The sequence below is a fragment of the Parasteatoda tepidariorum genome, chromosome 4 (genome assembly GCF_982258835.1).
Source record: "Parasteatoda tepidariorum strain Cologne lab strain chromosome 4, Ptep-v5.0, whole genome shotgun sequence".
NCBI classification, from domain to species: domain Eukaryota; kingdom Metazoa; phylum Arthropoda; class Arachnida; order Araneae; family Theridiidae; genus Parasteatoda; species Parasteatoda tepidariorum.
In genome coordinates this window covers 59,172,885-59,244,973 of record NC_141758.1, presented here as the reverse complement: position 1 = coordinate 59,244,973, position 72,089 = coordinate 59,172,885, and the positions used below count along the sequence as shown (strand labels likewise).

Below are 72,089 nucleotides of genomic sequence, written 5' to 3'. Positions count from 1 at the left end.
AATTGTGTTGTTTATTACGAACACAAAAAACAAGCTTTTCCTGCTTAAGACGAAGAAAATATTGCGCCTAATAAAAACAAATTTCCTATTTTGACTTTCCTCATTGAAACAAATTTATCACTTTTCCCAAACTGGATAAGTGGGGCACTACATTTGTTCCTGGAACTAAGGGGAGAAAAGTCTACTTTAGTTTCCACCAATTTGACAACGGGATAAATGGCAGCTACCTAGATGGTGGCTCAGGAGAAAAGGGAAAGAATTTTTCCCATTAGATGAGCTAAGGTGAGAGCTCCATTTTGTTGTAGCACGTTCTTGGTTTTCTATGGCTGTATTAGAGGCCATCTCACTGGATGTGATTTTTTCGCATGCAAATGACAACCTAACTGGCGAAATTTTTGAGAGAAAATATTTACCCCTCATCTTCTTCTCATTCACATGCACATGCGAAAATATCGCAAGCAAAGAGAATGTTCCTTAGAGGTTCAGTTGTGAATATGAGAGGATAAAAAAACTTTTTAGTTTGCAAACAAAGAAGATCCCATGTAAGTTAGAGATAATACTTTTAAACAAATCAATGACAGCAGCAAAGTACGAAATGCCATTTTGACAGTAGTAGTCGTTTTGTTGTTTTATTGGTTAATATGAAAAGTTTTTTGCTACCCTTAAATTCCGTCTAGCGGAACCAATAATGCCGATTATCAACCGGAGCCCAATTTTGTCTTACTCTCCCCTCAATATGGAAAATATTGGTCCAAATTTAGCAATATTCATGTTCTTCGTGGAGGACATTTTGATGGAACCAACCCTCATTTATGTTACATGGAGATGAAAACCAAGATCATTCCACGGTTAGCCAGACGGCAGGGGGATTCGAACCATGAACTGTCCACTACTTTGGATATTTTACGTCAGCTCTGTGGTTGGTGCGAGCAGGGAGCAGAATTCGTGACAACCAGCTACTGCTAGGATTTGAATTTCGGTCATCTCATTGAAAGACGAACATTCTTTCAACGATTGAAAATTGGGTCGACTGCTTAACGCTGGTTATAAAAAATTTACAATCAAATTTATTTCAGCCTTTGCAAGATGCTAAGTCGAGCGTATTACAGTAAAAATTAATACACTTAAATTACACAATAGTTTTTCATCTGGATTAAAAGATATGTTTCAAATAAACCCCTTATCAAAGTTGGAACAAATTTGTTTGTGCGATAATATGCTTCAATCTTCCCAGAAGGGAAATTTGATTTTAAATAACTATGAGAGTTATGTGTGTATATATATAAAGCTGTATTAAACAGAAAGCCCTCTGGATGTCTGGATTGTGTAACTAAAAGCTAAAAAATAAACTATTTGTATTTGAAATCTCATAATATATAATATGTAATTAGCGTATACGTACAGAAAAAGTACAAAATCATCGAAGAAAGTGGAAAAAACGTACGAAGAAAGGTTTTGGCATAATAAAACTAAAAACAAAGTGAAATCAATAGAAAAATACATTATACACATTACTTTATGAAACATTTTAGATTTCAACACAAAGTAAGTTGGAAGACAGTATAAAAGTCGGCAAAATTATTACATCAATAATTTGATTTCGATTGCGTTTATCAATCTCGTATTCACGGACCAGATAGAATTCGCAAAATGATAGTGTCAATATTGTTCCAATATATCTTGTCTGCATCAATCTAATCCGATTTGCTCTTGAATTGTCATCCAGATCTGTATACACGTCCCTTACTAACATGTCCCAAAGGTTTTCTACGGGATTCAGATGTGAGCTACGAGATGGTCCTTCAAGGGATTTGACCTCATTTGCCTTCATCCAGGATTTAGTTGAATATGATATATGGACTGCCGCTTTGTCCTGCTGGAACATTCACTCCCCGGATGTTATAAGAGGAGCAACATGCAATAAATTATTTCCCGCTATATATCCTGATACATAATTGAATTTATTTTAGTTAACATAAATATAATTGGAGTTGTACCGCCTGCTTCGAAAAGGGCCCAAACCACAACGGAGCCACCCGAACCGTAACTACCGACAAATTGACTTTCGGATAATAACTGTGGCTCAGTCCGTAATTCGTACCTAAATTATCGATATCCATTTGTCTGGTCGATCCAAGTCAAACTTCTTTTCATCAGAATGGACCACATCGCTCCAATTCGTACCTTTCTTAAGATGTTTCTTTACAAATGCTAAATCTTTGTGTAAACTAGTAAACGGAGGTTTTCCTTTAATATTTTTAATTTGAATAATATGCGGATTATTACTTAAATAATTTCTGACTGTGCAGCCACTGCATGGTAACGGAATTTAATTTTTATCTAGGAGGCTCCGCCCCCTGTTCGCTAACGCTCGCCAACCCCCGAGAATTGCTACGCAATCCTATGTGGTTCACGCCGTGAAGCATGGCTCGCTGCGCTCGCTCGCCAATGAACACAATGTTCTACCACAAAGACATAATATATTATCATCAAAGACATAGTATTTTATCATCAAAGACACAGTATTGTACTTATGTAGAAGAATTCTACCAATGTTCTTATTGGCTTTTAAAAAACTACAAGTATATTAGCTATTTAGATTGTACATGGTGAAAAAATCAAAACATTTGCTAAATAAGAAACATATTAGCAAAATAAATTATCAAATATTGCTTCACTAATATTCTGCATTTTAAAGCGTGAAAATTCAATGCATAAATAAACGCGAAATATAAAAAAAATTCAATGCATTCAATACAAACACTTAAACGTTTTTTAGACGTTTAGGTAGCTCCCAGTAGAAAAATATCAATTCAACAGCGGCCTTTTAAAGCATTCTCACTTCAATTAATTAATTAATTCCTAATTGGGTATAATATAGCCTACGTCACAGGTTGTGTTGTTCCTACTAAATTTAACCCATGAACGGCATTTTCTGTGAGCCTAACTTCAAGCCACAAATAAACAAACGAAGTGTTCGATCGTTTAAATAGCTGCTCGCCAGATTTTATTGCATTATAAAGAAAAGTTATTGAAACTAAATACAACTAAATAAACAACAACAACTAAAACAAATAACAACAACTACTAATAACAATAACTAAATAAACAACAGCTAAATTCCATTTGTTTAGCATTGCGTCATATGTTGTTCCTACTAAATCGAAGTAGTTGTGTTTTTTTCATATTATACCCAATTGAGTTTAAATTAAATATTGCCATGTTTTTAGTGCATGAATCTGAATTGAACAACCTGATAATGCTCACTCTGGTTATTGTTATCTGGTTGCTCACTACGTGCTCTTGCGCGCCGAATCCAATCAATTAAAAATGAAAACTGCTGCCAGCGCGAGAAAAGAAATATCATCGGTTTTATTGATACATACATACATACGTACGTATTAGCGTTTTATATAATATAGATTAGTACAGAGGACATCTTACCGTGACAAGCAAGCTTCCAGATTTGCCAGATCTTGTCTTGATGAATTATTTATTTATTGTTTTGCCTTCCAATACGCTTTTTACTGTCATAACGTTCAAGATTCCTGAGCTAACTATTCACTGCTGCCTTGGACCTTACCATTTTTCTTGCAATTTGAGAACCACTCAGCTCTTAACTCAGTCGGCTAAAGCCCGTTTGCCTTCCTTTAAATGAGTTCTTCTTGTCACTGTATTGCACGTGCAAACTACAAAAATCTGCTTTTATGCTACTTGGATTTGCTTCGTATACTGGAGCAAATCGTTTTCTCGCATGCTTTATTCCTTACACTGACGTATTTAGTATCGATTTTTATACTTTTTTCCAAGTTGTTTTTCAATGATTATGTCAATTTTACCATAATTTAAATAATATGCGGATTTAAAATTAAATGGTCATGCTGAGCAATTAGGCTCTACATTTGCAAGTAGAAAAGAAATTTGTATATTCAGCCAAAACCGTGGTGTTTCACATATTTGGCGACTTTTTGCTCGATTTTATACTTTTTACTAGCACTATTTATTGTTGCTAAACTTAGTATGTATACTTTGTTTTCAACAATAGGTTCCATATATAAAGCTGATATTCATAAAACTATGTATAAAACTATATATAAATTTGACTAACCTCGCCAATAAGGTTAGTCAACTTGCGATTGTAACGTTTCATGTAACAGATATTTCAGAAGTAGTAGCGAAATATCAAACAATAAAGAACTCTTTCCTTGATGTCGTTAATTAGTAATGATAAAAAGTACTCTAATTCTCAAATAGGTATTCTTTTGATGACTTGTTATGTTCTCCTTTACATGTTTCAAAAGGAACAATTTTAATTGTCTTCTAATTGTTTTACAGCTTAAGAAGCAATTGAATATAATGATACTAATGTTTATGTGTTTTCAAATTAATTATCAAAATAAACTCTGTCATTATCTGAAGCTAAACGATTTGGTATGAGACAGTGCAGTCTAAGGCATTATTGCGTGAAGTGAGGTCATGCGAAACTGTTACAAGTAAAATCTGATTTGCACTACTGGATAATTGTATCGTTTCACCCCCTCCTCCAAGTCTATCGTATTTACATACCAAAAGGAAAAAATAAAACATTACCTGGTTATTAGCGGAAGTAAAATTTTTTCATTTTATTAAACAGAAATTTCATTTATTACTATAATTGAACATTATTGTACTGAAGTATATACATTATTAATGGAGGTTGGTTGTCCTAAGGCAGTGTTTCCCAAGCTTATGACTTTTGTGTACCGTTTTCAAATTTTTCGTAACGCTGTATACCCCTAATAAAAAAATAAATGCATTTTTTACAAAAAAAAAAAAAAAAAAAAAAATTGCACAGAAGTTAAAAATCGTAACTGGCTGTTGGCCCCTCTAATTATTAACTGTTAACTCTGCAAAAAATAGCCAATAGAAAAATACGTAATCGTAAATTTTCATGGCTAGCTTTGTGTTTAAATAAAATGTTTTGAAATTTTTGTTTGTTGCAAGATATTTTGCATAAGAACGCGTACCCCCGCTTAACTGTTCCCGTACCCCTGGGGGTACGTGTACCACACTTTGGGAAACACTGGTCTAAGAGGATACTTCCATTGACTTTACAATGCTATCAAAGGTACATGATTTTCTGCAAGCTATTTTAATTTTAGTCAGTGTCATTTCCTTGGTGCGGCACGGTGCGGTAATGCTACTTGTGTTGGCGCCATGAAAACCGGATCGTTGAATAAAATTTAGAAAAATGATCTCTGCTGATATAATTATGAGTAAAAACTAACTTACTAATTTTCAATGATAGAACTATTTTAAATAAATGAACAATTATTATTTTTTGTTTAAGTTTGCAGTTAATTGTATATTATAAGAATTAGTTAGCTTTAGAAAAAATGAGAAGAGGTTTGTTTGTTGTAAGGTTTAATTTCTTAAAAAATAATTTTATTCTTTTATTTAACTTTCAACTCTATAAATAAATCATTGATAGAATCGCTTTTAGTGCAATATGACTGCATCATGAGGCTATAGATCTCATTCAGAGATCGTCAGGAAGAGCTCCCTAAATAAGAAACTTACATAAATATTTTGAATACATTTTAACCTATTTATTTGTTTTGCAAATATTTTTTGTTTTGATGTTTTTTAGCGTTTCCTTATTAAATCGTTTCCACATTTGGTGCAGAGTTTTGCCTGGTCACTGGAAGAGTCTCTTCTGAAGGTTTTGTTCAACACAAAGTCCAGGGAAAAAAATTCTTGCTCCCAAAAATGATCGTAAATAGCGGAGGTCTCAACATAAAGGTGGCTTTTCATGGAGGTTGTATTGTATAGATCTTTTTAGAATTCTTATCAAAAATGGAGACAAAATTGTGAACACGTCAAGGGTCATGATCATCAAACTCTATCAAAACCTGAAAAATCACAATTAAGGAAAGCGGATATATAAAATACATTTTTTGTGAGAGGATGCAGAAAAGAATAATGCTTGAAACACCTTCAAATTTCAGTCTGCAATTAATCTGGTTTCGATACTCTGTAGACGCGCCTTCCTTGACTGTGATTCGTCGGGTTTAAATTGAGTTTGTGTTTTTTTTCTTCCCCCTCGCTTAAATATTAATGTGAAACCATCAATGTGAATACCTTATTGTGTTTCTTTTTCATAAGAATTTTAAAAATATATTTCAGAAAATTCTCAATGCAACTATGCTCATATTTGGTATAAAAACTACATGGGTGACTTACACAGAGTGATGAAGTAAGTACTTCGGAAAATGTCAAAAGCTTCGTAATTTGTTTAAGCGGGAATAATGCGGCTATTTCTTACGCCTCTCTAAGAGTTGCAAAACAAAATGAAAAAAAAAAAAAAAAAAAAAAAAATTGAAAGATTTGTGCAAAGGACATTTTCTCTCTTTTTTTTCGTTTTCTTTTTTTTTCTTTTTTTTTTGAAAAAAATTCATAATTTATGAAAATTTTAAAAAATAATGAGTTCTGTAATTTAAAAGGAAAAAAAAAAAAACTAGATTTTTAAGAGGAAGAGCTTTAGAAAGAAAAAAAAATCTGTGAAATTTGTAGAAAAAAGCTCTATGAACATTTATGAAGTTTAAAAGAAAAACATATTACGTCAAGCGAACATATTGTTATTGTATCGAAAAAAATTAAATTTTCCAGATTTACGAAATAAGCTTAAAAATATACCAAAGTGTGTATACCATTTGAAAAATAATAACCATAAATATACCATTTTGAAAAATAAATAAGTAAATTTTTTAATATTTACGGGAAAAGAACATTTTAAGAGAAATTAAAAAAAAAAAAAAATTCAAGACTTATGAACATGTGAAGAGCTTAAAAAAGAATATGAAAAATTTTCAAAATTTGCGAATTAGTAAAAAACTTAGATAATAGAGAACATATTACGGGGCCATTTAGTGATTTATAGTAATTAGGAAATGTGTAACATTTTATTCTACCAAGCATTGAATTCAAGTGGTTTTCAAGAGAAATATATGTATGTATCTTGTAAACATCTTACAATCATTTAGAATTCTATATATTTCATAGCTGATTTTCTCTTATTCTCCAACTCTGGTCCTCCTAATAAGTTTTTCAGATATAAATGTAAATCATTAGAGAAACGGAACTGAAGTATACGATCGTCCTAATTAAGAAGGTAGTATTTCTATTTTCTAATTTGAAATACTGTCTTCTTGTTAAGTTGGTACTTCATTTCTTAAATTTGCTCATAAAATCACTTAATAGATGGCAGCACTACAACTCATGAGATAAGTTATAATACTTTTTTTTTCATTAGTCAAAATAAACAATATAAAATTTTTGGTTTTTAAAACACAGCTTTTTTAATGTATAAACAATCCATAATTCATTATTTGAGTCTCAGATGACTGAATATCAGCTATATATAAATACTTCGTTATAGTACTTTATAAAATCGTTTTCATGAATCATGATTTAATATGCTTACAAAATGAACTCTTAGATAGCAGCACTATAATTCATAAAATGATCTATGAGAACAATAAAGAACGCAAATGACCAATAAATTATAATTTTTCTCAAATAACATTTCAGAAATAGTAAATTTGAATATTAAAAAATTTATTTGAAAGTCTAAAGATAAAAGTATTTCTGATGCTCATTTGTCAGTTTTTTTCTTCGGTTCTTCAATTTGCCAGATTTATTTTTAAAATTGACCTACTTTAATTATTTAATAATAATCATTGAAACAAAATAATAAAATGTAATTTTAACATAACTCACTAAAGATAAAGGTAATAAATTTATTCAATTACTCTTCTTATGACAAATCTTATTATTATTAATTAGGTTACATCACATGAAATAAAAATGTAAATTCCCCTCGCATTACAAATTAAATTAATTTCTTAATAAGGTTTTCATGAATCCGATTATTCAATCAATCATTATTATTTTTTTTTTGATTAGTTAACTAATCCACTGAAATACTGTGTCCAATATAAAGTAATTAAACTTGAAGAAGTTGCCTATTAGTTACATTTAGGATTTAAAGAATCCCGGTCGCCATGGCACCTGAAAATTGTTAGCTAGGTTTTATTATTCTATGTAAATTTCAACATGTTCAATTTCTTAAACCTATTTTTATTTTTTTTAATCATTTTTTTCAAATGTTTAGATCTAATCCTAACAAGACCAAATGTTATTTATCTACAAAAATGGACGGATGTCATTACAGGCTTCAGTGAGAAAAATGTGAAATTCAGTTTTCAAAATATACAGCATTTTCAGAAATCAAAGCAAAATTAAGTAAATTTCAAAGGTTTTTGAGAACATTTTAAACTATGTCAGACGTCTTAAAAGCAGTGTAGAGTTGATAAGGGTAAGAAAAGCACAACCACAGCCCTCCGCCGTCATCTAACCAAAGAGGAATCCAACACGCAACTAAGATGAAATAACATTTAAAAAATATTAAATTTCTGCTATTACAAAAATTTGACTTATTTTCCTTTAAACAGCAGAAATGTAAACATAAATTATTAGAAATGTACGTTAATCGATTTAGAAATCAGTTGAATTTCAATTACGATTCATTGATAAAATATTTGTTTGGCAATAAATGAAATCAGTCACTTTTTAAGCCTATTTCTTCCATCACTCAGATGAAATAAAAATTTTATAGATCAAAGTAAATAGTTTATATTTGATAGAATATGATATTCATATTATTATATTTGGTACGTCACAAAATGGAAATGAAAAATGTGTTCTCTATTAAAACTCATTAAATTACATGCGTCTCAGACATGTACGACTCATTTACAATTTATTCAAACTAAAACATAGACCACTAAAATAATTTATTAAAAGTCCAAAGGGTTCCATTTGTAAGAAAATTTTAAATGAAGATTAAAAAAAAAAAAAAATCCTTTTGGGTGGTTTAAAATATCGTCAGAAAAAATCATGCTTTGTTCTTGAAAATAAATAAATTAAAAAATTACCACTCGCATTTTCAGACCTATACGTTTCAGTTACAATGTATTTAAACTAAAAATCCGATCATTAAAATAATCTATTAAATGTCTACGAATTTCTTTCAAAAGAAAGTTTGAAATGTCGATAAAGATAACGCTTTTGTTTTGGGTGGCTTTGAAATATCGTCTGAAAAATCATCCGTAACCAAAATCGTCTGATAATAATAACAACTCAAAACTCACTGCCTAAAGGGAAATGTGTACCTGAAACAAAGCAGGTAATGATTTTCTTTTGACGGAGTCACTTCACTGATGACGTAATTAATGATGCGTAAAAAAATTCTTTAATTAGGAAGTGGCGTAATTATTTTCCTGCGAGTTTTGATACTCCAAATGAGCTTTCGTTTTAAATAATTATGCTGGATGATAGAAGGAGGCAACGTAATAAGTCGTCTCGCGTTATGAATCGCGTAGGTCACATAACTCCAATGGAAATTATTTCTTAAGTAGTGCGTATTACTCAGTTATTTTTCGCGTTTCTCTTTAAAAGTTATTAAATAAAGTGGATTCTTTATTAAATGAGGTGGAAAAAGTTAGATAAATTTTTCTGCTTTGCTTTTTACTGTATTTCAGGCATTCATTAACCCTTTGACGCAGATGGAACATCGGCGTTTCTTTTATAAATTTTTTTTTCTTACGCTCTAATTACAAGCAAAAATATTTTTTTTAAACTTTTTAACAATAAAAAATAGTCTACTAGTTACAAAAAAAGTCTGTTATATTATCATAATTATATTTGTACTGAAATAAAAAATCTAAAAAAAGCAGTTTGAATTTTTTTTCTCTTAAAAATTGCATCAATAGTTTATTTTGTAAATTAAGGAAATTTCAGTGATGAATAACTGTTTCTCTTATATCTAAATAACTGCAAATAGTTTCAAATTAAAAAATAAAAAAAAAATATTGTTTGGAAGTGAACCGTGCTTTGAAGATTTTACCTTTAGCGCAGAAAAAAAAAAGTGTTTATTGCTGCGTTTCGTAACCATAAATTATTAAAATGCTAAATTAAGTTCTATTAATTATTTTTCACCTATTTTGACCTAAATTAATGCAAAATAATGAAAAAGTATGAAAAATATATTTAATAAAAATAATATGTCAATGGGTTAAATGCTTTCATTTGTTGAAAAAACTGAATTCAAGTTATATTTTCAAATTTAAAACTAAAAGGGTATTAAATTTATAGATTTATAAGTTCTCGTGGTTTTAAGTCGCACCAACGGAATTATAAATAAATATGGCCTATTCCTATGAAAAATCGTAAAATAAAGAGTTAAATAAAGCACAGAATTTTTAAAGTTATGGTTCTTATGTTAATCTTATGCGTTTCAGAAAAGAATGAATAAGGATAAGGGGGTGGGGAGACGAGAAAACTCTTAAAATTAAGTTCTATTAATTATTTTTTTTGTTAATTTTTAACAGATTTACACTTGCATTTTTTTAATCAATTTTTTGAAATTTTAACGATGATTTATATGAAATTTTAACAATTTTAACGATATTAAAAACTAATTTAGATAAAAGAAGATGTTATCAGTTCATATGTTTGACCATCACTGCGGGTATTGTTTTCGTTTAAATTATTTCGCAACTCGAATGAGCATAAGTTTAACTGTTTTGGCTTAACTTTAATTTGACTAAAATAATGTGAATTACTTTGGATAATTACGTGCATTAATTTTAGTTTTCTTTCTTTCTTTCTTTCTTTTTTTTTTTTTTTTTTTTTTTTTGCACTTTTAATTATTTTACGAGCATTACAAACTCTGAAGAGAAAAGGTTGTTTGATAAAACGTTAAAATTGAAGAAAACTTCGCACTTTTTTTAAAATTTATGCCATTAAACCAATTAAATTATTACACAATAAAGTGATTTAGAAAATTCGATAGCATTATAATTATTTTGAACAAAAAGAAAAGCATATTTTAATATTTACAAAAAGAGTAAAATAATACTCTTACCTGCATTTATTTTAAATATAAAAATTAAAAAATTTATTTAAAAAAAATATTTAATTTTTATTCTTAAAACAAATGCATGCACGAGAATCTGCTTTCTGGTAGCCCCGTTTAATAACTCTAATGACTGCTCAGAAAAATAATCTTTTTCTTATTTTATTTTATTCTAATCAATGAGGCAAAAACATGCATCACCTTATTTTGAAAAATTTTTAATTCATCCCAGAAGACAAGTATAGAGACTGACTCCTTTTTAACCAAGACATTTTGAGTAAAATTGACCATCATCTACACTAGATGGAAAGGAAAACTAAGAAAACCTCCAAGTTTTCTCAGCCGAAACTGGAAGAAAATGTAATACGACTTCTTCCGCAGAGGAAGTTATTACATTATAGTATCAAATTGTTTGCTTGTTACAATTAAAAAAAAAATTGTATTTACGTACATCAGTATAATTTGCTATTATTACAAATTAAATAATTCACAAATTTAACAATATTCTGGCATTTAATATAAAAAAAGTTCTTTTTTTGCCTTGCCTTTTTTTCATTTTTATATAAAAAAAAATTGAGCACATCCAGAATATATCCAGCATATTTTCGTTAAAATTTTGAAATAATTAGTTATTATATTTCTGGTAAGATTAATATCAGAAATCAACAAATTTGTTATTCGCTGTTATTCTTCCCAATAATATCCTTTATCCTACATTGATAAAAAAAATAACTGGAAATTCCTAATTTGATATGTTTTACTTCATTTTAAAAATCATTAAAAAAAATATATATTTGATTATAGTATGAGCGTTAATTCCTCAAAATAAAAATAAAATATTAAGTTCTATCATGTTACTGTCTTCTAAAAAAGAAAACTATTTGAAATCTACAGGCTTTCCACTGGGGAAAATTTCACAGTTGCCCTTTCTTTCTCTCTCTCTCTCACTTATACAATATTATTCATTAACGTTTTTTGTTTAAGTTACAGGTGTTTGAGATATCAAACTGTTCTTCCGTAACCGAAAACGAAACAATTAAAATTTTCTCGAAGGGTCTTGGAGTGGCAATAACATAATAAATTAAGTAAATAGAGAAGACTTTAATTTTCGATCGTCGCAAAAAAATTTATAAGAATTTAAAAAAAAAAAAATGCAATAAAAACTTTAAGTCAAACGACTTAAACGTTATCAACACTTAATTTACTATAGTTTTTAAGCAGCATTAGTCGCTTACATCTACTTTGATTTCATTCACCATTTCGTCATTCAGATTTATCTCAAGTTGATAATGCTAAGAAAACATGAATGAGAAAGTTATGATAAGGCTCTTCCGCACTTAGTTGACTTTTTCTTCTTCTAATTCTTTTTCACTTTGCAAACTAAATAAAACATTCACATTAACAACATCACTTTAAAAAAATTACTCAGCCCTTTTTAATTTTAGATGACAAATATGATACCATTAAATCATCTTTTTTCTTTTCTTTTTGTATTAGAAGAATAAAGGATGCATTATGAAACTTCAAAGAGTTCTTTCTTCTCAGTTGGTACCAAATGAGAGGCCTACGCCTAACTCTGTCGCCATTTCTTTTTTGTCTGTCAATCGCCTCTTAGTCGGGGTTAAAAATATAAGCTTTCTATTGCTGTTTTCATATCAACAGGCTTTTATTTTCATCGTATATACCAGAGATAAAAATCGACTATTTTTCCATCCGTAACAATTCGGGTCACGCGGACATTCTTTTACGCTTCGGAAACGAAAAGAGCTCTCGTCTGTAAAACGACTATTGAAAATTTTTTTTTCTTCAGTTAAATGGTAATAAGTAGGAATTCTATTTGTTTCAGTGCACGTATGCATAAACGTCTTATTTGTTATGCGAATTTCACCAGATTATAAATGTAGTTTATTTTTTATATCTAAACTTATCATATTGGAAAATTGCTGTTTGATAGTATAACATTTGCTTGCAGTTTTATGGGATGAGCATATCACAGCTCGATTGAAAAAGTGATAATGTCGGCGAAACTTCTGTCGTTTTTTATGTACGCTTTTTTTAAAAATTCAATGTAAGAAGAAAGACTTAAAACATTTTTATTTTAAAATAGCTGTCCTTAAAAAAAAAGAAAAAGAAAAAAAAAAGAGCGAGGGAAAAAAAATAATAGTAACTCTGCAGTTAGCTAGTTAGTACATCTTTTCAAAAAAATTCCCTCTCTTTGATTTTCCAGAAATGCTGGAGCATGGGACTACTATTTAATTCTTACTAATCCGATCATTTTACTCAATGCAAGGGCATCCTTGGTGACAAAAATATCATGGATAAAATATTTATTCAATTATTTTTCTTTCTGAAAAAATATAAAACAAATATCAATGTATTAAGAGGGAACAAAAAGAAAGACATTAAATGGAAAGCTTAAATTTTTCAGACATTATCGTTAAAGAGTGCAAGCTGAATCTTATAATTTATTCGGTTATAAACTAAAAATAGACATCAAAAAAGGAAACCTACCTGCAGCAGAAATTAAAGAACTTGGAAAACGTTGTTATTGAAATTTATTTTTAATTTCATTATAAAACTGAATTTTGGCACTATATACCTTAAAAGAAGAGTTTCTTTGTCAGATTTGTAATCTATCCATAATGATATGTAATCAAAGATCTATTTATAAAACTTCATAAGATCGAGCTGATCCAAAGTAGGAATTACCTTGCAAGAAATCCTCATCAAAATTGATTTTATTTGTTACTTAACTTGGAAGCATCGTCCCTATTCATTCCGCTCACCAACCTCGTGTCTTTTTTTTTTCTTAAATTTTTTTCAAAAATCAACTTTACTTGAAATAAAAATTTAAATTAGTAATATATAATGTGTGATATAATAAGAAAAAATTAATGAAGTAAGTTTACTCGTTAATGAGACCTATCTTTGCAGTAGTTCAAATGGAAACTGGTTTTCTCCTTACTCTTGACTAAATTTTTTTATATTTATAAAAATTATAACTTCAATGATAAGTTTTATATCTGGCAATATTTAATCTCTCTTTCTCACCATTTTTCTTTTCTCACTCTTTTTTTTTTTTGTACTGAGTTTTTAAAATAAAGATCTCGAGCAATAAAAAAAAAATATCTTGAAAAAAAAAGGAACTAAACTTCTAAAACAAATGTTAAACTCATAAATAAAAATGGTCCTGAGATTTCAACTAAGTAGCTGCGGGATCTGCAAAGCAATGGTATGTTTTTTTTATTTTTTTCGGAAGGAAAAAAAAAAAACTTCAAATCTATGAATTAATAAACTCCAAACCTATTATTAAATTTTTTTTATTTCAGTTTTGTAAAGCAAAAAAAAAAAAAAAAAAAAAAAAAAAAAAAAAAAAAAGCGATTATCATTCGTGGTAAAAAGACTTCGAAGAAATCGGTGTTTCGAAAAAAAGCTTGAGTTAAGATCAGAAGCAAAAATAGTCCTTTCAGCACGCCGAATTTCAACTTCTTAGTTGCATTTCTGAGAGCCGCAGAGCAGCCCGCGAGGTATTTTTTATACTACAAATTTAACAGTAAGTATTGAATGTTAAATTTTCTTACTCCATTGTTCTCCTTGTACATTTTTCTATACACTTTCGTAATATCAAGTTAAGTCTTACTGTTTTTGAACAGAAAAATAAAATGTAATGTGAAGTTGAACTCCCTAAACGGCCGCCGAAACGACTTTTAAGATATTTTTTAGTAAGAAATTTTTTTTATTATGATAATTTTTAAATTATTCGCCTCCAAAAGTATTTCAGAAATCATTGAACTAATTATCCCAACAAATCAACGTTTCTTCTTATCTGCAAATCTAACGATTTGCTACAATCTAATGACCAACTTTAATGATTCTTTCCTTTTTTATTGCTTTTTTCTTACAATCAAATAATCTTTGTCAATAATTTATACACATTTAAAAAGGTTTAGTTCATTCAAATAACTGTCATTATTTTATTTAAAATCTAGAATTTAAATATAAGGTTTGAAAAATATGACTGTCATTTCTCCATGATTCATATTTTTTCTAAGATTCAGTTGCATTGCACGTCAGGTATTTTTTATTTACGGAAATTTTTTCATTCTTTAACAGCATAGAAAAATATAAACGAATAGATAGAATAAAATAAAATCATATCTTCAATAATATACAAAAAATATTTTAGAATAAAAAATAATTTTGGTTTTACGCTTAATAAAATTTTTTTTTTCCAACATGCTTGTTATTTGATATTAAATATAAGATTTTACAGCGTTTATTTAATATTAAGATACATATTTTAGAGGTTTAAATTACGTCCTCACCGATTTAGTATTCAGTTTTAAATATTCATTATTACGGATATGTTGATGCAAAACAAACCGGACTATGTAACATAGCTGAATTCATATTAGTTACGAAAAAAGAACCAGCAATAAATTTTTATTTTTCTATCTCCCGTAGGTAAGCATTGAAAGGCGGGGTTTCACCAATGACGTCAGAAACCAACTGACTGAGCTGAGCCATCTTGTTTTCACAACTGAAAAAGATCGTTAGTAAAACGAACACTCTGCCAGGCTTATTTAGTTTATTTTGAAGCGATTGACATTATTTGATTTTAATTTGACTCATATAAATGGTTTCTTACAATGATATCTTGAAATTTGTTTACAGTTTACTTTTACAAGTTAATAGATTTCTTGTATCGAGTGGTTTTCATAAAGTAAACATCTGCTAGTGAAGTAAGTAACGGCTTTTTCAGATTGTGATTCTTGTGTTATATTATTCAAAACAATCTTTATAAAATATTTTACTTTATACTAAGTATATTTATTTAATCTTCACTGCGATTTCTGTAATCGATTTTAGATTATCTGCTAGGGTTATGCATTTGTTATTTTTATTAGAAAATCGCTTAAACGTTTTAGTGATAGTTTTGTTTCATTATGTAAAACAATATAGATTTGCATAAACTCCTATTATTTTTTCTTATTTTCCATATTCGAAATCGTTTCTGATTATAATGTAAACAAAAAAATTATGACTAGGTACATTTCCTTGATTGCAGTAAAATTCTTACAGTATGTTTAGAGTAATGGACATAATTTAATTTTATTTTTAATCATACAAATGGTTTCTTTTGATGTACCGTTAATCATTTTATACTGTCCTATTAATTTCATTAAGTAAACAATTGCTTTTAGAGGATGTAGCTGCTTTTTTACATTAAAAATTTTGTGTTGAAGTATTCAAACAAATTATTAAGAAGTCTTTTATTAACTTGTAAATTTATTTAGTCACTAGAGCTATTTCTTTTTCTACCGTTGATTTATTCGAGTCAAATGTAAGGTTATCAACTAGTAGAATGCATTATATTTCACTTTTCATTTAAAAATCCTTTAATATAAACTTATATATTTATACTAATTCAGGCTCACCAAATCCTGTATTGGCAAACGATTTTTTCTATTGAAAAATAAAAAAATAAGTATATATATATATTCCCCCTGATCTTGAAAATTAAATCAATCTGAATTTTCTGCACAAATCTTGTTTATTTTATTCTATTTCTGTGATTTCCCTTAAATATGTCACATAATTTATTAGAATTATAACAAGTCCAGATAATGTAAGCAACAAAAACTCTGAAATTATTTATTATTATTTTCAAAATAGCTGTTCTATTTCTTAGTTCTTTCTCTGTTTGATTACAATTTTTGAACAGTAAGAGCACTTTGAGCTGGAGTCTTAATTATATTAAAAAAAAAAGAAAAGAAAAAAGTATTTTTGTGTGATTGAATGAAAAATACCGGTAAAAATCATAACTTCGTAGTCTAATTTTGCGTAGGGTTAATTTCATATTTGAAATGCTTTAATTGCACTAACAAAAAAAAAAAAAAAAAACTAATTGAAGCAGGCATAGCCCGCCTTTTAATTAACCAGCAAAAAATAAAATATATGGAAAAAACTAATCTTACCAGCAACTACAGTGCTATTTGATAGTTGATAACTTTAAATTTGAAACCGGGGATAGCTCAATTATAAACACCTCAAATACAATTTCAGAAGAAATTAATTGAAGAATCCAGAAAAGAGGCCAAAGCTATTTTTCATCATAGTTTCTGTTAAAAAAATATGTATATATGTTAATCGTGAGAGCAATTAAATAAAAAAATTACGTAACAGTCATCAATCCCGTGGCAACATATGGTTGCGAGACTTGGACTTTGTCAAAAAAAGATATAAATAATTTACGAATTTTTGAACAAAAATTCTTAGAAAAATTTATGACCTCATGCAGCTAACTAGTACTTATTGGAGAATAAGAGTTAATGATGAACTGGGAGCTCTTAGCTTAGAAATATTGTAAAATTTATCGAAGCACAGAGGTTTTCATGGCTAGTTCACATTGAGAGATCACCTGACAGCCGAGCAGTAATGATCTTGCCTTGGAAGCCCATTTGCAACAGACAGACATAAGAAAAAAATGATCTTGAATGATTTTAAAACTTTAAAGATCTCCAACTGGAAAATCAAGGTCAGGGACAGAGTTGTCTGGAGAAATATTGTGCAGCAGGCTATGGCCAACTGTGGGCTGTAGTGCCAATACAGACAAAGAGTATCATATTTTATATTGAGAAATCTTAATACTGAGTTCATAAGTATTTTTCGTTATGGAGATTATTTATTAAATTTACTTATCATTAAACCATTAAAGTCATGTTTTTCTTTTCAGTTTCAAAAACATGGAAAGAAATGCTTGTTTAGAGCTAGCCCTTGAAGGGGAGCGTTTGTGTAAAAATGGTGACTTTAGTGGAGGTGTTGCGTTCTTTGAAGCAGCTATCAGAGTTGGAACAGATGATTTAAAGACTCTTAGCGCCATATATAGTCAACTAGGAAATGCTTATTTTTACTTGGGAGATTATACAAAAGCTATGGATTATCACAGATGTGATTTAACTGTAGCAAGGTAAAACAATACAGAATTTTAAATTTTCCTCTCATCAAATATTAAATCATACATACTGTTTAACCATTTAATGTCTATCATCCTCTCCTTTTTATTTTACAGTATTTATTTTTAATTTTTTCAATGTAAATTTGTCTAATTATTTTTAGCTGTTTATTTTTCGAGTATTAACTACTGATTGTATTTTACATAGATATCAAGTGTTCAATTCATAATTTAGATTTTTTTATTTATAAGTCCAATTTAATAGAAGTCTTTTTTTTTGTTGACTAGTTTCATGTCCCATAGAAAAGTGTCAGTTGTTTAATCATATTTTTAATTGATTTGCATGGGTGCCACTCTTCAGTCCTGGGGATTGAAATCAGTCTTGAGAGAAAATCAGTAGATTAAGTTTCATAAATTAATATTTTTCCATTTGTTTTTAATGTTAAAATTTTTGTTTTTCCTTAAAAACAAAGCAAATTTTTTTTGTTAAATAAAAATTACATTTTAATGTTAACATTGTCAATTGTAATTATTGCAAAATGATCAAGTAATGATGTAGCTCAGTAATGAAAATGAGATTGAAATTCAATCCCTGCTTGCTTAAACAATATTCGTACTATTGCTGTATATAAATTTTTCTTGTTTTTATTTCCCCCCAACGTTTTGAAACGCTGGCCAAAGTCAAATTGAGATTATTTTAAAAAAAAAAAAAATTATGGAGATAGGACAAAAAATAAATAATGGTGATGTCAAAAATAAGTAGAGATAAGTAAAGAAAAAATTTGTGGTTTATTATTCAGTGATTAATATAAAAAGATGTACATGGTTAGTTGTTATTTTTATCTTGTTTGCTGTAAAAAATGAATTAACAAAATGAAGGGGAAGAAACTTGATAATTGATTTAATATAGGAGTCCTTATAGTAAGTGCATTTTGGAGTCGAAGAGCTATAAATTTCTGAAAATTTAAATGTGTTAATTGATCAAAAAAATAAATTCAGTCTTAAAATACTTTTAGAGTGACACCTGTGGATTTGTTCTCTAAATTTTAATATAGTTTAATATAATTCAAAAAAGTTAAAAAGTTATTATTTTTTTTAAAGGAAGAATCATTTTTATATTTTAGTTTCATACAAAATAAAAATAAAAAAAATCAATATCCTGTGTAGTACAATAATTTATTTTGAGATGGAATTTGTTTTATTCCTTTTCTGAATAAATAAATTAATATTTGCTTAAACTTTCATAAAAACACATTGAATTATTCAAAGTGTTAATTTATCGTTTCAGAGCTATTGGAGATGAATTAGGAGAAGGAAAAGCTAGTGGAAATTTAGGCAACACTTTGAAGGTCATTGGAAAATTTGATGAAGCTGTAACGTGCTGTGAAAGGCACTTAACCATTTCAAGAAAACTTAAAGATAAAGTAAGTGTTTGAACTTCAAGATGACTGAATGATCTCATTAATTACATTTTCTGGTTTTATTTCTAGTTTTTTTAACCTTCCGTTAGTCGCGCACTTGTTTCCGACATGGTTAATCGCGTTGCACCTATGAGGTGTTTCTGATTTTTTGAAAGCCAAATGAAATTTAGTCTAGTTTAAATAGTTAATTGTTACCAATTTAAGACTCTTTACAGAGATAAATATCAAAAAAACTTATTTAGCGAAGTACCGAAGATAAATTTTTCTTGCTCCCGCGTCGGATCTCTTCCTCCATCACAAGATGTTCAACCAATTGACGCAAGAAGGTTCTGCGGTTTTTTACTCCGTAACCATTTTCTGTGTATATAACTTGACCATTTATACCTGCTACGTTGAGTAGGACAGAAAATGAGATAAAATATATATATTTAATTCATAAAAATATTATATCCATAATACTTGCGTCAATGGTCGCGCTGCACCAGAGGGGTGATTTGAGCGGTTCCAACTCTCCATCGACATGTTCTAAGGTCGGTTTTACACGGACATTTGAGTAATCCAAAGTTAGGAACATAACATTAGGCTCGACCCCCGGAAAAATCTATTGACGGCAAAGGAGGTGGAAATGCAGTAGGGATGCACCTGTGAGGTGCGCGCGACTAACGGAAGGTTAAACAGTTAATCCTTTGTAGTTCAGTTTTTACACTATTTTAGTTGGACTTTTTTCTGTTTGTTTTATTTGAGACAGTTTTGTCTAAAAAGATCCAAAAAGGGAAAAGAAAAAGAACATTACAGAGGAAACTTAGTGATTTTTTTTCTTCTTAAATTTGTCTTATTGATTAAATATTGCTGAAGCAACTAGTGTTGTTATATCTATTGTGGCATGCCTTGTTATTACTTTATATGAAGCTATTTAACTATTAAAAAAGCATGTTTTTTTTCCCCTTTCTTTTTAAAAAATTTTTGAGGGACAAAAATCAAATTAAAGCCCTTTTTTCTTCTTCCCCATGTTTTTAAAAAGTTATGCTTATTTTTTGCTGTTATTTTAAATGCAGTGCACTGATACAGGGGTATCTCACAGTGAACTGATTATAAGGACACTGTTCCGAGTAAAACACCAAAGTCAGGCATTATTAGTTGCGGTCAGTAAGCTGGTGGATGACCACTTTGATCAGCCTGCGCAGGGACCGAGGCTGCACGAGATCGGTCCACGTTAAACTGTTCTACCGTAAAGTTCTTGACTTCGTGCACAGGTCCTCGGGTAGAGTCATCCCCCATGCAGAGGATCGAAATTACAATGACATGTCTTCGAATCATCCTCAGGGATGTTTCCCAGACCGTCGCCAATAGCCCATGGTGTAACTCTAGTGCGACGTAAATTGAGTACCTTCCTACCATTTTAAATGTATTATTTGTTAATTTTGAAAATTAACTTCTTCATTAAAACATATTTTTATACTTCTTCAGGGTATTGTTGATTTTTAAAAAGTAAGCCTGTTTCTAGATAAATTTTTTAATATTGTAATTTTTAACATATTTATTTAGAATAATATTCCATTATTTTGATTTGTTTTCAACAAATTAATAAAATGAATTCTGTGCCATATGATTATTTTTTCAAGGTTATCTTAAACTGTCTTAGAATCTTAAGTGAGTTGAAAATTTGTGATTAATTGTCCCTCTTGCTAAATTAAGAAATAGATAAACTAAAAAAAGATTTTTTTAACAAAATGGCTGGTAGTAAAAATTTTTTAAGACTAGGTAATTAAAAGAAATAGCTCATGTTTTAAAAACCTTAATAAAATAAATAGCATATGCTTGTAAAGCCATAATTTAAAAAGGAAAAAAAAAAGCATATCCTTTTGAAGCTATAATTAAAAAAAAAGTATATTCTTTGAAAGCTATAATTAAAAAATAGCATATTCTTTGAAAGCCATAATTAAAAAAAAATAGCATATGCTTTAAAAGCCATAATTAAAAAAGATAGCATATGCTTTAAAAGCCATGATTCATAATTTTACTTTACGAAAACAAGAATCTCAATTAGGAAATTCCTCACCCAACAGAAAATACATTAGTTATACGCATGCTGTTAAATTTCGAGAAGTTTCTTATCTGTGTGGGCATAAAAATAATATTCTGCTTTTATGAAACTCCATCTTTACTGTTATGTAATTACTTTAAAGTAATTCATTCTTTTGAAAAAATAGTAGATTCTCTTGTATGCATGAAAACGCATATACTTAGACAAAATATATTACACCTATTTAATAGAATATTTTTATTTTATTCTTAGTAATAAAAGTAATGCCTTATTTCAGGTGGGAGAAGGAAGGGCACTTTACAATTTAGGCAATGTATATCATGCAAAAGGAAAACGATTTGCTTGTATGGGACACCAGGATCCAGGAGAATTTCCTGAAGAGGTTAAGGCTTGCTTACAGAAAGCAGTTGAAAATTATGAGTATGTTAAATTCACTATATATATAAAACTACATGTTCTTGAAAAATCGTATGGATATAATTTAAAGATATAAATTCCACCCGCTTTATGGTTTGAAATCATTAATATTTTATATTTCTGAAATTATTTATTAAGGAACCACCTGTTTTATCTCCTTCTCATTGTGTTTGTTATCTTGTAAATTTTTAATTGAAATCTAAATTTATTTATTATTCTTATTACTGTAACTGATTTTTTAATTATTTATTTGTGATATTTTGCATTCAAAATTTTTTTAGCAATTAAACAGGTTTCTTTAATTACAAGAACAAAAAACTTGAATTAAAAATTTTTTGTTTTGTAGAACCCTGATAAGTTGTAATATATTTTTACAGCACTGATCGATGAAAGAGATTCTTGTTGTTGATTTAGCTGTATAAAGCCCATTTATATGTATTCTTCAATTTTGTAGCCACAGCTTAAAAATGACAGAGCTAGAAGCCCATTTGTCTTTGTTTTTGTAAATTTCTTATAAATTGATTGATATATGTATCTACAAAACTTTTACTGTAACTGACTTTTCAGTTATTTGCGATATTATGCATTGTATTTTTTTAGCAGTTATACAAGTTTCTTTAATCTCAAGAACAAAAACTTTTAACATAAAAGTTTTTGCTCGTGTATTAAAGAAACCTGATAACTTCTAATATATTTTTACAGCACTAATCAATGAAAAGAGATTCTTCTTGCTGATTTAGCTGTATCAAGTCCATTAATTTGTATTCTTCAATTTTACAGCCAGAGCTTAAAAATAATGACAGAGCTAGAAGATAGAAGCGCACAAGGAAGAGCATGTGGAAACTTGGGTAACACACACTATCTGCTTGGAAATTTTAATGAGGCTATTACTTACCACGAAGAGGTACTATTAAGTTTTTCATGGAATTTTCTTATTGAACTTTTTGTAAAACAAAATAAATTATTTACACCTCAATTACTTAAACCTTTTTCATCCAAATATCTGCATTAACAAAAGTGGATTCTTGTTAATATTTTTTTACTCATATTTAATAAAAATTATAATAATTTTTTGTTTATAACATCTGCAAAATACTTGCTTAAAAGGTAAATAGATAAATAACAAAATGCAAATTTTATGGAACCAAATTAGACAAGAAAAAATGTGTTAATACAAGAACATGAAGTAAATAAAAACAAGTAAAAAATCTAGATTTGTACTGCTAAGGAGTATCCTCATGCAAGCAGCTAGAAAAAAATTTATACTTACACTTTTTTTTCCTTTAATTTCAATAATAAGCTGTCGTTATTCATTTATACTTGAGGTCTCTAAATGGAAAAAAAAACTCTTTCTTTCTACTGCAGAGAATTGATGTTTTTCTGTTGAATTACAAAAAAATTATATTTGTTAGTAAAATTTGTTGCTATTGTTTTTCTAAAAAAATCTGAAAGTTGTTGTTTTCATTGCTCTGTCCTTTTTTTTATCATTATTTTTGTTTGGTTATTTCACAATGGCTTCTATTTTTTTGTAACGGAAGTGTGTTATGTATCTGGGTTAAAAAAAACTTAAATATTGTACACGGTGCGTAGCGTTTTTAAAAAGGGCTTAAAGGTGTTTATTTTTGATTTTCGTTTTTTAAAAGCCCTTAAAGGTGCTTTTTTCATTGGGTGTTTTTAAAAAGTGATTAATTTTCCCTTTTTCAAAATGAGATTTTACCATGTTGATTTTCGCTACGAATTAAGCAAAAGGACACAGTTCATATTGTTCTATTCAACTTTTTCACAATTAATTCAACCCCAATCTATTTCGGTGTATTGTCAGTCCGTAGCGTATGAAAACGCCATTCGTTTTACATGATTCAAAATTTCATGATTTTTGACAAATGTCTAAAACAATAACAAAAGTTTTTTTTTTTTTGACATGACGGTTAAAACAAAATAAAACTGTCAATTGTCAAAAACGTTCCTACCCTGCCTAATTATGATATTTTTTTAAAGTGCTTAAAAATATTTTTTAAGTGCTGAAAAGGTGCTTATTTTTTATTGAATAATCTGGCTACACACCCTGTTGTAGTACAAATGAAAATCTTACAGGCTTGCAAAGGAATATAAATAAATGAGATTTATTAATTAATCGGAATACTTAGTTTAAATGGTTTGTTTAGAAAAGGATCGAAGGAGTACTATTGCGTGTATTGTGTAAGTGAATCTTGAACTAAAATATCTTCATATCTATTTAACTAAAGGGCTATTATTAAATGGTCATATTAAAATAAAATATAAATAATTTATAATACTGCTTTTAAAAGAAACTTCCAGTTTTAAAATTTTTTGAAGAAAATAGATTTTAAAAAAAATGAATGTTATTTCAACTAATTGAATATTTTGATTATTCAAAGTAGATCTGCATCCAACTTCCTTTTATAAATTCGGTCGATTATTGAAACCCTATTTTGAAATTATTTTATTGAAAGTGAGCATCTTGAACTCAATTACAAATTTTAATTGTATATTGGCTTGAGGGAATTTTATGTAATTGATACTGGTTATTTTTTTAATGCAACTACTATAAAGATTTACTACTCATTGAGTTGAAACTATTATGAGTTGTTCAGCCTTCATAAAATTATACTGGAAACTTTTAAAACTTTCTGTTCCAAACAAAGTAAGTCTGCATTTAAAAATTGTATATTTCATTATTCTTTTACGGTAAGATGTGCTTTTAGTACATTTAAGTCGAGTGAGTTACATATTTTTTTAGTTTGCTGTTTTCTTAAGTAATCTGGTATATGTTCTATGTTTAGTTTAATCATGGAAATTTTTTTTCAGAGACTGAAAATTGCTAAAGAGTTTGGTGATTTAGCTGCTGAAAGGAGAGCGCACAATAATCTAGGAAATGCTCATATATTTTTAGGAGAATTTGAAATCGCTGCTGATCATTATAAGTTAGTATTTATGCGTTTTCTGGAATATCTTCAAATTATATGCTTTGTTTAATTACATGCTGTTTTAAAAACTATGCTTTGGCTAAAATTAATCGCTTTATTTCTTGAAAATTAGTTTGGTTTTAAATCAAGAGAGTCAAGTTTATTTTATAAAACTTCATAGATTTCATATTAATAATGTATTCTTACTAACACAAGATAAAGTAAATTATGTTTCAGTATATTTAAATGAAATAAACAAGTACATGTTTTTCGTCATTTCAGACTATATACAAATTAATCATATCCCCATTGTTTCTGGAAATTTATATACTTATTTATGCTGTCCTTTAATTGGTGTCAACATTATACATTTGGTATTATGATATAATATCAGAAATAGTCGTCTGAATATTCCTGATTTTTTTTTTTATACAAAATATTCTGTATTTATTGTCCCGATTTTTACACTGAAATTTCTGACTTTATTTGTTTGTCCTGAATTTTGACAAACATTTTATTTTTAAATGATCATTTGGATTTTTTTTTAAATTTTTCATTCCAAAGAAATAAGAAAAACTAAATTTATTGATGTCAAAACACCAGGTCTCTCAAACATAGGCTACTGCTGGAGAGAATTTTTTTTTTTTTTTTTTTGAAGAAAATGAAACCTTTCTTCCACAGTAGAATTTCATTTTTATTTAATAAAAGAATAACTATGCACTTGTGAATTCCAAAATTTGCCTGCTATAAAAGTTAAATTTTGCTGTGAGTTGTACCTCTTATTGTAGAAAATATTTTAAGTTTATTAATTATATTTTAAACTTAATGTCTGTTATAAATTAACTATTATTTTGTACCTAAAATGATCTGTGATTATTGAAGTAATTGAAGGGTTGAACATTGTGAAAACTTTTTCAAGAATATGGGTATTTGAAGCAGAAGGGGTATTAGAGATTTCTAGAAGGTTGTTAAATTCTTAATTTTTTAAGCAGATATATTAAAATTATTTGTCTAAAAGAAGCTTTTTAATGACGACAAGAAAGTACTGTAATACCCACTTTATAGTTTAAAATTGAATTGCGCTATGAAATTGAAATTTGCTTGTATGAATTTAAATTTTTTGTACTCCTATAGCTTCTTTAAATTTTGCCTATAAGGATGATTTATTGTTTATCTTAATTAACATGCTATTTTTAGCATTTCTTAAAGTAGTTATAAATTTATTATTTAAGTTATAGTTAATTTTATTCTTCCTTTAAAATTTTTATTTGTTTTTACTCGTTTTATTATTGATAAAGAATTTTAATTGTCTTTTTAAGTTACGTTATCTCTATATTTTACATGTTTTCTCCTTTGTTAAATATTTCTAAGGGATATTATCAAATAATTATTTTTGAATTTTTCATTTAATTTACGAATTATAACTCTCTGATTTAATTTGAAGCATGGTTAACATGGTATTAGCTTTTCTAAAAAATACACACGTTGACCTGATTTATTCACAATTTTTATAATGCATATTAAAATAATATTTATAAATATCACTGTAATATTTAGTTTTTATTGCAAAGTGTTTTGTTGAACTTATTTTTTTACAAACGCTTTAAAATCTTACAAATGAGTTATTTTATTATAATTAGTATAAAAAACGTTTTCAGTATAAATATATATTTGGTATTAAGAATGTTTTTATTAACTTAAAGACTTCGAAACACGGAAGTATGCCATAGCAAAAATGTTAAAAAATTTAAAATGATGGGAAAAAAAAATTAATCTATTATTGTTATTTGAACGAAGGCTTTAAAAAATTTTTATGTTGCAAAGTAGATCGTGATCAAAAAATGGTTGGAAACCTATGGTCTAGTAGTTGTCTATTGCATCAAAAAATGATCTAATTTTGTTTTTACTTTTTTTTTAAATGTTCCCGAGTTCTTTGGTCCTGTTGTTTAAGATGTTCCTATTAGATTTGTGGATCCTATTGTATTCAACAGGGAGAGAGAGAGAGAGAGAGAGAAATATATTTTCCATTGAAAATAATGTATTTTCACTTCTTATTAAAGATAATCTAAAAGCAACTTATGCTAGTTTTTTTTTTCTTCTTAAATTTTCTAGCTTTAAATTTAGTTTTAGCTAGTGACTGGGTTTAATAAGCATTTTTCTGTGCTTATTAAACCCTGTTCAGCTGTGCTTATTAAACCCATTTTGTGCCTATTAAACAGGTTCTTATATAATGTGTGTCCTATTGTTTCAGATATTCCTATTATATAGATTTGTGGATTCTATTGTATTCAATAGAATTATATTTTCTATTGAAAATATTAATGTATTTTCTCTTCTTAATGAAGATTATCTGTAAGCAACTCTTGTTATTATTTTTTTGTACTAGATTTAAAGTTGGTTTTAGTAAGCAACTGGATTTAACAAACAATTTTCTGTTTCTTGGATTTCTCCTTGAATGTGGCTTAAAGATAGGTTAAATGTGTAGGGTAATATACTTTTTTAATTATATTGTAGTGTTTTCTTTAATTTCTGTTATTTTTTTAATAGGAAAACTTTAAATTTAGCCATTGAGCTGAGAGACAAAGCTGTGGAAGCTCAAGCATATTATAGTTTAGGAAATACGTATACATTACTTCACGACTATCCAACTGCCATTGAATATCATTTACGCCACTTAAAAATTGCCCAGGAACTGAATGATAAAATTGGTGAAGGAAGAGCTTATTGGAGTCTAGGAAATGCGCATTCTGCCATTGGAAATCAAGAGCAAGCATTATGCTTTGCTAATCGACATCTTGAAATTTCTAAAGAGGTAATTTATTTTGCCAGCCATTTTTCGTTTTTTTAGAAATAGCTGTTTTATTTTTTAAAATTATTATTTTTATTTTAAGAAACTAAATTAACTTACTATTAATATTGTGAATTTTAACTCTCATCAAAGTTTTAATTTTCACAGTTTTAGTGAGAATTTCTACTTTTCTACAGACCCTGGCCAACTTATTAGACGCAATGTAAAATTCTGCTGCATCTTTACTTTCGTTTTGGGCTCAATTCCTACCCTGACTCAATTTTCTTCTCAATGCTCCATGCGCTAGCTTCAGAAACCTTCCATTTTCGTGATATTTCGCGACTTTAAAATATTTTAGCATTCAGGAGGGCCTTTACTTCAACTTTTTTACTTGATGAAAGATCGCCTTTTTTACCCATGATGAAAATGTTCCAATTGGTTATTTCAACACTGCACACAAAACAAACAAGTCAGGTAGTATAAGACTACGAAACAAGTAAAAACAGCTCATGAGGGACAGAAACACATCCTCAACTGACGCACGTGACTGAAACAGGTTTGCACTTGTTTACGTTCGTGTATCGATTGGTTAGCATAGCAATGCAGTACATTAAAAATAAATACAAATGGGAAGTATATAAAAAATCTCCTGAATGAAAACCCAATACATGTATACTTAAATATAAAAGTATTGCACATAAACTTGTGCAAAACATGTAATTATTTAAAAAAAAATACAGTGCAGCTAATAATTTGACCAGAGACTAATAAGTTGGTTTTCTGGAGCTAATTTAATTCTTGTATTAATTCAAATCTTATTTAAAAAGTTACCATAAAACATCATTCAAACCATTATGTCATCATAGTTCATGAAGATAAATAAGCAATGGTCTAGAAAAAACCTTATGCACTGATTTTATAAGAAAACATAAATAATTATCTATACAATACATTAAATAAGGGGTGGAAATCTTTTTATAAATCTTGCATCTATTATTTAAAAGACATTTTCTATTTATATATAACTGACTAATTTTTAGGTGAAATAAATTTTCATCAAATGTTTTTGACTGATAAAATTATGGTTAAGCAATGGTTTCCAACTTTCAGGCTGCTGATTCGTACTGGTCTGTAAATCAAATGGTACCACACTGTTATTTTAATTTTATTTACTGTGGTTTTATTTCTCTCGGGTTTGTACGACTTTCCATGGACGAGAGGTTTATTATTGGGAGCTGAGAGGGGTTACCTAAAGTCGTACGGATACACCACATGTAATTGTATTTTATTTTGAAGACATGTTTAAATACAATTAAATTAAAATTAATAAATCAAAAATCTTAAATATAAACAATCAATTCCCTCCCCATAGCAGACCACAGTAAAATTATCAAACTATCCACGGCCATGAAAAGGTTGGGAAGCACTGGTCTGAAAAAGAAATGTTTATAAGTGTGATAAAAATGTTAACGAAAAAGGTTCTCTGCATTATTAGCACAAGTCAAATTTTTTGCCTTTGTACTAATGTGAAGTTGTGTGAGTAAACAGATTTAATATTATTATTTTCAAATAATAATAATATTAAGTAAACAAATCAATATTAGCATTTGTCTTTTCTTTCACCATATTTAGTTGCCATGTTTAATATAAACTTTATTAAAAATTTACAATGAGTTCATCTGAAAACTTGTTACCCTGAATTACTTTTTAATTGGTATAGTTTTTAAAATATACTTTTTTTCGTAAATCTCAAGTAGTAAATAATGCTTTATTACTTTTTACTATGAACTAGTAAATTTATTCAGTTTATTATCAATAAAAATGAACTAATGTGGAATTGTTTTTTTTTTTTAAATTTTGAGATTAGTAATATATTTGTAATGTTTTTAACCATTCAAGTTTGTTATTTAAAAAAAGAAAAAAAATTTATAAGCTCGAAAAGCAATGTTTTTTTTTTTTTTTTTTTTAAATTTTAAAAGTGATTTCTATATGAAAACATTAAAAATGGTCACACATAATGATAAGCAGATTTTTATTGAAACATCTAGCAGATGTCAAGCTAAGTAAATAGAAGCAGAATTTTTTTAAATAAATTTAAAAAAAAGTAGGTTAAACAATATTTGACTTATTTTCAGCTCTTCATTTCCATTTATAAGTATTAATATGCTAATTTTTTCCTTTCATCATAATAGATTGGCGACCATGCTGGTGAAATAACTGCACAGCATTGCATAGCTGACTTGCAAAAATCCCTTGTTACTCAGAATGTTGCTGCCCTTTCTTGCAGCAAAAGCTCATTATCAAGCAGTAAGTCTTTTTCATTTATTATCATTCATTTAAAAGAAAAGCTCATATAATTTTTTTTTCTCCAAATTATATTGTCAGTTTTGTTGTTCATTTGGAAGTTATTTGAATTTCCCATACAACTTTAGCATTTTTCACATTGAAATAGATATATTTAATAGATTTTTAATTAAAATCCTTATTTTCAGTTAATAATAAAACATTCTTTAACAGGGGAAAAAAGTATTCATTACTTGTGTACTGCTTGAAAGATTTTTTTTTTTCATGTAAGATTTTTGAAAGATTTTTTTTCCAAGCAGGTTCTCACTTGAAACAAAAAATAAAATGACAAGTAATAAAATTAACAAATTAATTTTCTTAAATCCTTTTTCATTTTAAATATTCTGCTGTTATTATATGGCTGATGAGGCTCCACAAACAAATGTTTGTTTTCTTAAAAATTTTTCTTCTATTTTAATAATAACTTTTACAACTGATCTATGCTGCTTATGAGATATTAAAAGTTAATTTTGATATGAATACTAGGTTATTTAAATATTTCTCTTGAAGAATGACTTGAATGAAAAAAAAGTAAGCTCAATCTTGAGGAAAGAAACATCCAAAGTTAGAGCTTCTGTTATTTTAATGGTTATGAGGAGTTATCACAATTATTTAAATAATCAAGTGCAAGACTAATTGATTACTATTCAGTGAAAATTTTGGAATGGGAAAGTGTTATTATGCACCTAATAACAAAGAGTAATAAGTAATTTTTTTCTTTAAAAAATGAGTTAAGCTAGTGAAAATTTTAGCGAAAAGAAAATATGTAACCATAATAAGGAATAGATAATAAAGGAATATAGATAAAGGAAAGAATAATAATAAAGGAAATGTATAACCTAGTTTCCCCCCCCCCCTAAAGTGCTGTTAGTGTGCAAGTTTTGGAATTTCACAACTCATTCTTTCTATTGTTTGTGCATTATAGAATACACTATACCAGGGATGGGCAAACTTTTTTGGTTGTGGGCCATAACTCTAGAAAAAAAAAGTTTGGTGGGCCTAGTAAAAACTTCTAAAATAAAAATTCTAACTTCCGAAATAAAATAAAGTCAATTCATCCTTGAACGCATGGCACACTACATCAACTTTGCGTTTTTTAGTTGCCATTTTGGGGTTAAAAAATTTTACAAATAACTCAAAAAAGCAGTAGCCATTTTATACATTTAATAATTTCACCATTATTTACTATGACGTTGTATGTGTGCAATCTTTCCATACGCAGTAAATAATGCTAGAACTCCCCCCGGCAGAAAAATTCGCTCGTTGGAACTTAAAAATGTGTAGTCTGCCTCATGTGAAGTACAATTCACCTATATTAGATTCCATATGTCAGCTCCTCGAGAAAGACAAACACTAGTTGGAGCTAATCTATGGCTATTTTATAAGGAACTTCTGCTTTCAACATTTTACCAATTGAAGCTGTCTGTGCTAACTATTTCCATCAATTTATGTCTTGCCGAACAAAAATAGAGAAAGTAAAAAGGTCATCAGTACTTTGTTAAAAAAGAAAGAACAAAAATAGCTTTAAACAAAGTAGACAAGAAAATGGACGTATAATGTATGTTTATATTCGCCACGGATCGGCAAGTTAAAATTCTGTCTGCGGGCCGGATAAAACCCTCTAGCGGGCCACAGTTGGCCCGCGGGCCGTAGTTTCCCCATCCCTGCACTATACCCTTATTTTTTAAATTTCAGATTTAAATTTTTCTTATTGTTATAGATTCTAGTGGAAGGATGCGCCGTATTAGTATGGAACACATGGATATACTAAAACTCACTCCAGATGCAAAAGTGGCAAAGGTAATTTTTTTTTACTTTTAAGAATAAGTGAAACAACATTTTAAATAGCATTTTTATAAAAAGTAATGATCACATTTCCTATATAAAAACATTTTATGTCCATTTATTCAGCAGAAGGAGATTATTTTTTTTTTTAATCTAACAGTTTCAAATATAAATACTTACTTAGCCTTCTTCCTGCCCCGTGGCTCATAAGGCCCTTAACTCCTGCACCAGCCCACTTTGTCATCAGAAAAGCATCTCACCTCTGACAAGCTCGTCCATCCCTTCTGCTTTTGTTCTTCTTCTCATTGTCTTCTCCATGTTGCCATAGGTTTGCCTTATTTTCACACCTTTTCTGATGCCTACATTAAGGCTATTGCTGGTATTCTGCATTCTGAAAAAGTGACCTATCCATTTCCATCTTTTTCTTTTTATATGAAAGGTGATTGGTTCCTGTTTGATTTTACTGTGGAGGTCTGAATTAGGAATGATTACATTTATATTAAACCATTTCTTAAACATCTGTTTTGCCAACTGTTTAGTTTTTATTCTGTAGTTTAGTTAGCTTCCATGTTCCTGACCCATGTAATAGTGCACTCCTTAACATTGAATTAAAAATATTAATGTTAGATTTCAGAATCAAATTATTTGATCGCCAAACTTTTGAAACAATTTTGTGCTTTAGTAATTCTTGATTTTATTTCTGCAATTGTTGATAGGAATATCAGCGATTGCAAAGTATGTAAATTTTTCGACTTCTATTTCGACTAAGGGCTGACATTTGCAACTAAAAAGATGAGTAGAGTAATTATTTTGAGAAAAAAAAGCTACTATGGCAACTAATTTTGTTAATATATAGGCAAAAGGCTGCTCTTTTTCTTCCGAATGGAAAAGATTGATGACTTTTTTTACCAATTTGCCACTTAAAAAATCTATTCACAATTTTATCTCACTACTTGCTGTACCAATAAGAATTCCTTTCTTTTTCGCTTTGTCCATTCCTTGTTCTTATGTTCTTTTTTGCAATGTCCATTATCCATATATCTATCCTCATGTAAAATTTTTTTTCTTTCACTCCATTTGATCAATGCTATTACAATGTGTTTCACACCACTGAAGTGAGTTAAATCCATAGATTATTTTGGGAAATGACAATCTTCAGACCTGTTTTAGTTTCTTTTTGATAGCTGCATATTAATATAAAATGTATAGAATTTAACACTTTAAAAAAGTAAAATAAAATTTGTTTATAATTTTTTTCCTGTTTTCATTGTTTTTAGCTAGTAATTAAAATTATTCTCATAACTATTTTGGATATGTTATTTATATCTGTAGCAACTATTTTTGAAGTCTTACCCCAGTAGCAACCTTGCTATTTCATAACTTTTAATCTTAATTTCATGCTGAATCTTGACATTTATTCTTATACTTTTGGTTTTATTTTTATTTATTTTCAATTTGTTTTGATAGTCAAAAAATTTCATGTACAATGTTAATAATTAAATTCTTTACTTTGTTCAATAATGATCTTTAAAATAAATTTTTCTGGGTGCATCACTTCTGAAACCAGCTTGTTCTTCTCTTGTATTTTTAACCTAATGATTTAAATTTTTCAAAAACTTTGGCTTGAGTCAATCTATCCTAAGCAGAAAGATATCTCATTTTGGTAATTTTAAAAATAGGTAAAACAAATAGGTTCACAAACCCCCCCCCCCTTTTTTTTTAAGCAATTTTTTTCCAACGTTTTAATATTGTGGTTGACTCTGTTTTTGACTATTTTATCTATCCACAAATTGCCAATCATGCATTTCTTAGCATGCTCCCAGGTATCTTTTCGGAACAATTTAGTCACTACTTATTTTAAATTCTCAGCATTAAGACTGAAGGGTTTTGCCCCTCTGTTCAACCATTATTAATTTACATAAATTTCTTCATGTTTAAAATGCATTTCTTCATTTCTATTATAGAAGATGCTGCTCACTATTTTATTTAATATGGCCATATTTGTTTAACTTTATTGATACTTGATAACAAATCAAGCTCTTATTTAAAATAATCTATGCAATAATCAATCTTTTATCACTAAAATGCAAATGTATCAGAAATTTTCACTTTGCCGCCAATGGTTCATAAAATTGGAATAAATGTCTCCACAATAAAATAAGTGGACAAAGCATTTTAAAGTATAAATTTTTTTTTTACAGTCTTCTGTTGAAGAAAAAGAAAAGAAATTAAATGCTGTTTCTGAAAAGACTCAACCAAAGGTTTTGATAAAATCAGAAACAAGTAATGAGCGACAGGAAGCCTCAAAAGATGCAAAAATAAGTCCTGTTAATGATTCAAAGGTAAATTGACATTATTTACTACTGAAATTTTTTTAAATAATATAAATGAATGACTAAGCTTGTTGAATTTACAAATAACTCATTTAAAAGTCATTTCTCAAGTTTTCATCTTTAAACAAAAACTTTGTTTGAATCAGGGTACGATAATGTCTGGTAAAATTTTTTGTTTTGCATTTAGGATTACATTGAAGTACAGTAAAAGCTCGTAACAAGCATAGCATGTTTTGATGCGTTTGATATTACAACAAATTTTCCATTCACTGTGGAAATGCTGATAAAGATTTAAAAATTGTATGTTTATAATGAGCTAAAAATTATTATCCTCTCACTGTTGGGGCAGTTTTTTTTAAAATAGAAATCTATTGTTTAAGTGAGCATGTATGAAAAAGAGCAAAAGGAAAAACATTTCTGTCCATTTCTTGTATTGATACTGAAAAGGAAAAAAATGAACATCTTTTCACCTTTGTTTATTAAGTTATGTATGGGAGACCATTGGTAAGCTATTTTTTTCCTTACAAAAAAAAATTTCAGCTATTTTTAAAAATCTTGCAACAAATTCATATGAATGTAAATGTGCTTTTTTTTTAATCACATATCTACAATGTCCCATTATTTCTCTTCTCGACGGCTTACTAATAAAACCAATATCCGGTGTTATTGATGACATTAAAAAACTATTGCACTCCATTTCCCTTTTTTTTTACATGTATATTGTTTCACCTATACTCTATGTGCGAAAACAGTATTTATGTATTTTAAATCAAAATTGTAGTAAATGTGACTTATTTAAGATTTTAAAATTTGTTTTATTGCTCTTTTGTTATAGAATGTGAGTATTTATATATAATTATAAGTTCTCTATAACAAAAATTCCATCAATGTTAATTATCACTGCACACATGTACTGTTTGCATAAAAAAATTTTTTCTAAATATTTTTTGCACTTTTGACAATGATATTTTTTCAGGACTTAGAAGGTTCTATGGATGAAGATTCTTTCTTTGATCTTTTGAGCCGCTTCCAAAGTAAACGAATGGACGATCAGAGGTGTACTTTGGTGACATCAGAAAACAAGGAAAATAACCAATTTCTTGGCAATTTTCCTAATAATTTAGAAGCTTCCTCTTCTAAAATAAATAACCAACTCTTAAGTAATTTTCCCCTCAACCTTCCTGCTCCTGTTAATCAAGGCAATAAAGCAACTAATATTGATAAAGGTAAGCATTTTATACATTGACTCCAAGATATTTACTTGTGTATGAAAATGATTAACAGCTGCACTGTATTGAAAAAAAAAGTTTGTTATTTTTATACAGTGAAAAATATAGATACAAATTTTAAAAATGTTTTTCAATAAGCAAAGTTTTATAGTTTATAGTTCATTCATAGTTTAAAGTTTGTGAACTGTGGATTTGTGATTTATAATATACATCATCAGAATTCAAAATACGCTTGTTGTAATAATATCTTCATGGAAATGTTTGAAAGAATGACCTTAAAATAACATGGAATAACAGTAAACTCAACCACGTCAAAAAGTGGTTTTCTAATGAATCATTGAAAAGTAGTTGTTACTCAAATCCAAAATTGGCTTCTCATAATGAATACCATTGTATTAAATATTAATTAAAAATATTGATATTTAAAAATTCTCAGTGAAAATGGCCTGAAAAACAATGCAGAATGGTGTAGATAAAATCATCATTTGGGATGAAATTGTCATTAAAAAAAATAGAGAGAGTTTGTTAAAAAATAATTAATAAAAAATTTTCCGTCTTATCGTAATAAAAATGTTGAGATTTGGAAAATCGCGTTAAAATAGCTGGGGAAATGATAATTACTTGCCAATAAAAATGGTCATCAAATGCGTTTATTTATTTTGGAATTGGCTCTAAATCAAAGCATTAGGAAATGATAATTCCAATTAGAAATCCCCTTGTCGTAATAACAACATATTAAAATAGCGGAATTTGAAAAACCATGTTTAAATAGTTGAAAAATGAATTGCCGGCAAAACGATCAGAAAACCACATGGTTTTAAGAAGCAATATTTAGGTCAGTTTATATGTATATATATTTGAAAAAAATGTTAATTAATACAAATTATATGACACAAACCCAATTAACAATTTATATGACACAAATCCATGTAGCAGGAACTATTTAACTAATGTCAAAAGCATTGCATGATCGAAATTATTTACGAAATAAAGAATGAAAATAGAACTCTCACAACAGAGCATCATCATCAAGGGGGCATTATAATGCACTCAGTGCGGGTGTAGTTTTTGTGGTTAGCCTATTTTTAAATTTCTTTTGACGGGAAACCCATATAGTAAATTTTTTCAATCTTAGTTGGAATTTCTAATATGTTTATTTTATATATTAATTCATTTTTTTTCTAAGCTCTGATAAATGTGGTTATACGTTTAAATTTGTTTTAACATGTAATAATTGATTGTGCTACTCAGAATATAAAAAATATTTTCTCCAAAAACCAAGTTTACTTGGTCCAAAAAAATTTTCTGGTCCAAAATGGTTATGATGCTGTTATGTCCCTGAATATTTAAAAATTTTATTTTAAATACCTTTTTCTTATCTCAATGCAAAAAATAATTTTTCAACGTTTGTAACATTGCTATTTATTTTCTGTACGCTCATGTGAATACAGAATGCAGGATGACAACTCACACCAGATATAAAAAACTAGAATTCCCAGGGAATTTGAAAATACTACCGGAAACCCTGAAATTTTAGGGATCATCATCTCTGGAATTCTTTTGAATATCAGCAATCAGCAGTATTGTTAGTTATATTCATTTTAATGAATATTATTTTACAACTATGAATAAGTGTTTCAGCCTATTACAGGGTTTAAGCTGAGTCTAAAAATTCATTAGCAAAAAAGCTAAAATCTGAAAAAAAGTTTTAGCAAAATGCTAAAATGCCATTAGGCTTATAAAATTACTTTATATCAAACAAGTACTGTAAGTTATCTGACAAAGAATAGCTTAATGTACAAGAATATCAAAAAGAATACCTATAACAAAAAAAAGACACATTTATTATTTATCAAAACATTTTGGTTTATAATTAACAATCTTCCTTTCTTTCATGTTTGCCCATTTTACAAATGCTTCTTGAAAGTTAAATGCACTTTCAGGGCCCTCAATATTAATCATTAACAAATTGTTTACATGGTTGATTAACAACCTGTTTCGAATATTAGTTTTAATCAAATTAAGGCAGCTAAAGCCCCTTTCACAGTCAACAGGTATTGGTATTGTTGCACAATACTCTATAACAGAAGTTATTAATGGGTACTGTTCAGACACATCATTGGTATATAAAATCTTGTCTGATCAATCCTTCTTGTTTGATCAAGTTTTTTTTTCATGGATGTTAGCGTCATGGTTTTTCGCGGAAGCTTTTTTTTTAAATGGAATTTAGTAAAATCCTTTAGCAAAAATGCGAAAATGCTTTGTTGAATTTTAGCATTTTTGAGGGGTCTTTTCGCATTTTGCGAAAAAAGCTACCGTAGCGGAAACCCTGGTCTATTAATAGGCACTTTTATCTAACCAATTATATCTTTTAATCTTTATCCAGTCTTACATTTCTTTTATTTTCATTGTCTCCATTGCTCTTCGAATAAATAATTCATTTCTAATTTTGAACAAGGTTCTAATTAATATTTTCAATTCTCTTAACATCTTAAAACATTGAAACAATAATTGTTCTTAAAACCCAATTTCTCTTTATCTGAAGCCTGTAATAAAATGCATAACAAAAGATTTTAATAGAAATCATCAATATTTTTTAAATTTAATATGAGAAAACTTTAGGATTAAAACCATGACCAAATTTAGTTTGAAAAATTGACAGTTTTGATTTAATTTTCTTTTCTACTATATTAAGATACAAATCATTAATGCGTGCGCATAAACTTACAAATTATTTGAAAAATTATATTAAGTTAAATTGTTACAATTTGTGATACTTTACTCAGAGATTTTGGTTTTGTCCGGAAAGAGGCCACCCTGAGAAAGTTGCCCATTGTTTTATTAGTTGCGGTTCTGTTTTGTCTTCTTCATGGGCATGATTTCGCATTTCTTCATCTTTTGCAAGCATTTCTTCTACCAACAACATCGTAAATTTCAATATTTTTATCAACTGATGCATAAAGCTCAAATGTGCTGCTAGAGGCATTTTACCCAACCTGTAACAAATCCTTATTTTCTTCTTCATCATTAGTATTAGAAGTTACTATTTTCAGTTAATACTAAATAGTTTTTATAATTTTTAATGTTTGCAGATTTCTGAATGATATACATGAGAATTCACTAGTTTTAATAATAATCTAAACGGGTATTGATTATATTTTAATAATAGCATTTGTGATGAGACCGTTAAAACAAGACGATACACATAGGGAAAAAAAGATGCGAAACTGAGAGATCGAGGTTTGGCTGGATTGTTTCTAGATTATCATTTATGTTTATAAAAAGAATCTCAAATTATTCCTAAAATATGGCATTATATTACAATAGAAATATTTTGTAGGAATAAGAATTATACCTTTTCTTGCTAATTGGTAAAATTAATTGAAATGGCATTATATATTTTAATTTTTCATATTTTCTCAAGTTTAATGTTGCTTAATGTTTGTTTGATCCACTGTAGAACTACGTTGTAATAATTGTAGTTTGTTTTCTTTAAAAAAAAAAATTTTTTTTAAAGATTTTTTTTCCATTAGTTTGATGCATATCTCAGTTCTGAGTACTTACTGCTTTAGGGTTCATTAGCCTAACAAGTAAATTTTATTGATGTAATTTTATTAAAAATTTGACATCTGGAACTAGAGTTCCAAATTGGGATAATTATTTTAATGAAAGTTTTTTTGGAGTGTATACTTTGTCTTATTTTTAATCTTCGTCTTGACTTTAAATGCTCAAAACTTTTGTTTATTTTTGTAATAATTTTTTTTTTTTTTTTTTTTTACAGAATCAACCCTTTATGGAACCTTTTAGGTTTTAAGGGTTGCATTATAATTTTGCCAAACATGTTTCTCTTTTTTTTTTATAAGATACATATTTTGAACTCTTTTTTCTTAGAAAACAATAAAGTACTTAGAGTAACCTACCAATAAAGTACTTAGTACTAGAGGAACCTACCAAATTTGACATCTGGAACTAAGAGTTCCAAATTGGGATAATTATTTTAATGAAAGTTTTTTTGGAGTGTATACTTTGTCATATTTTTAATCCTCCTCTTGACTTTAAATGCTCAAAACTTTTGTTTATTTTTGTAATTTTTTTTTTTTTTACAGAATTAACCCTTTATGGAACCTTTTAGGTTTTAAGGGTTGCATTATAATTTTGCCAAACATGTTTCTCTTTTTTTTTTATATAAGATACATATTTTGAACTCTTTTTTCTTAGAAAACAATAAAGTACACGATGACTTATTCGACCTTATTGCCGGAATGCAGAGTCGGAGACTAGATGAACAAAGAGCTAGTTTGCCTCGTCTTCCAGGACTCAATTACTTTTCATTAAATAATGAAGTTATTAGAAACAATAATAACTTCAATAATAATAATAATACAATTCCTCCTGGCCAAGGGCTTCATCGACCTTCTAATGATGCTTCTGCTGTGCTGGATGATGATTTCTTTGAGATGCTTATGAGATGCCAAGTAAGTAAAATTTTATATAATTTCAAATCACTATTCTTAAAACTTTTGTAGCAGTTTTATCTGCTAAATTTTTGTTCTGAACATTTTTATATATTTTTTAATGTTTTAAATTACAATCATTCTTCATGTTTATATATACATTTTTATTATAATTAATCCTGCTATTTTTGAACTTTTTACTCTTTATTTATTATCAACTCATTATAGATAATGTTGTTGATTGTTCTTAAATATGTTGTCTAAAATTTGTGTGATTTATGTTATTGGAATGTAATTGATCTGTTGCTTATGATGATTATTGGTTATTTGGTTAGTATGATAGTGCACCTATTATTACTGAACCAAAAGTTAATAACTATATGTAAAATAAAGCATTTCTGTAACAGCCTGTTGTGGGCCAGGAGGGTCATGATGGTTAAGTTTCCACAATTTTGTTACCAATTCGTTGATTTTGGCAATGAGGTCAGCACTTACTTTCCAGACAAGCTGATATCCATCAATCTAAGGCTGAGCGGGCTTCAAGCCACTACTGGGGATCAAACCCCAGTCATGGCAATGAACCCAGTCTTCACAATGAACACTAAGCCGTCATGTCTTAATTATCATTTAATTATTGTATGAACTGACTTTATTTATAATTTGAAAAGTTTATTGTAAAATTTAATCATTGTATCATTTGTATGAATTCTTTTTATTTTAAAAATTAGCTTTGATCTAAACGAGTCGCAAGGATTTCTTAAGATGTAAGACAACGATTAATTTTATTTTAAATGGAGTATATATATATGGCCGGGATACCTTGGTTGGTAGGGCGCTGGGCCATGTTCGTGCGTTCGAACTCTGCCGGCCGAAGACTCCCCGTGTAGTTGGTGACTGATGCACGTTAAAATTTTGTCAATTCGCAAAGTCCTCCTTGCTCCCATAACAAATCAAAACCTCTGGGGGTACTGGATTGGAGATTGATCGTTCTCTGATTCAGGTCAAAATTACAATCTGTGGATGAATGAATGGATGTACGAATGGGTCCGCCTAATAAACAGGTGTGACGTATTACGTGGCAGAAGTCGAATTCTTGGCTATAGATGGCGCCACTGAAAAACAAGAATCGCACACTCTGCCTTAAATTTGCTCGGTTTCACCAAGCAGGCTAGCCCATGTGGCAAGTGGCATTAGAACCAACCAACCTATATATATATATTAAGAATATCTTTTTAAATCCAAAAATATGTGCAGTTTTCATTTTGATAGATATTTAAAAATACTATCATAAAAAGGAACAGCACTGTTTTTTGGGAGGGGCGGAGCTTCATAAAGTGTGTTTACAAAACAAACGCTTAATATTTTCCATATTTGCTCAGTTGTTACTGACATTTAACATTAAAGTTAAGAAACATTAACAAAAAAGCTAAAAAAACTTGTTGAAAAAGTTTATTGTGCAATTATTTTTTCCAAAATTATTTAATGCCTATCATTTAAAAACATTTTGCTTTGAAGATCAACATATTTAGCTTTCTTTGTTCAGCATTCTTGATCAAGACATAACAAATTGTCTTCAACAAATTGAATTCTTTACTTTTTAGGACAGTAGATTGGAAGACCAACGAAGCAGTATGCCAGATCCCATGTACAGACCTCACCTGTATTCCATGACACATTGCAATGGCACTAACAGCCACACAGCTCCCACTGTCCCCGATGAGGACTTCTTCAGTCTCATAGTGCGACTGCAGGGTGGTCGCATTGAGGATCAACGAACAGCCATGCCCTCCAAACCTCCCAAGGAGAAAGTTGATAAAGCCATTCCTAGCACTAGTTCTAGTGGTAAAAGCTCTGGATCATCATCCAAGACAAGCTCTCTACGGTCAAGCTTCAAATCTGCCAAGGGATCTTTTAAACGTTGATTTTTTCCTCTAGCTTATTGACTTTTTGGACCAGCACATTTTGAATCAGCTTCAGTCGCTGCAACTGTGATGGAAAGTGAAATGGTATTGTAGTTTGCAGGGCACGAGCAAGTGTGCTGTTTTAAGCCTGATAATTAATGAGTTATCAGTGTGCTGTAAACCAAAGAATATTTATCTGTGGCATATTTTAAATGGACTTACAAAATGGGTATTTTTAAGTTATGGATACTTGATATCTTGTTTTGCTGGAATGCCCGAATATTGTCTAAAAGTGTATGCAGCCATTGCTATTTATTTTTTAATATTTTTAAATATCATTTTTGATTTTAGATAGGTTAACAATAAATGTGATTATAATTTAATGCATCCTATACTTACGCTTTTTCTTTCATTTTCATGGTGCATAAATAGTTTCAGTAAAATTTATTGCACGAAGCGAATGGAATTGTTGCTGCATTCTGTATTTTTTAAGAAATTAAATTTTTTTATTTTGGGAATGCTAATTATTGTGGTTATATGGTTAATTTTAATCACTGATTATGGAAAAAATGAAAAAGTTAGTTTGAATTCTGAAATGAAAACTGTCACTAGCATGTGTAAAATTTTACTTAAAAAAAATAAGATTTTTTTTTTTGTATTTATATTAATTGGAAACAAGATTTTAAAAGACTAGGCTTTTCCTTCTATAAATTTCGATAATGCATGCATTAATTATAATGAAGGTTTAATCTAAAATAGGACTTTAAATCTAAAATATTGTGATTCACTTAAAATACTATTTTAGATAATTCGTGACAAATTTGTCTTTTGTTGTAACTTTAAAAAAAAAAAAAAAAGAAAACTATTTGATTGCCGCAATTTTATTTTTCAGAGTCAATCCATTAAATGGTTATTTTTAAGAGCTTTAATATTCTTCTTAAATTTTATAAAGTAGTATTTTTAATTAATTGATAAATAATTTTTCGTAATTGTATAAGTTTTTTAGAAATGATTTTAATTATTATATTTAAATTGGATATTTTATTGTAAATCATCCTGCCCACACGTAGTTTACCTTCTAAATTATGATCTAATTTAAATGAGTTATAATAATGTCATTATTAAATTCGTTTATATACCAATTGTCAAAATTAATATCATTTTTAACCTTTTAAGTTTTTGTCTTTTTTTATAATATTTATTTTAAGGAATTTTTTGCTATTCTCAAAGGACCATTTATCCTCGTGCAATGAATTTAATTTAGTTCTCAGTTAATAATTGAGATTTGAATTTTCTCTTTAAACATTAATTCATTCTTTTTATATCATTGTTTCCTTCATAAATCTTTTCAAAAATTATTCTTGCTTATACGTTAAAAATGTTTCCTGCAAACAAAAGTACTTTTTATTTTTAAAAAAAAACTTAATTTGTGATTTCATTGTTTCATGTAGCATCATATTTTTCATTTATTTCATTCACATTAATGTTCCATTAGTCATTTTAAAATGACAAAAGGCCAGTTTTATATTTTAATTTGCATTTTAATTTTTTTTAACCCTTTGAAGTCCATTTTTTTTAAAAAAAAGGATTTTTTTCTTCTAGGTCAGTTATTTTTTAGACTGATACAGTATGCTTTAAATAAAACAGGAATAAATAGCTAAACCAATTTCATAAAATTAATTAATATTGCGATATCTATGTTGGACACAAACCCAGCTTAGGATCACAACATCAAATTTATAATGCCAGTGTGAGTCTAACTAGGATCACAGAGGGTTAAAAAATAATAAAGCTTTGTATATTGTTTCATATATTTTAGCTCAAACTTAAGTACTTTTCTTCCTGTCTCATATCATTTGTTAATTCAAACACTTTTTTCAAAGGTGTGATTGATTATATGTGGTATCATATTATTGTTGCTCAATTTTCGCTAAATTTAATGTTTACGTTTTATTTTTAAAAAATTATAATAAGGGATGGCAAATATATATGAAAACTGCCAAATTATTATAGAAGGAGCAGTGTGTTCTTTTTTGTCATTGTATCTATACGAAACCGAAAATAGTTGAACAAAGAAATTTGTTTCTTTTAAAAATGACACTGATTTCGAAAGTAATAATTTTTGAATGCACTTGAAAATATTTATATGTCGGTATGAATATTTTTATAAACATGAGTTTCACCTACATATTTATGTATACTTTAAAATTAGATTAATGATTTTGTGGTCTCTTTATTTGTTTAATAAAACAAATGCTTATGGAATTCTTATTAAAAAAGAAACTGAAAATTTCTTAATGGTTTACGTTAATAAAGAAAGCTCTCTGTAATCATTGTTTTTGAAAATATATTTAGTTTCGATTCATAAAGGAAAGGAAACAGTGACGATACATAAATAATATGGCATTGTTCACATTATTTTATCTGGAATCTATAATTTGTAGATTGCATTAAATCACATGCCTATGCGTGATTACTTAATATGAGTTATGATGTTTTTTTTTAAAGTTTCTTTTTATCATTTAAGGTTGCTGCATTGAATTATGTATATAACTTTGTATATAATTTTAGTTTCATTGACTGTTTAGTAAGCATAAATTTTTTTTAGTTCATAAATTTTTGGGTTGGAGCTTTTAGTTTTTTTTTTTTTTTGTTTTCTTTCTCCAACATTGCAAATAATATATGATTTATCTGAGTCAGACCAGATTCTAGTCTTGAGATCGGATTAGAACTTCCAGGATTAGGATACGTTGTATGAATCACGGTACTTTAAATATACTTTAATATTGAATATGCCAATTATTTAGTTTTGTAAGCACCTTATACAAAGATGGAATTATTATTTTAAGACTTTGCTTGAGTTTCAAGCAATAATTAGCACCATACGATACAGGGGACAATTATTGAACTGTATGAAAAATAAACCTTGATAACTTTTAAACTGCTAACAACATTCAGTTGAAATTTGCGGTTTGACTTGTATTGTTTATCATTCTTCAGCAAGAATGACAAAATATGGCAATTCTGAAAATCATCGATCTTACGATTTCTCAGCCAGTTTTGTAGAAGTTTGATTTTTACCTTAGCCATCTCATGGGCATTGGCTATAAACAAGCAATGATGTATGAATCACAGTACCTTAATATTAATTGTATCAATTATTTAATTTTTTAAATACCCTATACTAAGGACGAATTACTGTTACTTTAAGACTTTGCTAACAATAATTAGCACCATAAGATACAGGGTGACAATTAGTGAACTATACGAAAAATAAACCTTGATAACTTTTGAAGTGTTAACAACATTCAGTTGAAATTTGGCTGTTGACTGCAGATTATGTTGGAATTTTTTTGAACTTCTTTTGTTTATCATTTTTCAACGAGTTTTGCAGAAGTCTGATTTTTATCTTAGCCAACTCATGGCCATTGGTGATAAACATATCAAAGATGCCGTCAACTAAATCTGAATATCTAGCTAATTTGAAGGTTTGTGTAAAATTGTTGAACTAAGTAGTTTCTGAATTTACATTTTAGCTTATTGATAGCCATCCTGTAAAAATAATTTTAATTTTGTGACTTGCTTTTATTAATAATTAGTTTTTTAATCATAATTAGTTTAAGTTGGTAAATGAACTTGTATGTTACTTTATGTTGGATGTTTTAAGTTTACTTTTCGGTTAAGTAATGTAAAAAAGTATTTCACGGTGGTAACTTTTGCTTCAATAAATTAAGTATGAGAAGTGATGGATGATTTAAGGAAATTTATCAGCTATGAGGTAAATCACTTTCTTGTAACCTCGTAACGTCTTATGGCATTTGACCCCAAATAAATGCCCATTATTTTTTTTTGTCAACAGCATTTTATTTGTTTTAAACTGGTATGTTTTAACTGTGAATATATTTCTGAGATCTTATTTAATTCTAATTTTGCAAATGAATTTAGTCTATATTATTTATATGAAGCTACGTTTTAACGGTCATTAATTATTTCAAAAAGGGACATATATGTTTATTAGTGATTTTTTAATTGCCAAAGTCTGAAAGTTATGAAATAATATAACATCATGATGAGGATCATATATATATATATATATATATATATATATATATACATACATACATACAGCTGCTAACTGTTCCGATTATTTAGCCTTGTTCCGAAAATACGATTTTAGGTTAAAATATTTGATTTTTCGGCCTTTTCCACTCCTTATGCCGATTTTCTTTCATCCCAGGGCAGATCTAAAAATTAGAAGCAGGGTATGTTATTTCCCCGCGAATATCGCAGAATTCCGCATATCTCAATACCATTGGTTAGTAGACTTCCTCGAATCTAAAACTTATAATCAGACGAAATTTTGAAACTTATGCTAAATCTCGTTAACGAGATATTCACATACATGTCATACTTCCGCCAATTTGATTCCTTTAGTTCGGAATCTGCTAATATCGCGATTCTTATTTACGCGATTTTAAAATCGTACATCGCGATTCCCATTCACTCAATTTAAAAATCCAATATCTTAATTTTTGTTTGCGCGTTTTTAAAATCCAATATCGATATTCGTATTCACGCGAGTTTAAAATCCAATATTGCGATTCGTATACATGCAGTTATATCAAGCATCGATTTTCGCATTTATGCGTTATTTAAAAACTACGCATTGCGATTCGTATTTACGCGATCTAAAAATTATGCATTTTGATTCATATTTACGCGAATTAAATATTCAATATCGCAATATTTGTATTTGAAATCCAATATCGCGATTTATATTCAATTTAATTTAAAATCCAACATCGCGATTCATATTCGTGTAATTTTAAAATCCAACATCGCGATTCGTATTCACGCATTTTAAAATGCGACATCGCGAATCGTATTCACGCGACTTTAAAATACAGAATTGAATTTTCTTGAATTAGTTACTCTAAAGGTGTGATATTCGTCATTAGTAAGTAATTTAATTAAAGCTGTTAGCTCAAAAAATTATGTTAAATATGAAACGTGTATGGATTATCAATTGATGTTTTGATATTTTGCTTTTCACTTTGTAAAATAATTGCTTTTGATTGGCTTATCATGCTTTGTGTTCCTATTTTTTTTGAACAAGTTGGCGGCTGTGTAATTATATAGTATAGAGAGATCTATATAATGCAATTCTATAAATCTAGATTCTCTATAAACCATCCTTAGTGGGTGTAAACAACAAAATTTTCAGTTTAAAAAAAATTTATATATCGAAGCAATAATTATTTATTTTTGCATTATTTGTTTAATTAAATTATCTGCTAAGAGGTTGAAATTTCAAAAAGTAAAGGAATTAAAATTTATTAATTTGTTGGCTACTGATTCTGAAACTGCAGAAAAATTAAATTCTTTTCTGCAAATAATAAATACTTAAGTGCATATTTTGTGTTTTTAAGTATTTGTATTCTAAAAATTATTTTAAAATTTATCTATTCCAAACTAAAATTGCCATATTTAATAGATAAGTGAAATGATCTATTTAATATAAAATTAGATAAAACTCAAAGGCCCCAGGTTTCAAGGTTTGTGTTAACTGTATGTGTGTATATATATATTCATTCATTTTACTTTTGAAATTTGCTTTCATATCTGATAGCAGCTTTTATCATTTTATAGTGTACAATATAATATGCACAATTTTGTTTTGTATCTTTTTTTCTTTCATGTGTAAATACATTTTGCTTTATATACAGTTTATTTTTATATTAGCTTTTTTGTTGTTGTATAAATTTGACTGAGAATGAATAGTGATGAAAGGATTTGAAATATAATATCTCTAACGTTGTTTTTCCTTCTTGTTGGAAGGTTATAACTAAGTGTATTTATTTCAACGTTCTCATGCTCAAACTTTGTGGTCCAAAAAAATTAATTTTTTTTAGAAGAAAAAGCTATAATAAAAATTGTTTTGACTTGTTTGATTTAATTGTATGAAGTATATTTCTGTAATGTTTTTGGTGCTTCTTATCTCAAGTCTAAGTCAAGATCACAAATAAAGAATTTGAGAAATACTGTTCCTTTTTTTTTAAATTAGTTAATTATAGCTGCCAATGCTTTCACGTTTACGTCCTATTTTCTACTTTTATATACCAAGGCTGAAATTTTTAAAATATGTATTAAAATTTTGCACCTTCTTAGAATTTAGACAGGAAAATTTTCAGTTAGTAGTTGGGGGCCTAATAACTTAGTAGAGGCTTTTTCCTCAAGCCTAATGAGTCTGTAACTGATATTGATAGATCCTTTTCATTTAAAAACCACCTTTTGCAAGTCTTTTTTTTCTTTCTTGGATTAAATTATATTTGAAAAATATTTCATATTAGAGAAGTTACATATAGCTATAAAAGTTAATTCATCAATAAAAATAATACTATAGTGAACACGGTTTATAGTGAACTCCCGGATGAACGAAATGTTCGGTCCCGTGCCTTGCTATACAAGTGTAATGTTATTTTTTGTGGATATAGTGAACCAAAAAAGTAAGGAAGTTGGATATAATGAATTCTTTTCTGTCTTCGACTGATTTTTTTCTTCATTTTTTTGGTAGTAATTTTGAAATTTCTTCTTCAAAATAGATACATATACCGACTTTTAAAACCATCTATAGAGGGGAATGTGGCGATAAACATTTTTTCTTGTTTACTTTTATCTCACTCTCCCATCCCTAAACAAACCAAGTCAGATGTTTCCAACCCAGGCAGATGATGCACCTGTAAGGTGTCAGTGGGATCAATATGCACTTTCTGTCAGATGGAATGAGTAATTATTCATAATTGGTCAAAGGGTTGGTCACTAATATGTGTTGATAAGGCCCTCATTTCAACTCCTTTTTGATCTCAGTTCAGTTAAGAACATCCTGCAAACAAGTGTCTTAAATTTAACTATGCCGAGCAGTAAACGTAAAACGTTTTTCCATTGATGATAAAATGCGCATAATCAGAAATATTGAAAATGGATGCAATCAAGCTGACATTTGCAGGGAGTGTAAGCTATCCAAATCTGTAGTTCGTAACATATGGAAAAATAGGCAATTAATAATTTCTGTTCATGAAAAAAATTTAGATGGCAGAAAAAAGTTGAGAAGAGCAGATCACAAGGATGTTGAAGAAGCATCACTGAAGTGGTTCACCATTCGAAGAAGCCGCAATCTTCCAGTATCTGGACAAATGTCGATAAATTTTCAAAACGATTTTATGAGACTACTTTTATGTGCTTGAATGGCAGGTTACATAGGTTTAAAAAGCGGAATAAAAGAAATTCAGGAAAAATTATCTGAGAGTCGGGAAGTGTTTCCATATCTGATATTGAAGATTGCTCATTAGCTGAAGATTATTAATTTTTTCTTGTACGCAAGACGAAGAGTAATGAAAAATAACAAATTTTTTACTACTAGATAATATTTTTCAGTCATTTATTTGCATAATGTGTAATAAAAGGAAGAAGTTCGGGAACCATTAGTTAAATTGCCTGCTTAACGGATATAGTGAACTCCCGGTTATTGTGAACCCGAAATTTCGGACCCTTGAACGTTCACTGTAGCGGGGTTAGACTGCATAAATATGTGACAATGGTTTTCCTCTCCATATAACGCAAATGCGGGTTAGTTACATTAAAAAGTCCTGAACTAAGGCACAATTTCTTCCTATACTTGATCCAGTAGTTCTCTTGTCTTCTAGACTAGGTTCAAATTTACAAGGCTTCGGAGTAGAACATTGATAGTCATAAACCCAATGGATTGGGTCGGCTTTCAACGACGGTTATAAAATAAAATAAAATATGGGACAAAATTTAGTTAAATATACTAACTTTAAGGAACTTAATTTTCAAATATTTATTGAGACGATTAGATTGGCTGTATAAAAACGACTGCTATGAAATGAAATAAAAATAGTAAACGGCTATAAAAATTGACTATTTTTAAAATTCTTGTGTCAAATATTTAATTATTACTACGTTTTTATAAACTAGCTTTCACGTTTGTGAGGCCGGATTCTTGCATTCGATATTTCTATCATTTTCTTACTAGCTAGAATACTCATATCTACTACAGCTCCGTGACTGTTGACATTGCAAGTTTCGTTCGTTTCCTGTCCTCCTCCTGTTTCCTGCAAGTTGTTCGTTTCCTGTTGTTAACAGTTTTTTATCGCCAACGGGGATAAATGCTGCTTTTTAAACTGGAGCTCTGTGCTGTATGACAATACAAGTTCTAATAGCAAAATTGGTATTTTTAAATAGAATTTATATCTTCAATTGAAATATCATGAACTTTCGGACTAACTTTTAACAGGTGCCTGATGCAACTATAAGTTACAATAACTTCCTGAATGGTGCAAGCAAAATAAATTTATCGCCTAGTCGAAATTACGGCCAATTTGCGTCATAAAGAAAAACAACAAACACAGAATTATAAAGGTGATTTCAAGATGACTAAAAGGAGAAAATTTTATTTTTGTTGGTTCTAAGAATAAAAACGTAGGGTGTGCATCAGTTTGGTTATCACGATCTAAAATTTCCCTCCTACCACATCTTTCGGAAGTGATGCACCCTAGATTTTCTGTTTATAATTCTGACAAAATTATTTTCTCCATTTTAATCTCTCCCGCAACGCACTGAAAGTAAAGTTCCAGTAGAACACGCACTGAAAGTTCCAGTAGAACACCGAAGTCAAGCACCACTGACTGCGGTCAATAAGCGGGTGGGTGATCACTTTGATCAGCCTGCTTAGAGACCAAAGGTACGCGGTGTCGATCCTCGTTGAACTGTTCTATCGTAAAGTGATTGACTCTACGCAGGTCGTCGGGCTTCCAAAGCAGGGGAGTTATCCCCTCTGCAGAGAATCAAAATTGTGATGGCATGTCTTCGGATCATCCTCAGGGATGTTTCCCAGTCCGTCGCCAATAGCCCATTTTGCAGCTCTATTGCCACATGAAAAAGTACCTACCTTTTCTATTTCTAAAACGTAGAATTTTGAAATAGAATAGCAAATTACCTTATTACATTGGTATTATTTTTCTTTTAATAATTACTTTTGTATGCATGTAATGGCTATGAGAGTCTTCCTGCATTCCGATTTTCTAAGCTGATTTGAATCCACAAAAACGTTTTGGCGTAAGTCAGACATTTTTGATTTGTATCATTCAATTACACCGGTGGGCCGAGATAGCCTGGTTTGCAGGACTCTTGTTTGTTAGAACGGGAGTTGGCATCCAGTCTTCCGAAGACTTCCCGTGTAGTAAGTGGTGACTGATGCACGTTAAATCTGTTGGGTCATAAAGTCCTCCATATTCCCATAGAAAAATATACCTCTGGAGGTTTTGAATTTGAGATTGATCGTTCTCTGGTTCAGGTCAAAATTATGATCTGTGGATGTATGAATGGGTCCGCTCTATAAACGGGTGTGACGTACGGGTGTTGCAGAAGTTTCCTTGGCCATAGATGGCGCCACTAGAAAACAAGAACTATCGCTTCCCCTCTGCTTTAATAGCCGATGACAACAACAACATACACTGGCAAAATCGACAATGGACATGCACTAATGGTTATGTAAGCAAGAAATGATTATACTTCAAGTATACAATAGGCATACAATTATAAACAGAACATATATAACAGAACATATACAATTATAAACAGAACAGGCATAAAAAGAACATATTAGTTTTTGGTTTAATTGTCGGAATTTTTCGTACTAAGATGCGTTCTTAATCATTCAAAGGATTAACCTTAATTATGTGGGCATACAATACTTCAAGTCACGAAATCTGACAAAAAAATATACTTTCTCTGATTAAGCATGCTTTTCATATGATGCAATTGAAATTTTGTCCCTCAAAGTATAAGGGAACTATCTAGAAAATACAGCAAAAATAGTTTAGCCAAGAATGTGATCAAAAGTTTGGTCTCATTTAAGTTTTCTATACTGAATAGTATCAAAAGAGCCATACTTTTGAATTTTCATTTCTCAAGAACTATTTGACAGATTCCGTTCAAATTACGGACATTGTCATTTAAAATTGTATAGTTAAAAGATAAAAAAATTTCTCTACCTTCTAATTCAAAATTTTTGATCATTATCAAAATAAACAATTATTAAAAAAAATATTTTTATTATCTTTGAATAAACAAATTTTATAAGTGTGAGAAAAATTTCTTAATTATTCAAAATAGTTCAAGAACCTACCGTCCTTTTGCCGTAACTATTGGGTCTATATTTACCAGATTAAGGCTTTCCCCATAAACAGTTCCATCAGAGGAAAAAAATGTCAATTTAGAAAAAAAAAACGCCTTTTTGTGTCTAATATCATCTGCGCAAATGTAAAGTTCATCCTTTGAATAATTAAGATAGCATCTTAATACGTGAAAAATCAATCATTTGATCAAAAAATAATCAAGGCGTTTTCTTTATTTTTACTGCGCACGAAATTCCAGTTTATGGTTTGTGACAAATGAAGCATTGTTTTTCGAGTGTCAATGAGTACACGTGAAAAGAAATCAATAGGATTTTTAAAATGTAAGTTTTTTTGAATTAGTCATTTCTGCTCAGATGTGCAATAGATTTCTGAACTTCACAACCCTAATATCCTCACTGATTCTTTTGGAATGTGAACGACTAGTTGACGGTTGAATTTCCAAAAAGTAATTCTAATGCTTAATAATTAAATTTGATTGTTGAACGCAGAGATTACTTAGATTTCGTGCTTGTTTTAATGGAAATTTGTGCTTTAGGAAATGTGTAACATGATTTAGTTGAGTCTTAAAGCTTTTTAGTTAGGAAATAAATATAATAAGAAAAAATAATCTTCTAAAATTAATCAAATAAAACCCAACCCAATGCCTAACTTAAACAGAGTGCGCAGCGTTTTTAAAAAGTGCTTAAAGGTGCTTATTTTCGATTTTCGTTTTTTAAAAGCCCTTAAAGGTGCTTTTTTTCATTGGGGTGTTTTTAAAAAGTACTTAATTTGTCCTTTTTCAAAATGAGATTCTTCCTTTACCATGCTGATTTTCGAAAGAATTATGCAAAATGACACGAGTTCACATTGTTCTATTCAACGTTTTCTCAATTAATTCAGCCCCACTCTATTTCGGCGTATTGTCAGTCTGTAGCGTATGAAAACGCCATTCGTTTTATATGATTCAAAATTTCATGATTTTTGACAAATGTCAAAAACAATGCCATAAGGTTTTTTTTTTTGACATGACTGTTAAAACAAGTTAAACCGTTAATTGTCAAAAACTTTCCAACCCTGCCTAATTATGATATTTTTTTAAAGTGCTTAAAAATATTTTTTGAGTGCTTGAAAAGTGTTTAAAAGGTGCTTATTTTTTGTTCAATAATTTTGTCACGCACCCTGTTAAAAAAATGATATACAGTTTTTTAAAGGCCATTCTAAATTATTTTTTAAACTTTCCTAATTATAAACTAAAAATTATATAAATTGAAAAAAAAATTTGTAACATTAATGCTGGAATGTAATATTTTCCCACTTTTTTTTTTTTTTTTTTTTTTTAGCTTAGACCAAGTGAGTTCCAACTGGATAATTTAATTTTTAACTCTCATCGCTGTTTAGAACTACAGATTTCATATGCCGTTTTCTTAAATTCAAAAGAGGAATTAAATATTTATTTCCTGTTTTTTTTAGGAAATATATGAATGAAAGAGTAGTATTAACATTTAAAATGTACTGGCACAAAGTTATTTTTTAAATTCTATGCAGTTTTTACTCCATACCATAAAAGCAAAATTACAACATTTTATAATTTCTCACAATAATAGCTTTAATAGAAAAATTTTTTATTTCATCAAGGTAAAATAAAATTATAGTTTGATTTTCTTTCTTTTTGTTTCTCATTCTCACTGTTAAAAGTTGAAAGTTTCTTCTACCAAAAAAGAAAGAAAGAGCTCTTCCAATAAAAGCTCTGAAATAAAAGTCATTGTCAGGATATTCTTCCTTTCCTGTCTTTTCCCAATGCTGGCGCCACCTTTCGGTGAATAAACGTTTCCCCAAAGAATTGTACTCTCGCTATAAATCTGCTTAACACTATATACTAAAAGCATCCGCTGTGTCTTCTCTACTTGGTAATAGCTGTCTCTCTCTGGTCATTGCAACTAAAAAAGATTGCCGCCATTACATCGATGTCCTAAAAGAACTTAGTGGACCACGTACCAAACGATCAGTTTCTGAAACAGGCTGTTTCGGTAATGATGCTATAACGAGGTTTGTCCTCCATAACGAGAGAAAGGTTTTCGGTGCTGTGGGTCGAAGTTGTTTCCATTTATTTGTTTCTTTTTGTCCGCAAATAACTAGTTTCTGGGTAACCGGGAATCGTTCCGATAAGCTTATGTTCGTTTTTCGGATCTATTCGGTCGGTGTAACTGAATGTCTGGTAATCAGCTTCTTGATGTCGTTTTCACTCTTTGTTTATGAATGAATATTGCTTGTTGGGTGTTTTTGTGCTGAATCGATTAAAGAATTAAACTTTATATCGCAGACATCTTTGTCACGACATCAAATAAAAGTACATATTAGGCAAGAGAATTTTTTTTTCCTGGTACTCTTATAAATCTGGTTCCGGGGTTTAAGGACTATATTTAAAACTTTACCTGTGTAACTTAATATACAATATTTAACTTCTTTTAAAACTTATTATGTTTTTATTTGTTTCTTTTGTCCGCAAATAACTAGTTTCTGGGTAACCGGGAATCGTTCCGATAAGCTTATGTTCGTTTTTCGGATCTATTCGGTCGGTGCAACTGAATGTCTGGTAATCAGCTTCTTGATGTCGTTTTCACTCTTTGTTTATGAATGAATATTGCTTGTTGGGTGTTTTTGTGCTGAATCGATTAAAGAATTAAACTTTATATCGCAGACATCTTTGTCACGACATCAAATAAAAGTACATATTAGGCAAGAGAATTTTTTTTTCCTGGTACTCTTATAAATCTGGTTCCGGGGTTTAAGGACAATATTTAAAACTTTACCTGTGTAACTTAATATACAATATTTAACTTCTTTTAAAACTTATTATGTTTTTATTTGTTTCTTTTGTCCGCAAATAACTAGTTTCTGGGTAACCGGGAATCGTTCCGATAAGCTTATGTTCGTTTTTCGGATCTATTCGGTCGGTGCAACTGAATGTCTGGTAATCAGCTTCTTGATGTCGTTTTCACTCTTTGTTTATGAATGAATATTGCTTGTTGGGTGTTTTTGTGCTGAATCGATTAAAGAATTAAACTTTATATCGCAGACATCTTTGTCACGACATCAAATAAAAGTACATATTAGGCAAGAGAATTTTTTTTTCCTGGTACTCTTATAAATCTGGTTCCGGGGTTTAAGGACAATATTTAAAACTTTACCTGTGTAACTTAATATACAATATTTAACTTCTTTTAAAACTTATTATGTTTTTATTTGTTTCTTTTGTCCGCAAATAACTAGTTTCTGGGTAACCGGGAATCGTTCCGATAAGCTTATGTTCGTTTTTCGGATCTATTCGGTCGGTGCAACTGAATGTCTGGTAATCAGCTTCTTGATGTCGTTTTCACTCTTTGTTTATGAATGAATATTGCTTGTTGGGTGTTTTTGTGCTGAATCGATTAAAGAATTAAACTTTATATCGCAGACATCTTTGTCACGACATCAAATAAAAGTACATATTAGGCAAGAGAATTTTTTTTTCCTGGTACTCTTATAAATCTGGTTCCGGGGTTTAAGGACAATATTTAAAACTTTACCTGTGTAACTTAATATACAATATTTAACTTCTTTTAAAACTTATTATGTTTTTATTTGTTTCTTTTGTCCGCAAATAACTAGTTTCTGGGTAACCGGGAATCGTTCCGATAAGCTTATGTTCGTTTTTCGGATCTATTCGGTCGGTGCAACTGAATGTCTGGTAATCAGCTTCTTGATGTCGTTTTCACTCTTTGTTTATGAATGAATATTGCTTGTTGGGTGTTTTTGTGCTGAATCGATTAAAGAATTAAACTTTATATCGCAGACATCTTTGTCACGACATCAAATAAAAGTACATATTAGGCAAGAGAATTTTTTTTTCCTGGTACTCTTATAAATCTGGTTCCGGGGTTTAAGGACAATATTTAAAACTTTACCTGTGTAACTTAATATACAATATTTAACTTCTTTTAAAACTTATTATGTTTTTATTTGTTTCTTTTGTCCGCAAATAACTAGTTTCTGGGTAACCGGGAATCGTTCCGATAAGCTTATGTTCGTTTTTCGGATCTATTCGGTCGGTGCAACTGAATGTCTGGTAATCAGCTTCTTGATGTCGTTTTCACTCTTTGTTTATGAATGAATATTGCTTGTTGGGTGTTTTTGTGCTGAATCGATTAAAGAATTAAACTTTATATCGCAGACATCTTTGTCACGACATCAAATAAAAGTACATATTAGGCAAGAGAATTTTTTTTTCCTGGTACTCTTATAAATCTGGTTCCGGGGTTTAAGGACAATATTTAAAACTTTACCTGTGTAACTTAATATACAATATTTAACTTCTTTTAAAACTTATTATGTTTTTATTTGTTTCTTTTGTCCGCAAATAACTAGTTTCTGGGTAACCGGGAATCGTTCCGATAAGCTTATGTTCGTTTTTCGGATCTATTCGGTCGGTGCAACTGAATGTCTGGTAATCAGCTTCTTGATGTCGTTTTCACTCTTTGTTTATGAATGAATATTGCTTGTTGGGTGTTTTTGTGCTGAATCGATTAAAGAATTAAACTTTATATCGCAGACATCTTTGTCACGACATCAAATAAAAGTACATATTAGGCAAGAGAATTTTTTTTTCCTGGTACTCTTATAAATCTGGTTCCGGGGTTTAAGGACAATATTTAAAACTTTACCTGTGTAACTTAATATACAATATTTAACTTCTTTTAAAACTTATTATGTTTTTATTTGTTTCTTTTGTCCGCAAATAACTAGTTTCTGGGTAACCGGGAATCGTTCCGATAAGCTTATGTTCGTTTTTCGGATCTATTCGGTCGGTGTAACTGAATGTCTGGTAATCAGCTTCTTGATGTCGTTTTCACTCTTTGTTTATGAATGAATATTGCTTGTTGGGTGTTTTTGTGCTGAATCGATTAAAGAATTAAACTTTATATCGCAGACATCTTTGTCACGACATCAAATAAAAGTACATATTAGGCAAGAGAATTTTTTTTTCCTGGTACTCTTATAAATCTGGTTCCGGGGTTTAAGGACAATATTTAAAACTTTACCTGTGTAACTTAATATACAATATTTAACTTCTTTTAAAACTTATTATGTTTTTATTTGTTTCTTTTGTCCGCAAATAACTAGTTTCTGGGTAACCGGGAATCGTTCCGATAAGCTTATGTTCGTTTTTCGGATCTATTCGGTCGGTGCAACTGAATGTCTGGTAATCAGCTTCTTGATGTCGTTTTCACTCTTTGTTTATGAATGAATATTGCTTGTTGGGTGTTTTTGTGCTGAATCGATTAAAGAATTAAACTTTATATCGCAGACATCTTTGTCACGACATCAAATAAAAGTACATATTAGGCAAGAGAATTTTTTTTTCCTGGTACTCTTATAAATCTGGTTCCGGGGTTTAAGGACAATATTTAAAACTTTACCTGTGTAACTTAATATACAATATTTAACTTCTTTTAAAACTTATTATGTTTTTATTTGTTTCTTTTGTCCGCAAATAACTAGTTTCTGGGTAACCGGGAATCGTTCCGATAAGCTTATGTTCGTTTTTCGGATCTATTCGGTCGGTGCAACTGAATGTCTGGTAATCAGCTTCTTGATGTCGTTTTCACTCTTTGTTTATGAATGAATATTGCTTGTTGGGTGTTTTTGTGCTGAATCGATTAAAGAATTAAACTTTATATCGCAGACATCTTTGTCACGACATCAAATAAAAGTACATATTAGGCAAGAGAATTTTTTTTTCCTGGTACTCTTATAAATCTGGTTCCGGGGTTTAAGGACAATATTTAAAACTTTACCTGTGTAACTTAATATACAATATTTAACTTCTTTTAAAACTTATTATGTTTTTATTTGTTTCTTTTGTCCGCAAATAACTAGTTTCTGGGTAACCGGGAATCGTTCCGATAAGCTTATGTTCGTTTTTCGGATCTATTCGGTCGGTGCAACTGAATGTCTGGTAATCAGCTTCTTGATGTCGTTTTCACTCTTTGTTTATGAATGAATATTGCTTGTTGGGTGTTTTTGTGCTGAATCGATTAAAGAATTAAACTTTATATCGCAGACATCTTTGTCACGACATCAAATAAAAGTACATATTAGGCAAGAGAATTTTTTTTTCCTGGTACTCTTATAAATCTGGTTCCGGGGTTTAAGGACAATATTTAAAACTTTACCTGTGTAACTTAATATACAATATTTAACTTCTTTTAAAACTTATTATGTTTTTATTTGTTTCTTTTGTCCGCAAATAACTAGTTTCTGGGTAACCGGGAATCGTTCCGATAAGCTTATGTTCGTTTTTCGGATCTATTCGGTCGGTGCAACTGAATGTCTGGTAATCAGCTTCTTGATGTCGTTTTCACTCTTTGTTTATGAATGAATATTGCTTGTTGGGTGTTTTTGTGCTGAATCGATTAAAGAATTAAACTTTATATCGCAGACATCTTTGTCACGACATCAAATAAAAGTACATATTAGGCAAGAGAATTTTTTTTTCCTGGTACTCTTATAAATCTGGTTCCGGGGTTTAAGGACAATATTTAAAACTTTACCTGTGTAACTTAATATACAATATTTAACTTCTTTTAAAACTTATTATGTTTTTATTTGTTTCTTTTGTCCGCAAATAACTAGTTTCTGGGTAACCGGGAATCGTTCCGATAAGCTTATGTTCGTTTTTCGGATCTATTCGGTCGGTGCAACTGAATGTCTGGTAATCAGCTTCTTGATGTCGTTTTCACTCTTTGTTTATGAATGAATATTGCTTGTTGGGTGTTTTTGTGCTGAATCGATTAAAGAATTAAACTTTATATCGCAGACATCTTTGTCACGACATCAAATAAAAGTACATATTAGGCAAGAGAATTTTTTTTTCCTGGTACTCTTATAAATCTGGTTCCGGGGTTTAAGGACAATATTTAAAACTTTACCTGTGTAACTTAATATACAATATTTAACTTCTTTTAAAACTTATTATGTTTTTATTTGTTTCTTTTGTCCGCAAATAACTAGTTTCTGGGTAACCGGGAATCGTTCCGATAAGCTTATGTTCGTTTTTCGGATCTATTCGGTCGGTGCAACTGAATGTCTGGTAATCAGCTTCTTGGTGTCGTTTTCACTCTTTGTTTATGAATGAATTTAGCTTGTTGGGTGTTTTTGTGTTGAATTGATTAAAGAATTAAACCTTATATCGCAGATATCTTTGTCAAGATATTAAATAAAAGAACAAATTTGGTTGGTGAACTTTTTTTTCTAGTTCTCTTGCAAATCTGGTACTGGGTTTAAGGACAATATTTTGAATTGAACTTGTGTTACTTAATCTACAATATACATTTTCTTTTAAAACTTTTTAGATTCAACAAAAAGAATGAGTAAGTTTCAAAAAATGAACTTAAATGATTGAAGTTATTTCGTTTCAACATTTACAATTCGAAATCTTATTTGTTTAAAATATCATTTAAGTCACTTATGTATGAATTTAGCTTGTTTTGTTTTCTCTAATGAATCAGTTAATGAATTAAATTTTATGTCGAAGGCATTTATATGAAGACATAAATAGGCATAAATTGCGCTAGTGGATTTTTCTGGTACGCCTATAAATTGCTAATGAGTTTAAAAGAAACTTTTTAAACTGTACCTGCTTTACAAAATCTACAATATAAATATGAGATTAAAACATTTCGAGTTCAACAAAGAGAAAAAATTAATTAAAAAATATTTAAAAAAAACTGAAATTTTTTAGCATCAAAATTAGAACTTACATGCGTATTTGTTTAAAAAGTCAATTAAATCACTTGAGGTTTATGAATAAATAAATGTAGCTTGCATTTTTCTCTTCTTAATGAATTAAACTTTGTATCGTAGTCAAGACATTAAATAAAAGGTATAACTTAGCTGATTGATTGATTATGTTTTTGAATTTAGTTCATAATTGCCTAGTGGCAAAATAAAATAAAATTATAATAAAATCGTAAATAATGATAACGAATCGGAATGAATCAAGGATTTAATTCTTAATATCGATTCATTGATTATCGAAGTACGGGTTTTAAGCTAGTTTAAATGAACCATACAATTTATTTTTGAAAGAAATTTAAAAATGCTTTTATGAAAATTTTGAATTGAAGAACTGAGTAAAGTATCAAAGAAAAATTTTATTTTAGCATTTAAATAAAATCAGATATACTAGAATAAAAGTAGTTTATAGTAATAGAGGTGTTGTACGTTTGTATAGCTAGTCTATATAATGGTTTAATTCTATAATTTCAATAATATTCTAACTATATTGAATTTACTAATAAAAATCGCTTTGATTAATTTTTTTATGAACATCAATATATTTTTATCATTATTTATCTGACACTAATTGATTTCGTTCAAAAATTTATTTTCATAAAATTAACAAAAATATACGAGAAAAAGAATTTGTGCCTTGAACCTGACTTTTTCCCATTACATTGTATTTTTTGAAAATTATAATTCTTTTTTACAATGTTGACACATTATATATATTTTTTAATGGTAAACCTGTGACGTATTTGAATGTAGAAAATGTGGATGACGCTGATTCACTAAGTAATTCTATAGATATCTAAATGACAAATTAAATTAAGTAAAATGACTCTACCATTCATATTTGTTTTTAGTGTATGAAATACAGCAAGAAATACATCAAAGTTAATGCTAAAAAGGATTGTAATGGTTTGATGTGCAACTACACAATACTGGATAACATCAGTTTCCGAAGAGTAACTCATGTTTTCGATGAGTTATGATTTTATGTATAAAAACTTCCGTTGTAATTTTTTTTTTACAGCTTGAAGATGAATGAAACTGAAGTTACAATTTTGGAACCTTATAAGTCTCTAGTATTTGAAAATGTTATTTTTCACCGGTTGCAATACTAAAAATCTCAATACTTTAATGCAGTTTGGATCAATATCTGCATTAAGTCATACTGAAAATCAATTTTTCATTTTGGCTCAACTTCAATCATTTTTAAAAATGAAAATTTTTCTTTTTCCTATGAAAGCGAGCTTTTTGGTGATCTCTTTTTTTCCCCTCTTCTCTTCAACGCATTGCATTCAAAATCCCCAGCGAGAGTTTTGATGACTTCAATATAATGCTTTCCTTTGCAGCCAATAGCGTAAAAGGGATTTCGACCAACAAAACGCGCCAGTGTTCTCTAAAATCTGGTCTCGCCGACAACCAGGGTTGATTTACGATCTGCCAAAATCCCTAAATTTTAAATTGAAATTCCCTAGAGGATCAAAAAGCCTTTTTAGGAGGCCACACAAAGGGAAAAATCTTTCTTTCTTTTCTTTATTTTTGGAATAACGGGATAAAGAATACCCTGAGTTCCGTAAATGCATCAGGAAGTCTGGAATTCCTCTTCTCATACAATATTTAGAACTTTTTTGTTCTTTTTTTCTATAAAACATCACGAATACAAAAGACGGATCTCTGAAAATGAATATTTCGTCAAAGGATTTTTGCTGTGGTAAAATTTGAAAGGTCAGATAGTGCTCTTGAAGATTTATAAAGGCTTATAAAGCTATTCGAACCTTTTTTCATGATAATTAAACCATCTTATTCACTTTCATACCATGGAATTAATGAAAAAGTCATTAATTACTTAAATTATGCATTACTTAAATTTTCTATAATACTATAAATTTTCTAGTAATTTCTAGCAATTCATAATAGAAATGATTGATTTTTAAATAGAAAGCATTAAAAAGTGTTCTGCATTGCTCTGTAATATTATTCTTATTTGCTGCAACTTTAATAGGAACTTAATAAATTTGAACTATGTTTCAAATCATGATGTTTGTAATAAAAGTGCAATAAAAATTAAACTTGCAATAAAAATTTATCTTAACAATTCAAAGTATCAATTATAACGTAAATTATATTAAAAACCCATACTATATTTTTGAGAACCCATACTATTCTTTTAAAACTCTGATAGAAATGCTGGGCGTTTTTATCTAGTTATTAATGATATATCCTAACCAAATTAGTTGTTAATTTTGAAACAAAAATTATTTTTAGTAGAAAATTTTGAAAACTAACTAAAAATAGTACATACTGCTCTTTTATAGTTATAGAGTTAATAATTTATGCATTTTTTTTTACATAGTTTAGAGAGTTCTTTGGCTTTCACAAAAACGAAACGTGGCTCGATAAAGTTAGCATGAATTTGATGAGCAAGGAGAAACAAAATTAGAGAGAAATTTTGCCAATTGTGGTAATCAGCTTCAGCTTCTTACGTTTTCGGATGATTTTGAAGCAGTTTGTGATAATCCTATAATTTTGCATAAGGATACACATTCCAATCGGCAGTTTCTTTTAATTGCAATAAAGACACTTGCTTTATAACTATTTTTAACATTTCAAATATGTAATTCATGCGTATCTCAAATGTAATCCAAGTTATTGTTCTCCGAGTTTATTAAGTATATGTATTAACTGATCAAGACCGCTTTTTTTCCCTGCTCAACGCCATTGCAAAAACTGTTATATACCTATCGTTTAACTTATATCGTTCAGAATTTACAAAACATATAATTTAGAAGTTGATAAGGTACTTATCTGTGTTAAACGAAGCTAGGCAAAAGTTATCATGCATCGTCATTAGCAATTCCAAGTCCTTGCATTTCCAATTCCTTTGAATGCAATGCTAGCCAATGCAATTCATTCCAATTCTACAATTTCCATTATCCATTCCTTCGTCCTTATCCCAAGCCGAATCCGCCAATTATTTATTTGACCCTAGGGGAATTTTATTAAAAGGAAATATGTAGAAAAAATGAAAATAAAACGTATATGAAAAATATGATTTTGAACATTAAAAGTTTTGGTACTTACGTATTATCCTTTCATCTATTTTTTGGTCCCGCAGTGGACTGATCGTTAAGACACGGTTCCCAGCAGACCACCGAAGTCAAGCATCACTGGTTGCGGACAGTGCGCGGGTGGGTGACCACTTGGATCAGTCTGCGTAGGGACCGAGGGTGTACAGTATGGGTCCTCGTTAAACTGTTCTACCGTAAAGTGCTCGACTTCGCGTGCAGGTCGTCGGGCTACCGAAGCAGGGGTGCCCTCCCCTCTGCAGAGGATCAAAATTGTGATAGCATGTCTTCAGATCATCCACAGGGATGTTTCCCGGACCGTCGCCAATAGCCCATTGTGCAGCTCTAGTGCGACGTAAATGAACTACAACAACAACAACATCATCTATTTTCGTCAAGCTGAAAATAAATTTGAAATTTGTTTAAATTTAAATAATATCTCATTTTTCGCGATAGGTTATAATTGTATTTTTTTAATATTTTATACTCAATTACTATATTAAAATAAACATGAAGGATACCAAAATAACTGGCGCGATGTTGACAAAAATGGATAATATGTAAGTACTTAAGTTTTTTCCATCACAGACATGAGATTGCAAATCTCTTTTACAAAATAAGTTTTTCTTGGAGTATTCATACTTGCTCTTCGTATTGATACTTTAAAAACTTGGGGACCAGTTTACAATTTTCGACCCGAAAGTTTCGTGTGGCACCCAGCTAGTGGTTAAGTAGCGTAAATTGTACGACCTCAAGAAATTCCGTGGTAATTATTACTATGGTGATGATTATTTATTTATAATCAACAATTTGCACCACTCTTTCAAGAAATCAGGCATTCAAAAAAATGGAAGTAAGTTCTAAAATATACAAGACTTTTTACCACGTTTTAAAGTCATAGATAACACTGACAGCATATATTTCGAATGTTTTGCTAGTCTGTAGTATATTGATAACACTTTAATGGAGCTAAAGCTTATCAGATCACTTTGCTTGACTTATAAATTATTTAATAGAAATTACAATTCTTTAAAAAGAAAGTAAAAAAACAATTTTTAACCACGCGAAGAAGTTACAATACTTTGTTTTAACAAAACCTTATGTTTATACCACATACGTTATTGTCAGTAAACTGAATATGCCATTTTTCATATTTTAAAGCAAACAAATCTGCATTTCCCTTTTAAAGGCCTAAAAACTCTTTCGCCTTATTGCTAACCTCTTAAGAGAACAAATCTCCTATAGCATGGCATAAAAAAATCCCACCTCGTCTAGCGTTCATTCTAAAAGCTAAAATATCATCCCGGCATATCAACTCAAACTTCATAGTTTCATACCAAATCCGCCTTAACGCTCTAAAAAGTAAGGTTTTTATGTAGTAAATCTGCAATGTAGAAGGGGAAGAAAAAATATCCAGAAAAGAACGGAAGAAAATCAATGCAAATACTCTTACACATTTCCAAAGTTGCGATAAATTTAAAACACGCTTTTCTCTTTCCGCCATTTTTTTTTCCTCAAGCATTTCCCGTTCCCTTTCTTTAACCCATTACAGCATAGATCAGATCGTAAAAACGTCGGACTTAAGGACTAAAAGGACAAAAGCTTTAGGAATTTTTTTCCTTTTAGACGGCCCTTGGATGTATAATGGACGTTTTATGGACACAGGCAAAACGTCAAGAGTGGTTTAAGAAGTTTAAGGGGAAGGCCAACATCTCTTTTTTACATCCCTATGATCTCTGTTGTGTATGCACGCGCTTACTCATGCATGTTGCATAAAGTCGGAAAGGGAGGGAGTATAAAGATTTAAATGTTGATCCACTTTTGAATCGAAGACAAGAAAGTTGAGAGGGATTAGTTTACGAATGGATTACATTTTAGCTATCTGAAGATATAAAATGATTGATTGGAATTCACGATATGGTATTAGAAATGCACGGTAAAAGATTGAACTTTATGTGTATCGGTTTTATGGAAAGAACATCAGATTTTAAATTTGATTTTTTTTTTATTTTAGTTTTTCATTCTTAAATAAATATGTGCTGATTGAAAAAATAATGAATCAAAGGCAAATATGTTGAGAGGGATTAGTTTACGAATCGATGATATTTTATCTATATACGGATATAAAATGATTGGTTAAACTTCTCAATATGGCATTTGAATTACGTGGTAAAAGATTCTGTTTTACACAAAGCATTTTAAATTGTGATTTTAAAGAAATGGGAATGTGCTAATTGGTTGTGAAAAAAATTATTTGAAACTGGTCTTAAGTGTGTGCTGACACTTTTGTATCAAAAGCAAATATGTTGATAGCGATTAGTTTACGAATCGATGATATTTTATCTATCTACGGATATAAAATGATTGGTTAAACTTCTCAATATGGAATTTGAATTACGTGGTAAAAGATTCTGTTTTACGCAAAGCATTTTAAATTGTGATTTTAAAGAGTTGGGATTGTGCTAATTGGTTGCGAAAAAAAATGATTTAAAACTGGTCTTAAGTGTGTGCTGACACTTTTGTATCAAAGGTAAATATATTGATAGGGATTAGTTTACGAATCGATGATATTTAATCTGTCTACGGATATAAAATGATTGGTTAAACTTCTCAATATGGAATTTGAATTACGTGGTAAAAGATTCTGTTTTACGCAAAGCATTTTAAATTGTGATTTTAAAGAATTGGGAATGTGCTAATTGGTTGCGAAAAAAAAATGATTTAAAACTGGTCTTAAGTGTGTGCTGACACTTTTGTATCAAAGGTAAATATATTGATAGGGATTAGTTTACGAATCGATGATATTTAATCTGTCTACGGATATAAAATGATTGGTTAAACTTCTCAATATGGAATTTGAATTACGTGGTAAAAGATTCTGTTTTACGCAAAGCATTTTAAATTGTGATTTTAAAGAGTTGGGATTGTGCTAATTGGTTGCGAAAAAAAAATGATTTAAAGCTGGTCTTAAGTGTGTGCTGACACTTTTGTTTCAAAGGCAAATATGTTGATAGCGATTAGTTTACGAATCGATGATATTTTATCTATCTACAGATATAAAATGATTGGTAAAACTTCTCAATATGACATTTGAATTACGTGGTAACAGCTTCGGTTCCACGCAAAGCCTTTTAAATTTTGATTTTAAAGAATTGGGAATGTGCTAATTGGTTGCGAAAAAAAAAAAATGATTTAAAACTGGTCTTAAGTGTGTGCTGACACTTTTGTATCAAAGGCAAATATGTTGATAGCGATTAGTTTACGAATCGATGATATTTTATCTACCTACAGATATAAAATGATTGGTAAAACTTCTCAATATGACATTTGAATTACGTGGTAGAAGCTTCGGTTCCACGCAAAGCGTTTTAAATTGTGATTTTAAAGAATTGGGAATGTGCTAATTGGTTGCGAAAAAGAAAAGATTTAAAACTGGTCTTAAGTGTGTGCTGACACTTTTGTTTCAAAGGCAAATATGTTGATAGCGATTAGTTTACGAATCGATGATATTTTATCTATCTACAGATATAAAATGATTGGTAAAACTTCTCAATATGACATTTGAATTACGTGGTAACAGCTTCGGTTCCACGCAAAGCCTTTTAAATTTTGATTTTAAAGAATTGGGAATGTGCTAATTGGTTGCGAAAAAAAAAAATGATTTAAAACTGGTCTTAAGTGTGTGCTGACACTTTTGTATCAAAGGCAAATATGTTGATAGCGATTAGTTTACGAATCGATGATATTTTATCTACCTACAGATATAAAATGATTGGTAAAACTTCTCAATATGACATTTGAATTACGTGGTAGAAGCTTCGGTTCCACGCAAAGCGTTTTAAATTGTGATTTTAAAGAATTGGGAATGTGCTAATTGGTTGCGAAAAAAAAAAGATTTAAAACTGGTCTTAAGTGTGTGCTGACACTCTTGTATCAAAGGCAAATATGTTGATAGCGATTAGTTTACGAATCGATGATATTTTATCTATCTACGGATATAAAATGATTGGTAAAACTTCTCAATATGACATTTGAATTACGTGGTAACAGCTTCGGTTCCACGCAAAGCCTTTTAAATTTTGATTTTAAAGAATTGGGAATGTGCTAATTGGTTGTGAAAAAAAAATGATTTCAAACTGGTCTTAAGTGTGTGCTGACACTTTTGTATCAAAGGCAAATATGTTGATAGGGATTAGTTTACGAATCGATGATATTTTATGCGGATATAAACTGATTGGTTAAACTTCTCAATATGGCTTATAATTTACGTGGTGAAAGATTGTGTTTTACGCAAAACATTTTAAACTCCTATTTCAAAGAATTGGAAATGTGCTAATTGAAAAATAAACGACTTGACACAAACTTTTAAAAATGTGTTGTTAAAAAGTGACATTATTGAATCAAAAGAAAATAAGTTGCGAGGAATTAATCTACGAATCCATTATATTTTATCCATCTACGGATATAAAATGATTACATCAGGATCACAATATGGTATTGGAAATACGTTTAAAATTAAGTTTTTGATAAGTATAGAAACGTATCACTATTAAATTTTTCATTTTGATTTTAAAAATTGGAAACATGCTAACTGAACAACAAAAAAAAGGATGCGAAACAAATTTCAAGAAAGAGTGGACACGTTTGAATAAAGAGCAACTAAGTTCAGATATAATTTATCGAAATCAAAGGTAAATCAAATAAGTTGAGAAGGTTTTAGGGATTGATTAAATTTTATCTGACAACAGATGTAAAATTATTGGCTGTTCACGATATGATATTAGAAACATGAAGTAAGAGATTGTAGTTTATGCATAGTATATTCTTCTTCTTCTTCTTTGTCAGCATAACAGCCTCTTGCTGGCCTTGGCTGTCTCAACAGCTGACACACGCCAGCTCCTCCTATCTACGGCAACTCCCTTCCAATTACATTACAATTCAAATATTGATTTTAAAGAATATGGAATGTACTAATTAAAGAAAATAATGATTTGAAAAAACTTTACGAAAGTGTTAATATTTTGAGTCAAAGACTAGAAAGTGGTGATGTTTGACTTATATGAGTGGATTGTATTTTAGCCGTTTACTGATGTAAAGTGATTGGTTGGAATTAACAACATGATGTTCGAAGTGTGTTAGGTAAAGTATTGAGCTTTATGCATTTTTGGATTTTGCAAAGTACATCACTTTTTAAATCATAATTTTGAAATATAAGAAATGCGCTTTAATGAAAAAAATATTTGAAACGAACTTAAGAAAGTGCTGGTACTTTCGAATTGTAAACAAGGCAATTGAGAAGATTTAGTTTACTAATAAATTGTATTTAATCAGTCTACAGCTATAAAATTACTTATATTAAAACATATATAATAACAGCTATCTTATTCTAAAAAGATTGTGTTATTGAAGGCAATGTTTTTGAATAGTAGACAATAAAATTACGAAAGTAGACACTAATGAATAAATAACAATAAAAAACTGAAATCAGTTTAAAAATAGTTAGCACTGGACATAAAATGGTTAATTGGTGTTTAGAATATAAAAATTTCTTCACACCGAGAAAATAAAGTATGGAACAAAGTATCAAAATATGGTAAAATTTATCATGTTTTTGGCTCTATTTGTACAACAAAAAGCTCAGCAAATTTTTACCGAAGCTCTTTGGAAATGACTTCTGCTAAATTAACAACAATATATAGTTTTATAACAAGAGATAAAATTTGGTTAATGTGGTAATATTTGGTAATTTTATGATGGTGCTTTAGAGCATTGTATAAAAATCGTTTATTCGGTTAAATTTACACTTCAGTTATGCAATTTTCACTCAATGAGTGATAAAAAAAACTATAATTTTAAAAATTAAAATTTCCAGTAAACCGTCACCATATAAATGGAAAAATTACAAAATGAAGGATTTGTAATCAATATATTTTGGGTTTATTAATCAGAATTATTTTTTCCCCTGCTTTACCAGTGTCAGGGTCACGTGATGTAATAACACGCATTTTCTGATGTTGCGAGCTAAAAGCTTGATATTATAGATATGACATTTTTTTTGTTTTGGTTTTTAAAAACGATGGATGAAAAAGAATAATAAAAATGGTGAATTAGTTTTTGTAGAATTTTGCGTTATTTCTTTTGTAAAAGGTTACGACTGACAAATGCGCGGGGAAACCCCAATGGATTTCAAAATAAAAGATTGGTAGTTGTTTGTTCTATGAATTTCAAGTTGTTTGATGGAAGATAGTGAGTTATTTAGATTGTCTTGAAATTGGTTTAGGAAGTGGCATTTTTTTTTGTAAGAAGGTGCAGTTTAGAAAGTAGTAGGTGAAAAATGGCATTTTTAGGAAGAGCTTTAAAAGTAGATTTGAAGTGTTTGGCGGAAGAGTTAGGAGAAACGGCAACGGAAGACATGAGAGTTACCGAATTAAAGAAGATTATATTGGCAAGTACGGAGTACGAAGAGGAGTTTGTGAAGGAATTATTAAAAAGAATAGTTAGTGGAAGAGAAGAAATAAAGCGCCAACAAAAAGAAGATGAAATTAGGCGACAAGAATATGAAATTAAGCAACAGGAAAGGGAAGACGAATTGAAGCGGCGAGAACAGGAAAGGGAAGATGAATTAAAGAGGCGAGAACAGGAAAGGGAAGGTGAATTAAAGCGGCGAGAACAGGAAAGGGAAGATGAATTAAAGCGGCAAGAAAAGGAATATGAATTGGAGAGGTTGAAGATAGAAGCTTCATTGGTACATACTGGTACTATAGGAGAGACGAGCAGCTCTCGAAATGAAGAAACAAGAGAACATGTACCTGGTGGATTGCAAAAATTAATGCGTACTTTTGATCCAAAAGAAGGTGATATAAGTTTTTATCTAATATTGTTTGAAAGACAAGCACGAAGAGTCCATATAAAAGAAGAAGATTGGGTAACGCATCTTGTTGGATTATTGCCTCTAGAAATGGCGAATTTAATTGCAAGGGAGCCTGAAGAAAAAGCAAATGATTATAAACATGTAAAAGGTATGTTATTGAAAAGGTTTAAATTGAGCCCAGAAGCATTTAAAATAAAGTTTAAGAGACATTGTAAAGCGGCTGAGAGCACTTGGCGAGATTTTGGATTTGAATTGGCGAACTATTTTAACGAATGGGTTTCGGGACTAAAAATTAATGATTTCGACAGCCTGAAACAACTTGTCATTGTCGAACAGATAAAAGAACGAGTACCTGGAGACATACAAAATCATTTTATTGATGAGTGGAGTAGAATTTGCTCAGTTGACACACTTGCTGAGAAGTTAGATGAGTACGAGAATGCAAGGAAATATAACCAAACTACTAAATTCATTGCTTCTCAACCATATAGGAACTTATACCGGGAAAAACCAAACATGGTTAGTAGAAGATATCATACATTTGGTGAAGGATATAAACATGAGCATAACAACCATGGCAGAATTGATAAGCGGAGTTCTTCCCAAAATCCAGTCACATGTTTTAATTGTGGACGAGTAGGACACTTGGCACGATTTTGTCGAGATAATAAAGAGAGGAGAAGAAACATTGAAGGCAAAGTGGCCGAGGTTCAAGTATCGGAAGGGCAAGTATCCGAAGTTAAGGTACTCAGAAATGGAAATATCGAAAGCAAAGTAGTCACTGCAAGATTTAACGGTGAAGTCATGATAGGAAACAAAAAATGTAAAGGCGTTCAACCAAAAATAGCTGCCCTTAAGAAAGTTAGAATTTCATATAATGGAAATGAATACGAAGCTGTAGTAGATTCTGGTGCACAAATAAGTGTATTTAAAAACGATATAGTGGGTAAGGAAGTGGATTACAAAGGACATATAATACTACAACCTGCGTTTGGCGAAAGTCTAAAAGCTGAATTAAAAGAAGTGGAAATCGCTTTGGTAACGGAAGGATATATTACGCCTATAATTAAAACGATGATAGCAGCCGTCAATGGGTTAAATGCTGACATTTTGTTGGATGCTGAAACTTATGAGGCATTATTAGAACAAAAAAGAGTATACAATCCCAGTTTTACTGCTGCTATGAAGCTAAGATCAGATTCCCGAAAGGAGCAGTTATATATGAGTGCAAGTGACGGAGAAGAGCAGCAGGAGCCAACAGTAGGTGAATGCGGTGATAAAAAGAATGGAAATGAAACCGAACGATTCAAGATACAACAACAAAGTTGCGATACTCTCCAAGAAGCATGGAAATTGGGGAAGCAAAATAAAGGAGGGTATGTGATACAAAATAATATACTATGCCATGAAGAGCTGTTGGACGGGAATAGAATACAACAATTAGTAATTCCCGAAATTAGAAAAGGTAAAATACTAGAAATTGCCCACGAGTCAGTATTCGGAGCACATCTAGGAGCTCGTAAAACAATTCAAAGAATTAAATTTTCCTTTTATTGGCCAGGGATGGTCAAGGAAATTAAAGCTTATTGTAGCTCATGTCATGGGTGCCAAGGTAGAAGAGTTGTTCGTTCAGTAGACAAAATTCCGATAACACCTGTGTCACGTCCTGAACTTCCATTCCAAGTGGTGAACGTAGATCTAATTGGTCCTCTAGATCCAGTATCAGCACAAGGACATAAATATATCCTTTGTTTGATGGACCAACATTCAAGATGGCCTGAAGCAGTCCCGCTCAAATCGTTAACGGCAAGGAATACATGTGAAGCACTGCTCGAAATATTCTGTAGGACAGGAATTCCAGAAGTAATCGTGGTGGATAATGCGACAAATTTTACGGCAAGTTTAACGCAAGAGTTTTTGAAGGTTTTAGGAGCTTGTCCGCGATTTTCAACGCCATACCATCCGGAAGGGAACGGATTGATTGAAAGATGGAACCAAACTTTCAAAAATATGCTACATCACATTATTAGAGAAGTAGGAAGAAATTGGCATCGACACATACCATTTGTACTATGGGCTTATCGAGAAGTTCCAAATGCAACTACAGGAGTACCACCTTTTCTGCTAATGTACGGGAGAGAACCGAAAGGCCCGTTATCTATATTGAAGTCAATTTGGGCCGGAGATATGTTTTTACCTTTGAATATGAAAGGATCAGCGGAGGAATATTTAAAAGAGTTAAAAGGAAAATTAGAAATAGCAACCGAAAAGGCAAGGTTAACAAGTGATGTGCAACAAAGTAATTATGCCAAATATTACAATAGAAGGAAAAAATACCGGGAATTTGCGCCAGGAGATCAAGTACTTGTGCTAATGCATGATTCATCCAATTCATTATATGCCAGATGGATAGGTCCAGTAAAGGTAATTAGAAGAGTGAAACCGAATTCGTATTATTTGCAAATGCCTGAAGGAAATTTAAGATTATTGCATGTTAACAAAATGAGAGAATACAAAGCGAGAATTCAAACAGTTGGAGTTGTCTATGATATTGATGATGAATTTGGTGAAATATA

General features: G+C 29.6%; 1 protein-coding gene across 1 annotated transcript; it reads left to right on the top strand.

Moving 5' to 3' along the window:
- Window positions 1-15,475: 15,475 nt before the first annotated feature.
- On the top strand, window positions 15,476-42,131 carry pins (G-protein-signaling modulator pins). Its single transcript, XM_016052134.5, has 13 exons — window positions 15,476-15,699; window positions 17,694-17,927; window positions 19,201-19,336; window positions 21,655-21,797; window positions 22,575-22,698; window positions 24,624-24,739; window positions 27,269-27,533; window positions 29,702-29,816; window positions 31,573-31,652; window positions 33,839-33,979; window positions 34,947-35,196; window positions 39,418-39,674; window positions 41,255-42,131. The coding sequence occupies exons 2-13, from the start codon at window positions 17,704-17,706 to the stop codon at window positions 41,573-41,575; spliced, it is 2,172 nt and encodes a 723-aa protein (XP_015907620.1). The 5' UTR covers window positions 15,476-15,699; window positions 17,694-17,703; the 3' UTR covers window positions 41,576-42,131.
- Window positions 42,132-72,089: the final 29,958 nt, after the last annotated feature.

Bases quoted from the DNA above. Each gene is read 5' to 3' on its own strand.
- pins (XM_016052134.5), top strand. From the start codon at position 17,704: ATGGAAAGAAATGCTTGTTTAGAGCTAGCCCTTGAAGGGGAGCGTTTG. The intron at 19,337-21,654 runs GTAAGTGTTTGA...GCCTTATTTCAG, and splicing joins CAAGAAAACTTAAAGATAAA to GTGGGAGAAGGAAGGGCACT. The intron at 21,798-22,574 runs GTATGTTAAATT...TCAATTTTACAG, and splicing joins AAAGCAGTTGAAAATTATGA to CCAGAGCTTAAAAATAATGA.